Consider the following 51,346-nt stretch of genomic DNA (forward strand, 5'->3'; position numbering starts at 1 on the left):
CCTAACCCAACCCAATTTGGGTTGGGTTTGGGCCAACCTAGCTCGAGTTGTAACCTTACAAATTTGCATGCAATTGTTATTTGAGACTGTTTATAGTTGAAACAGGCATGGCTCATGTGTGAGAGACTGTTTGTAGAAATGTCAAATTGGCGCTTCTTGTCCTACGGTGGTAAAGTTTATTCATTTTAGCTGAAGTGACTCGTGTGATGTGGTAATTTATATCTCTCATCAATTTCTATTGATTAATCCAAAATGTTTCAGGTAGAAATAGTAATTATACCAAACACAACCTTAATGGTGGATAAAAAATTCAATATCCCTTCTCTGGGTTGTCCTGATTCATATGATGGTGCCCTTGCCTCAAGGGTTGCTTTGTTAATTTGTCTACAAGGTGCTTAAGACACTGAGCAACTTTGGTGATGTTTGGTATTGATGATGATTTCTCACACTTGATTTTGTGAAAGGCAGTGGTTACTGAAATCAGTGATTTTTCAAAATCACTTTTTTTTCTTCATTATTTGGTATCATTTCCTCCATGTCAGCTAATTTTTTAGAAATCACTTTTAAAATTATTTGGTATTGATTTTTAAGAGTGATTATTTTTCAATGAAGCACTAGAACACCTTCTCGCCCATAGGATGCCACCTCACCCAATAAAAATCGGAATCACCAAATGTGGTGATCTCTCACCCAAGTTGATTTCAGGGATTTTTTTTTGCCGGTTTCTCAGAAAACGACATAATCAACCAACCAAACAAAGAAAAAAAATCACTGACTTTTCAATTTCAGATGCGATACTGAGAAATCAGCATCGATGCCAAACATCACCTTCATTACCCCGGATTGCAGTGCCCTTGCCTCAAACTACTGCAAAGACATTTCTAATTAGTGACAATGACATGGGTGGTAGAAAGCAAATCTTGGGCAATGAAAGATAATCATGGCAATGTCTTAAAGAACGGCCATACAATATTTTGACAATGTAGGTGAGACCAATAAAATGAAAATTTAATGAGACAAAAATACCCATCAAATAGGTGCCAAAAAAGGAATAGGTATAAAGATAAATAAAAATGAAATTAGGAAATTTTAACTAAACATAAGAAAACACAATAAATACACTTACCTGGACCTAGGTAAGTGCTATTTGAAAAATACTCCAGAAAAGTCATTACCTGGAAACAACGGGGTTAAGATACTTACTTGGGAATTTTACTTTTGGCCTTTACTCTCGGAGTTCCGAGATGTTTATGTTTTTCTTGTTATTTATGTAGGGTTTACAAAAAAATTCATTTTCTCTGTGTACCTCATTTTCCTCATCTCTAAAATGGGTAATTTACTTTCTAGAATAGGAAGAAATTGCCATATGCAATAAAATTAGCCCTTTTTAATAATAACTTTTTATAATTAAAACTGTTATTCTCCCATTTTCCTGCGACAGGTGCATTTATAATTTACCCAATTAAGTGACTTCCGGAAAAAAATCAAACGGGACCTCACTGTCTCACATATGTGAGGTTTTGGACATTTCACGTGGAGTCTCTTCATAATATTCTTAGGTAAGTACGTTTACCCAAGAATTAGGACGGGAGATGTTTCCGATGCATAGTAGAATGTGCCGGTGAAGCGCCCTGTGTGACGAGAAGATCCGGTCGCTTCCTCAAAAACTAATGGCCCTCACTATCTCACATATGTAAGGTTTGACATTTCATATGGAATCTCTTCGTCTTCGACAATAACCTGGGCCCGGGGTTAACATATGGTCGCAGTGGCAGAAAAGTTGAATTCCAAAAGCAAATAATATTTCTCAAGGATTTGACAAGATAGCTATATTCCCAACCTTAGACTGGGTCAGTTGTCAGTTGGTATATTACCCGGGACGTTCCAGCAGGGACGGGATTCGATTCCCGCTGGCCGCTGCCACAACTTTAGGGAGAGGGTGGTGGTGCGCCAGGCAACTGCTCCTGTGTAGGATTCAAGGGGCGTATCACCAAATACCCAAAAACCACTAAAAGATGAACAGGAAAGGCTCACAGGGCTTCTTCGGATGTGAGCACTCCCGTCTGATTGTCCCTAGGAAAACCCCCTTTTACTATCCCAGTCATTACCATATCTTAATAACGTCTATTCAACCACCATTATTCACCACCCACCCCCAAAGCAATAACCAGCTAACACCACCCACTCCCGTCTGATAGCACAAATTCTAATTCGCTTGGCGCTTCTTATCTTTACCCTCGCTCCACCGCTTCTTATCTTCGTAACTAAACTGTTTTTATTTTTTTTCTTATCTCCTGTTATCCCCCCCAAAAAAGAAACTTTTTTACCTTATCTTCATAACAAAACTCACTGCACATAAAATAAAGCAAAACTAACGATGCTATTGCTAATTGGAAATAAAAAGAAAGGCGACCCACCACAGAGTTACGGAATATTTTCTTCTTCTCCCGACGAAGACGACCTCTTCTCCCGAAAACTAAAACCATGGACAGATCTTCATCCTCTGAAGACATCGATAATGAGGTTGGATTGGTTTCATGCTGGGGTCAATTCAAGCTTAAGCTCTCATGGCCGAAAGGATTTGATAGCGGTAGGCAAAGAAATGGGGATTGCAACTTCAGAGCGGTCTTCGGAATCAGGCAGTCGAAAAGAGGTGGTGGTTTCAGGTATGATCCCCTGAGCTACGCTCAGAACTTCGATGAAGGTTGTTGGGATGAAGATAATGGGGATTCGTACCACCGTGGGTTTTCCTCTAGGTTTGCTGCCCCTGCCTCAAAAACGCTGGCAGATTAGTGAAAAGCTGTTCGTACTTGGTTTCAGAGGGTTCGTCGTTGATGAACCCACTTGAGCCGTTGAGCATTAGATGAGTGGGATTAGCTTATAAAGAGAATGTATACCACTCGTCAAATAGATAAGCTTCTTTCATACTTTTCATATTAGTGAATATAGAGATAATCAGCAGAGGGACTAATGAATATGTTGGTCGAGAGAGGAGGAGTTTACCAGCTCTCTGCTCTACTTTTACATATAACAGCAAATCTATGTACTGGTACATTAATGTATTCAATGGACATTTCAGATCTCATAAATATCTGTCTTTGTTTAATAAATTTATCTTCTCTTATTCCAGAAGTACTTCACGTGTTAACAGGTAAGCGGTTCTAACGTCAGCCTGAAATAAAAAAAAAAAGAAAAAAAATCCAAATTTAATATATAGAATGCTGGGTATGTGCTCATCAGTATAGGGCTTGGAAGGACGTTTGCGTTGCGTCCTCCATTGAAGGAGCTCATTTTTTTTTTCGATATGAGCAATGAATTGCCAGAGAATAAACAATTATAAGCGATACAGAAAGAATGGAAATTGTATTATTTCTACAGTTTTCAGTTTCTCTCCTAGATGATGCTGTGGTCCAGAGACGTTCTTCGGTATATATGCACTGTTACACAGCCTGGAGGAACCGACATAGCATATTTTTATGTGGTTTTCCTCCTCCTGCAGAAACAAATCCAAAAGTAGCCGCCTCCGTCGCTTCCGGAGATGGGGCCGCGCCACGGCTATCATATCCAGAATTGTAGCCACTTTTGTAAACAAGGCCGGGACCTCGAGCACTGGCAGCTCCCAAAACCACCTGGAGCTGCTGAAACCTCCATCACCTCCTGAACTGTGAATCGCCATGAAACCACTCCCTTGTTCCGCAAGTCGGATCCGATCGTCGTGCTTCTGCACCGAATTTCAGATACGATTATCCTAGATGATTTATAATATTTGTGTAGTGGCTTTACGGGTTACGGCGAAACGTTCTTTGACTTTGAATGCACAGCTCTGAGGCTGGTACTAGTAGAGCCCGGATCAGCGACCGAAAGGTCCTAAACTTCTGGACTACCTAAACCTGGAACTCTGGAAGCTGGAAAAACTCTGGCCTTCAACAGACGAACCGGAACAGCCAAAGATTTATTGCTAAACCTGGTGCCGTAGAGGGTAATTAGATAAGAGAGTATAATTAATTAGGTGTCAATACAAGTTCTAGTATCATTGGTTGTAATGTATGTACTCATATAAACTACAAAAATATATTTATACAATATGTAGGAGCCGATAGGCAATTTTAATTTGATGAAAAGCGTATCCAAGTGTATTCATACGACCATGCGGTAGGTGTCAATTGGATTGGCGTCCAATCCCATAATTTACCAGATCCAATCCAATATGATGACTACTTCGGATCATTTTGAACTGCTCCAATTTTAATGTCTTGACCGTCTAATCTGTTAAAAGTGGTTTTAATTTAGATTGATTCCAACCTAAATCCAGTCCATCGGTACCTAAATTCTTATTTTCTATTAATGGAATAAATGGACCAAGTTTTGGACTTTAACTTCACAGGAAGATTAAAATTCAAGGGTGTTTGATTAATAAATTACATGAAAAATACACTTATACATATACTTTGAAAATAGTTTTAAATTTCCATCAAATAATAGTTGTTCAATTTGTTTTCTCTTTTTTAAAATCTTGTCTCACATTTAAAAATTATTGAACTTATTTTGAGCTTTTAAATAAAAGCTTATTTATATAAAATCTGATTCAATCAGAGCAAAGTCTGTTCAAACAACCATCATATCCTTGCATTAGGAATATCTCCCCACGAAATAAAGCACATTCGTAGGGAGGTGTTTCCAATGCAAGGCTGTTCAACGGGCCTTGCACTGACTGAAGCCGATCTCTATTTATACACCTTAAATTATAAAGAGGAACCATAAAAAAGTTATACATAAGAGCGTGTACACATGTGATGATGTGCAATCCGGCCGGTCTTAGCTGTCAGCGGTCTTGCCTCTGAACCGAGTAGCAGAGAACCTGAAACGGAGGAGATGAGGAAGCTCCGGGGAGAACCCGGTGTAAAGGCTCTGAAACTTAAGTTAGAATCCTTCAAAGGCAAGATAAACCAGATAGCGCAAAGTTTGCATCCCTCCTTATTGGGGGTGGAGAGCCTTTTATAACCACCTCGCGCACTCACTCCTAGACTCCTGTCAGGTCGGGAATGAGTATTTCCGTGATTCTGCCAATTCGGGCGTCATCGCCTCAGTCAGGTGCGCCGCCCCTGGATACGGACTCCTTCGGTGTCAGGTACGGCGTGGTTTGTCCAGTTCAATGCTCCGGAAGCGAAGTGCCTGGAGCGGTGCGTGAGGTAAAAGTCTCGAGTCCGGATAAGGGGGGCCCCGAGCTGTCATAAGACGGGCCAGTTCAGGTCTCTGCTTTGTGCGACTCGGGGTCAAAGGGAAAGTTCGGGCTCCTCGTAGGGAGTTCGACCACTAAGTAGGGGGCTCGGGCACCCTGCAGGGAGTTCGATCACTAAGTGGGGAGTTCGGGCACCCTACAGGGAGTTCGATCACTAAGTAGGGAGCTCGGGCCCCTTGCTAGGGAGTTCGAGTTCCTTGTAGGGAGTTTGACCACTAAGTAGGGAGCTCGGGCCTCTTGCTAGGGAGTTTGGGTTCCTTGTAGGGAGCTCGGGCCTGCTGGTCCCTTCCCTTTGGCGTTTGTACCCTTGGTACGTTGTCTTAAGTGCCGAGCTACTTGCCTTTTTTGCCACGTGCCACGATTTGCGAGGTCGGGCCAAATCTTCCTTCATCAATTGCCCCCCACTTCTCGTGCTAAGGGTCTTGCCCTAGCGTGCAGAGTTCGCGAGGTGTCAGGTAGATTTGTCCTGCATTTTGAATCTTGGTCTTGTTGGCGCGAGGTGCGTTGCCAGGGTTTCTTGGGCTTCTTTGAGTGTCCATTTATGTGGGAAGCGCGTTGGCCTGTCTAAATGCTGATAGATGTGGCGGCGCGCGCGCGTTACTTCGAAATTTCAAAAAAGCGTGCCACTTGGGGGCGCGAAAGCGGGCGTTTTTTCAAATTTGAAAAAGACGCGCTGCTGCCGTTTTTTCTGAGGAGACGTGCGCTGGCATTCCGTCAGTTTCGAAAAGATGTGCATCGGCGCTGTCAGTTTCAGAAAGACGTGCGCCAATCACGTCTCGGTCTCGGGGGACGTGCGGTCAGGGCGGCCGTAGGCCGTCGGATTGGCTTTGATCTGAAACGTTGCCTTTTGGTCACTGTGAGCATAAATAGCGGGGGGGGGACCCCGGTTGTTGTCGCTTTTGTATTTCTCTCGAGCTCGCGTCTGAGTTTCAGCTCGCGTCCAGGTTTTTTCAGTTCGCGCTCAAGGTCTTCCGTTCGTCCGAGCTCCTATGGTCTACAGCTTTCGTCCGGGTGAGTACTTTCCTAGGTCTCGTCACTCCCAATGTCTAGCTCAGATGGCTCAGATAGTCATTTCAGCGGGTCTGATGCAGGTTCTACGAACCAAGTTGCATCCCCCGATAGCTTTAGCGAGCCGGAGGTAGAGCTCGAGGAAGAGTTCGAGCCTGTAGGCTGTGGCCCTTCGGGTAATTTGGTGTCCACCTCTCGCCGGGGTCGGATGCTAGACAAGTTCGGCCCTTCAACCATGACGTCCGAGGGGCTCCAATCCCTCATTACTTACTATAACTTGCCCGAGGAGTATGTTTATTTCATACCTTCGGGTAGTTTTCCTTGGGAACACGGTCCTGATGAGATCGTGATATTCCGAGAGCCGCTCACCGTGGGGCTGCGATTGCCTTTCCACCCCCTCTTCGTCGAAGTCTTGGACCACTTCGGCGTGACAGTCGGCCAGCTTCACCCGAACTCCATTCGGAACTTGGTGGGGACAATCTCCCTTTTCTGTGATGAGAGCTTTCCGTTGGACTTGGAGATTTTTTCTTCGATCTTGATGCTTAAGAAGCAAGCGGGTCCTCTCCCCGGGCGTAGGCGGGCTTACTACCTGTCTCCTCACCCGGGTTTTAAGCTTTTACACGAGCTCCCCAACAAGGTCCCAGCATGGAAGCGGGACTATTTCGGGGTGCGAAGTGTGCTGGGGTGGCCTTTTCAGACCGGGTGGGGAATGGCCGCTCCCGACTCCGAGATTACGCTTGACAAGGAGACGGCGAAGGGCCTCCGACAATGGGCGCGACTTGGGCTGAAGTGTGAACAGTATCTGACGGAGGCCAAGCTCATTGCGGCCGGCCTGAGCTCGGGTAGGTTCTTCACTTAGAGACTCTTATCTTGCTATCTTTCTTGCTTTTTACTAATGGCGAACTTCTTTTCACAGGTGTGATGGATTCGCGAGGGACCCGAGGTGGGCACTTGTTTCAAGGTATGAAGAGGAGAAAGCGGGTTGCCAAGCGAACTCGCGCCGAGGTGCCTCAGGATGTGGAGCCCGAGGTGCCGGGCTACCAGCCAGAAGATCCGCCCAAGGGGCCCGAGATGGTCCCTCCGATGCTGGAGCCGGTGGGGGGCCCTTACGCTAAGACTACATACACAGGGGCTCCTACATACTCTGGGGCTCCCGCTTACTCTGGGTCTGCTCACACGCGAGCTGGGCCCTCAGGCTCGGGGGCCCCGGGAGATTTCAGGAGTGTGTTGACGCCGACCCATGCTCTTCAAAAGAGCAAAGAGGCTATCTTCCCCGAGGAGGTCGCGGCGTGGACTGATCTCCCTCTACACCAAGTGGCCTGCCGTGCTATTACCCATGCCATGGTGGTAAGTGTTTCCCTTTTTTAGAGCTCTTTGGCTTTTGTTTTGTTGGTTCTTTTGATCATTCGGTCTCTTTTGGTAGGTGAATTCTTCTATTCACGCTTTGGCGGCTCAGGTGGAGAGGAGCTCGAGGCAGGCGCAAGCTGCCGAAGAGGCTCGTCGCGCTGCCGAGGAGGTTGCTCGTGCTGCTGAGGCTGCTGCTCGCGCTGCCGAAGAGACTGCTCGTTTTTCACGGATCAGGCAGGCGAGGTCTCAGAGAGATGTCGAGGCCATGGGAGTGGTGGTGAAGCATATGCTCGTCGCGCTGCCGAGGAGGCTGCTCGTGCTGCTGAGGCTGCTGCTCGCGCTGCCGAAGAGACTGCTCGTTTTTCACGGATCAGGCAGGCGAGGTCTCAGAGAGATGCCGAGGCCATGGGAGTGGTGGTGAAGCATATGGCGGACTTGACGCTGGATCTGCAACATCAGGTCGAGTATCTTTAGGAGGATATCAGGGAGAGGACGCAGATCTTTTCTCAAGGTATCGAAGATGCCAAGAAGAAGGCCGTCGATGAGTACATTGCTTCGCCGGGCTTCGATGATCTGATGGTGGATTCATATAGGAGGGGTTTTAAGCTAAGCCGGTGGATGATCCGGAATACGTACCCCGAGCTCGATGTAAGCGCCATATCCACTTCGCGCATAACTCAGGAGATGGCTAATGCTGCTGACGCCGATCCAGACTCCGAGGGTGAGGCGGGGCCTTCGGGTTTTGTCGAAGTGCCTTCTGATGACGAAGAAATAGACTCGGGCTTGTAAATTTTTTTTTTTTTGTACTGCCCTACTTTTTGGAATGGAATGATTTGTTTAAGTGCTAGTTATTCTCTCCCGAACTGAGCATATTTGCTGAACTTCATGTATTTGCCGAACTGACTATTCGTCCGGTCTGTTTTCTGCCTGAGTTAACCGCACTCGCGCGGATTGTTTTCTTCGCTTGCTTGTGCCGAGATTCCTTCGTTAACTCGGCATCCTTGCCCGTAGGCTTTGGTGGTGATTTTACCCACTTTGCTTGGCGGTCTAAAGGTAGTATCGCCATAGGTTGACAATGTTCCATGCTCGGGGTACTTGTTTTCCCTCTAGGGTTTCGAGCTCGTATGCCCCCCCAAGTGCTTTCTTTACTCTGTAGGGTCCTTCCCAATTTGGTCCAAGTTTCCCTACGCCGGGTTCGGGTACCATGACCTTACGGAGAACCAAGTCGCCGACGTGGAAGTTCCTCTTCTTTACTCGCGCGTTATAATACCGAGCTACCTTTTGCTGGTAGGCCGTAGTTCGGATGTGCGCGAGGTCTCTCACCTCGTCCAGTAGGTCGAGGTTGGTGCGTAACTCGTCTTCGTTTGTCTACTCGTCGTATACTTCTAGTCGCAGCGTAGGTACTTCGATTTCCGCCAGGATTACCGCCTCGGTGCCGTAGGTGAGGTTAAAGGGGGTCTCTCCTGTGGCGGTTTTTTCCGTGGTTCGGTGAGCCCATAGAACACTAGGTAGCTCGTCCGCCCACAACCCTTTATCTCAGTCTAGTCGTGCTTTCAGTCCGCGGAGGATGGCTCTATTTATTACTTCTGTTTGGCCATTTGCCTGCGGGTGTGTAACCGACGTGAAGTGCTGACTAATTCCCATACTTTGGCACCATTCTTGGAACTTGATATCCTCGAATTGTTTGCCGTTGTCAGAGATCAGTACCCGAGGTAGCCCGAAGCGACATACTATGTTCTTCCAAAAGAAGTTCTGTATGTTTCGGGCTGTAACTATTGCCAGAGGTTCAGCTTCTATCCACTTTGTGAAGTAATCTACTGCCACTACTAGGAATTTTCTCCCGCCTGTCGCTGGTGGGAATGGCCCCAGAAGGTCGATGCCCCATTGGGCGAAGGGCCATTGATTGGTGAGGTATTTGAGGTCGGCAACGGGCTGATGGTGGATATTGACATGCTTTTGACACTTGTCGCATTTTCTGACGAGCTCGATGGCCTCTGTCTTCATCGTTGGCCAGTAGTATCCTTGTCGAAGTGCTTTTTGGGCGAGGGCTCTGCCCCCCAGGTGCCCGCCGCACAAGCCTTCATGAGTGTCGCGGAGTACTAGTTTGGCTTCGGCAGGGCGCAAGCATCGCAGGTAGGGGAGCGTGTAGGATCATCGGTACAACCGTTCGTCTATAATGACGTATTTGGCTGCCTGGCGCTGCACCCTCTTGGCTGCGTTGCGGTCCGCGGGGAGGGTTCCGTTTAGCAGGAAGCTCGCGAGTGGGTCGATCCAGCTCGGCTCTGCTTCAGAGACGGGAGCGACCTCTTCTGCCCCACGGTTCTCATGGCGTTGTGGCTCGTGCTGGCTAATCGGGACAGGGTGTCGGCCTCAGTGTTCTCTGACCTTGGGATTTGCTTAATGAAGTGTGACTGGAAGTTGAGCAGAACCTCCTTCACTTTTGCCAAGTACACAATCATTGTGAGCTCGCGCGCTTCGTATTCGCCTGTAACTTGGTTGACCACGAGCTGGGAATCACTGCAGATAACTATGTGCTTTGCTCCGACCTTGTGCGCTAGGTTCAGCCCGGCTATCAGTGCCTCGTATTCCGCCTCATTGTTGGATGCCGCGAACTCAAAGCGTAGTGCGTATTCCAACTTTGTTCCGCTCGGGCCGCGTAGCACTATTCCAGCCCCGCTGCCCTACTGGTTCGAGGAGCCATCTACGTGAAGGATCCAGGGCTCCTCATCCCAGTTCGTGCTTGGTCTAACTAGGAGAGATGCTACGTTGGCTGCTACTTCACGGGATTTGGACTCGATTGGTTTGGGAGCTCCGAGCTCGCCCGAACTGGGGATCTCGGGCTCGACCGACTCAGGGGCATCGAGGCTAAACGTGCTTTCTGCAATAAAATCTGCCAAGGCTTGGGCCTTAATAGCAGTTCTTGGCTTGTACCGGAGGTCGTACTCGCTGAGTTCGATGGCCCATTTCGTCAGTCGGCCGGAAACCTCGGGTTTGAGTAAAACTTGTCTCAGAGGTTTGTCGGTCAAGACGATGACGGCGTGAGCCTGGAAGTACGGGCGGAGTTTTCGAGCTACTATCACCAGTGCATATGCTAGCTTTTCTATCTGCGGGTACCTTGTCTTTGCTCCCTGCAAAATTTTACTAACATAATATATGGGTCGCTGGACCCGGTCTGTTTCCTTTATTAGTACCGAACTGACCACCTCGTCGCTTGCCGAGAGGTACAGTTCTAAGACCTCGCCCCCCTTGGGCCGGGCTAAGGTTGGCACACTGGCGAGCTAGCCTCTTAGCTTGTCAAACGCGAGCTGGCAGTCTTGGGTCCACTCGAACCCTTTGCCTTTGATTGCTTTGAAGAAAGGTAGGCAGCGGTCTGCTGACTTGGACATGAAGCGGCTTAGAGCGGCTATGCGGCCGTTTAGCCTCTGAACTTCTTTTACTTTTCGAGGTGGTCTCATATCTAGGATGGCTTTGATTTTATCTGGGTTGGCCTCAATACCACGCCGATTGACAATTTAGCCCAGGAATTTGCCCGAGGTGACGCCAAAGACACATTTGTTGGGATTCAATTTCATGCTAAACTGACGCAGGATTTGGAAGACAGAATCTAAGTCTTGTATTAATTCTTGTGAAAACTGTGTCTTGACGACCATGTCGTCTACATAACACTCTATCTTCGTGCCAATCAGGGGCCGAAACAGCCTATTTACAAGTCTTTGGAAGGTCGCCTCGGCATTTTTTAATCCGAAGGGCATGACCTTGTAACAGTACAGGCCGAACTCGGTTATGAAGCTGGTTTTTTTCTCATTTGACTGGTCCATCCGGATTTGGTTGTAGCCTGAGTAGGCGTCCAGGAAGCTTAGCACCTCATGTCCCGAAGTCGCGTCCACTAGGCGGTCAATTCTAGGGAGGGGGAAGCAATCTTTCGGGCAAGCTCGGTTCAGGTCGGTGTAGTCGACGCACATGCACCACTTGTTGTTCGCCTTTTTTACCAGCACAGGGTTGGCCACCCAGCTCGGGTAATGGACTTCCCTTATGAAGTCTGCTGCGAGGAGCTTCTCGACCTCCTTGTCGACCGCCCTCCAGCGTTTTGGGGCTAAGTTGCGTTTCTTCTGTCTAACGGGTCTGACAGTTCGGTCCATAGGGGTTCCTCGACGGAAGCACCGATCTGGAGTGTGCGAGCCGGGTTCGTAGCCGAAGTCGGGATTGCGACTGTTTCCTCTGTGGGCGAAGCTCGTTCCTCGCCTTGCTCCGCAGGCCACTCTTGTTCGAGGTCGTCGGCTGCCTTGGTTTTTCCCTTCAGGGCGGCAACATAACACTTGCGGGACTCAAGCTGGTCGCCCCACGCTACCCCCACACCGAAGTCCGTAGGGAACTTCATGGCCAAATAGTAGGTGGAGACCACCGCCCGTAGGATATGCGTGATCGGCCGCCCTATTATGGAATTGTATGGGGAGGGGGTCACGACCACCAGGAAATCGTGATTGAGTCTGACCGCACAAGGCCATGTGCCGACTTCCACAGGTACTGTTATTTTTCCGAGGGGCCTGACTTCCTCTCCGTTGAAACCCACCATGGGAGTGTTTGCGGGCTTCAGTTCGCTCCTCTGTAACTGTAGCTGGTCAAATGCTGATTTAAAGAGGATGTCCGCCGAGCTGCCCGAATCTACGAGTACGTGTTTGACCTCGAAGTCGATGATCCTTAGTTTAATGACAAGCGCGTCATCGTGGGGGTAGCGGACCCCTCGCGCGTCGTCCTCCATGAAGAAGATTGGTTCTTCGGTCTTTGGTCTCTTTGGAGGGTTCCGCTCCTCGAAGGCCGCTTTGCGAACTGAAGTTCGGGCTGCTACCACCGAACCTCCCACAATTACATGGATGGTTCCCCGAACTGGCCTCTCCACCGGAGGCTGTCGCTGCAATGGTTTGGCAGGTCTGCTGCTAGATTCGGGGGCATCCTTTTCGTGCTCCCCTGGCCGATCTGCCTTATTGTTATTATTGTTGTGCTGTACAAAGTTTCTCAAGTATCTGCGACGAATGTGCCCCTCTGTCTCGTCCCGGAGATTATTACACTGCTCGGTACTATGACCATGGGGACGGCAGTCGGTTCAGTAAAGGTTGTCTCAACAGGGGGAGGGAAGGGGATGCTTGTGGCAGGAAGGTTTATGGGCGCCACTGCTTGTGGCGCATTCAAACTGGGGATTCCATCCACCGAAAGGGGGATGGTGAACTGTCCAACGCACACCACGGGAACTTGAAGCTGTTCCCCGGTGGTGTTTGTCTTTGTGCCGCGTCCGGCGTTGTTGGAAGAGGACATGAGTGTTGGGTTTTTTTTTTGAAGAAGAAAAGGGGGTATGAGAGTTTTGAGGAAGGCTTTTTGAAGTGTGTTCCCACAGACGACGCCAATTGATGATGCGCAATCCGGCCGGTCTTAGCTGTCAGCGGTCTTGCCTCTGAACCGAGTAGCAGAGAACCTGAAACAGAGGAGATGAGGAAGCTCCGGGGAGAACCCGGTGTAAAGGCTCCGAAGCTTAAGTTAGAATCCTTCAAAGGCAAGATAAACCAGATAGTGCAAAGTTTGCATCCCTCCTTATTGGGGGTGGAGAGCCTTTTATAACCACCTCGCGCACTCACTCCTAGACTCCTGTCCGGTCGGGAATGAGTATTTCTGTGATTCTGCCAGTTCGGGCGTCATCGCCTCTGCTGGGGCAGAACCGTCACTGCTCCTTTTGTCGGAGCCGTCTCTGTAACTGGAGGCAGTGGTGACAGGTGGCCGTTGGAAATGCGGCCGTGAAGCGTCAGATCCCAAGTCAGTCAGGTGCGCCGCCCCTGGATACGGACTCCTTCGGTGTCAGGTACGGCGTGGTTCGTCTAGTTCAATGCTCCGGAAGCGAAGTGCCTGGAGCGGTGCGTGAGGTAAAAGTCTCGAGTCCGGATAAGGGGGGCCCCGAGCTGTCATAAGACGGGCCAGTTCGGGTCTCTGCTTTGTGCGACTCGGGGTCAAAGGGAGAGTTCGGGCTCCTCGCAGGGAGTTCGACCACTAAGTAGGGGGCTCGGGCACCCTGCAGGGAGTTCGATCACTGAGTGGGGAGTTCGGGCACCCTGCAGGGAGTTCGATCACTAAGTATGGAGCTCGGGCCCCTTGCTAGGGAGTTCGAGTTCCTTGTAGGGAGTTTGACCACTAAGTAGGGAGCTCGGGCCTCTTGCTAGGGAGTTCGGGTTCCTTGTAGGGAGCTCGGGCCTACTGGTCCCTTCCCTTTGGCGTTTATACCCTTGGTACGCTGTGTTAAGTGCCGAGTTACTTGCCTTTTTTGCCGCGTGCCGCGATTTACGAAAGTGAGAGAAGTGCGTTCCCGCCGCTTACAACGAACGGAGTCCTGGAGTTGGTCTCTCGATTCAGTTGTTGTATTTATCAGTTATTAACTTATTATTACAGTTTACAGATCGCGAAGAATGGGGCACTTCCTTCAAGAGTAATTGTGGAATTCACAAGGTTTCGATAACGCTCTCTCCAGAGATTTTTCGAGCTCGTGCTGAACGACCATTCCGTCTTTCTCTGATGCTTTTGCACCTCTATTCTTTCGTCTCTACTATGCCCCGTTGAGATTCTCAGGTTTCATACCTTCTTATCCAATTTGTGACAATTGCCTTTCTCCTTTATTTTCCCTTTTCCGTCAAATTCTGCTTAACTGACTTCATTTTTCTTTGTTAGGCTTGCGCATTTGCATTCGAGGGTTTGGAGACGTATTACCTTCTCGATCTCCATGGAGAGAAAGGATTTGAGCTGATGCTATCAGCTTATCACAAGTTCACAACTTATGCCGGTTAGCTTACTTACTTCATTCTTTCCCCTTTCTTTCACCGGTTGGAACCAGGCAAAGCTGGAAAAGAATTAAATACTAGAATGTAGTTGGTTCATTTGGTTCCTGTCACTTAGGTTATGTTTGGTTTGAACTTTGAAGGAATAAGTAGGGAAAAGAAGGAAAATGCAGAGAAATCAAGGTTTGAAAGGTTTTCTTACCTTTTCCTACTTTTTCCTTCAAACCAAACCCAATGTTACAGTTAGGATAATATAATGTTTCATCATATTAAATCTGCGCTGGCCGAAATTCATCAACCAGAAGATTATCCAGAGAAACAACATGCATTTTATATCCACATTGAAAAGTGTAATTACCTCGATCTATAATAATCTTGCAGAGACCGAGTCTCCAAGTAGAAGTAATTTCTGTGGTTTTGATACCATTGCTTCTTTATCTTCTTGAAACAGGGGCAAGTTGGAAATTTAGTAAACAATGAAATTGGAGGTCTTTGAGGATGGAACTACGTTAAAGAACTTAACAAAAGACTTAGTGAATTGCGTCTCCAATCTATATGCCTTTGATAACATAAGCGTGTAATGAAGATAACAGTCTGAGTCTCCTAATGATTATTTGAGCATCGTTTGTAACACTTTCTTCATTGATCTGTATTGTGATCTAGTAATTTCTTTATGTTTTTCAATATCACTCTAGCTTAAATGGATTATCCTTCACGCACGTTAGATAGGATAATAATATGGTAGTGTTTTAGATTTCTGACTCTTGAGAGAGCTCCATGACTTGGTTGAGACCATCGTGGATCGGTATATAGTTTGTTCTTTTTTTTTGGTTGTTGGGTAAATTAATAGAACCTCTTCTCCCCTGAAGTTTATGAGCATTGCTGAAACCTCCCCTGAAGTTTGGTAATTGTAATCACTTCCCCTGAATTTTTTGATATAGTTGCAAGTAGATTCCCTCTATTAAAATCCTCTAATAAAGCCATAAAAATGTTCAAAATACCCATGCAGTTACTACTGAGACTGATTTCTAAAAAAAAAAAAAAAAAAGAAAAAAACGATTCAAAGGAGGTTTCAGCAACAGCCAAAAACATCAAAGAGGTTTCAGCCATTTACCCTTTTTGTCTATTATTATTATTATTTTTTTAAGCTTTTTCCTCCGATGCCTCTATTCAGAAAATTTTGTTGATCTCCTATTTTTATTATTCACTGCAAATATTGAATCGTGAATTTGTGATGATTCCAAGATCGCATTTTGTCTTCATGGCAATCTTACCTGAATTTTGTTAACAAAGTATTTAGTTCTCTAAACTTACATAACGATCTAGATGTCTATCAATAAGAGGGCTCTTGTTATCAAATTTTCTTGGAGGCTTTTTCATCACCTTTATTTTTTCTCACAAATTAAGATTCATTATAGAAGGAAAAGAAGGGAAGGAACAAAGACTGGCCTGGAACACCCATGACGCTTAAATGAAAGCAATCTCATCATGGTTGCATCCATCTATTTATTTGTTGGGGTGGAGCCATTTAATTAAGGGGCTTTCTTGTTTTCAATTGACCATATGTTTACCTCCAAGCCCCGATAGCTATGTCCACACAATGTTGCTAGCTGAATAATTCTAGCCAATGGAGGCTTCTTTCTCTTTTTCCCACTGTTTTGTGATTGATAGCTAGCTATTGGAAACTTCATTATTCCAATTGTAAGAAGGCCCAAAGCAGGGCTTAGTTTGGCCACTTGTCAAGATTGATGGACATTGGAATAGCACTTAACCCATCAATAGATTGGGGGAGGGAGCGGCACATAGTTAGACACACCCCTTCTAGCCACCGAGTATGCTGCCCAAGTGAGATTCCTAACTTGTCAAGATCATTTATCCGAAACCAGTTTCTCGAATCTAGTTGCCTGGTGAACTGTGCCAGAGCATATATATGACTATGTATATTATGTGGTTGCGTCATCATTCCAAGGGGTACGACACTTATTGAACAGTCTGTCACAATAATTTTCAACATTTACAACTTAGACGATTGAACAACATCATCAGATGGTTCAGAAATCAGACGTAAGATTAAATCGAAAATATCATCTTAGATATATGATTGATGTGTTTTTGCTTTGAATATTTGGATAGCAGGAAGCTGTGCTGTTAAAGTTCTAACAGTGATGTGGATGATGTGAAAACTTGGATGGTTAGAGAATTGCAAAGTTGAGCAAAAGGGGAAATGTGGACATTAGATTCCAGCCCCCATATACATATAACCCTTTTCTAAAACAGTATACAAGTACAATCTTATATAAAGAACCACTTATCAAACATGGAACCCTCTTTGGGAACCGGACTGTTAAACTTCTTACATTGAAACTTGTATATGCGTGCACCATAAAGTGTGAATTAATAGGCAGGAGATTCTTCAAGCACCACATCCAACCCACTTAGGGAACTAGACTGTTAAATTTCTTAAATTGAAACCTGTATACATGGACAGCGTAAAATGTTACTAATATGCAGGACATCCTTCAACCACGACACCCTTAGCTGTTGGACAGGTAGCCAATGGACAGTGTTCACCATCAGTACCCCACCAATTCAAATCTCTGTTCTCCATTGTTAAAGAGAAATATATTAGCACCCCCATAAAAGCAACCCCTGCATCTAGGGCTGCTGAAAGGATATAGTTGTACCTCTGCCACCATTGTTTCCGGTATCGGAAAACAAAAAAGTTGAAAATTGTCCCTACTATGATCCATGCATTGTAGTTCAGTGCTGTTGCTGGTGGCATCATGGCTGTTGCGCCTAGGAGGACTGGAAGGTTGATCAGTGGGATCCAAGATTGCTTTGGGAATGCTTTGTGCAAGAGCCAGACTAAGACTGGGCCCAGTGCACCTCCAAGGAAGAACCAATTGAGGGCTCCATAATTTCCAAGAGTCCCAAAGATCCGTTTAGGTCCCACCAAACCCCAGATGACAGATGCATCAAAGAAGACACGATCACCTGGGCATGTCCAAGGACTGTTTGGAGGAAGGAGGTCGTCTTGGCATATGTTCTCAATCGAGTCCAGAAGCCACCAAGCCACACCAAGGTTGATAGTTCCAGCTATGATGGTCCCAATAAGCTGAATAGGAGGATCCAGTGAAAGGCAACAACATTAGAAAATATACTAATATATACCAATAAAACTGTAAGATGAAAAATATATGATATTAATCTTTGCCAAGCAGATAAAACAAGTTCCTGTTCTTGAGAAAAATACAAAAGAAGTAGGGTGCATATTGACGTCTGGACATTAGTGGGTTGAAAGAATCTGTTGAACATTATCAATTGGGTAGTTTGCAACTGCTTGGGCACCGCATATTTAGAAGGTGTGTAAGCAAGCTTGCAACTGCTTATGCGAATTGGGTACTCCACTTGCACCCTTAGGACTAGCAACCGAGCTGGACCAAGTCAGGTTCAGGACAGGCCACTGAGCTAGAATTCTTGCCCACCCTGACCCTGAATGCTAGCCATACAGGACAACTGTAAATTATGTACTCAATTTACTTTCAGGGAAGGTGTTCCAGATATTAGTATATATTTTCTAATTTAAATTGGTGAATGTATTGAAGTATAAAATTTTAAATAAGTACTCAGAGGATAATATTGTGTTACAAGAGCATGTTGTTCATTTTAGAACAAGGTGTGGAGCATCCTAGAGCTTTAACATTCTCAGATTCTATTATAATTAGGCTAAAAAGGAGAAAAGGTACCTGAACTATGAACATTGACCTTGGTGGGATTTTCATGTAATGACCCAGCTTGAAATCACTGAGGAAGGAAACAGCTTGAGCCATGCTCATATATCCATAGGTTTTGAAGCAGACATTGGCAATTGGTCTTCCTGGATATATAATTCCCATGACATACTCTGTGATGATGTTTAACCCTGGTGTCTGCAAAGAAAACTCAAGTACATCAGTGATTCCACTTACCATTGTAGGAAGGTATTGACAAGCAAATATAAAAAAGATTACATTTTGAATAAATTGTGGGGTGCTTAAAATTGTAAGTAGTGTTTTCATGCAGAGTTCTAAATATATGAACCATAGAGATTCTTCAGTACCCAAAAGCTGGACTGTTCTTATTTTTTCATGTCGTAAATTGTTTTTCCATGTCAAGACTTCAATACCGATATTCTTACTTAATTTGACAAAGTAGAGCTTATCCTAATTACTAATCAATCATTTATACATTAATCACCTGGTTGAGTTTAATGACGGATTTCAATTCCAAAGCTAAGACATTAATGAACATAATAGTATCTTTACACACATAGACAAATTTTTTTGGTCATGTTGTATAGACTATTTTTACTTCTATATTTGCCCTACATAGTAGGTCTGCATCCAACTTGAAACATCCCAATTACTATAAAGATTTTCATTATCTTTTCTTTCACGTCTTGTATGGTGTAAAATTAATTCAGAAAAAAAAATTGAGTTGCAAATTTCTGTCTTCATGACTGTATTAAAGAATTCCATTTCACTTCATGAGGGTAACAAAATAAAAAAAAAGGAGAAAATCAGTATAGTAAAAGAGTAACAAAAAGAATTATGGCAGTTGATAAAATTGAACGGGAAAACAGGATTTTTGTAGACTCCATACAGTTGGGATAAGGCTTATTTGACTTAAAAAATCTCAGCTGTTGATAGAAGCGTAAAACATACTATGAAAATTCAAGGATATTGAAAAGTTTGTATGTAAAAGTGTTATCCACTTGTATAGCTGTTATGATGTGTATATTTATATGATGTACCTTATCTTAGCCTAGCATAGCTCATAGTTAGAGAGTTAGTTTTTAGCTAATGGGCTGTCCATATTCTAGAATTATTCCCTGCATGAGCTGACAGGTTAGTTACAACAGTTTTCTGTATATAAGGATTTGTACAGCAGAAATATTCCATGAGTGAGAATGAAGTTTCTTCTCATCTTCAACCTTTCTTATTTGGCTTGGTTTTAATCCAAGTTTGTTCATGGCATCAGAGCTCTCGATCTGATATTGATTTCTTTCAAGTTTTTTTTACTTACTAGTGGTAACGAACGATGGAAGAGGAGCAAGAAATTACTCTTACTCCTGTGGCTCGGGTTGCAAATACTACTGCTGGAGCTACAAGGGAGCTCTTATATGGCAACAATGGAGATCCACTTGTGTTGTAGAGTTCGGATCATCCAGGAATGGTCCTGGTAACTGCTTTGTTAAATGGAAATAATTATCTTGCATGGAGCAGGTCGATGAAGATAGCTTTGGATGCAAGCTTAAACTGGGTTTTGTAACAGGGGAATGTGTTAAACTTGAAGGAGCACCAGAATTAGCTCAGTGGAACAGAGTGAATTGCATGGTGACTTCATGGATACTTAAATCCATCTCTAAAGAAATTGTTGAAGCCTTCTTATACACCACAACAGCAAAGGAACTCTGGGAAGTAATCAAAGAGAGATTTGGAGAATCAAATGGGTCATTACTCTATCAGATTCAAAGGGAAATCAGCACAATCTCTCAAGGTACTATGTCTATTGTGAAATATTATACTAAGTTACATAAGCTGTGGGATGAATTAGCATGCCTTATGCCCTCTCCTATATGCACCTGTGGAGCTGCAAGATCTGTTTCTGAAATTAATGGTTTTAATAAACTGATGCAATTCTTAATGGGTTTAAACGATACCTATGATAATATCAGAAATCAGATTTTAGTTATGGATCCACTTCCTTCTATTAACAAAGCTTATTCAATGGTCTTACGTGTTGAAAAACAAAGGGAAGTTCATGGTTCTTACAATGACAATATTGAATCAAATGCTTTGTTGGCTAAAACTAAATTCTACAAGAAAGAAGGGATGGAATCTGTTAAGAAAGAAGAGGGCAGTGGAAGAGGGAACAGTAAAAGAGTAGACAAGGCCAATAAGCATTGCAGTCACTATAACATGAATGGTCATGTTAAGGAAACTTGTTTTAAATTACATGGCTACCCGGATTGGCATAAGGATTTGAAAGGAGGGAAAGGGTCAGGTAGAAATGTGGCTAACATGGTGGATACTCCACTGGATATTGAGGATGACAGTGAGGACAAAAATTCAGACAAACAGAGTGCTATTGCTAATCTGGTACAACAAGAACTAATGAAATTACTGAAAGGCAAAATGACAGCAGAAAGTGGAGTACATGTCAATTTTGCTCATCTCAATGATTTTGCAGGTAACACTTTTTCTTATGAATTTGCCTTGGCTTCTGCTTTAATGCTAACTTACTATTGAAATCTGGAACCTGGATTATAGACACAGGTGCTTCAAACCACATGTGCACTGATATCAAATTGATTGAAAACCCCAAACCAGTAAAACAAATCATGCTTGTTTACTTACCAGATGGAACCATTCAATTTGTTAAACATATTGGAAATGTGCCTTTGAATTCCAGATTGAACTTAACAAAAGTTTTACATATTCCAACCTTCAAGTTCAACTTGCTTTCTGTTAACAAGCTTGCTAAATCAGCAAATATCAAATTCATTTTTAAGCCTAACCAGTGTATATTGTAGGACCAATGGACTGAGAAGATCTTGGTTGTAGGCAAGCTAGTAGGAAACTTATATATTCTAGACAAGTTTTGTTTTGATCATTTTGAAGATCATTGTAAACCAAAGGCAATTTCTGTTTTGCAGACTGAAACTAAGATTCCTAAACATGATGTATTTGACAATTTTGGTTCTTTATTTGCTAATACATCATCTTGTTTACCTTTATCTCTCTGGCACAAAAGGCTTGGGCATGCATCAGTTGTTGCTTTAAAACATCTAGATCAGTGTAAGAAAACCATGAATCATCCTTTACCTGTGTGTGATATTTGCTACAAATCAAAATAATATAGACTTCCTTTTAATCTTAGCAGTATTCACACATCAACACCTTTTGAGTTAATACACTTGGATTTATGGGGACCTTACAGACAACCTTCCTTATCTGGTGCACGCTATGTGCTAACAATTGTAGATGATTTCAGCAGGGCAACATGGACCTATTTATTGTCAAATAAAATGCACACACTCGCTGTTTTTATTAATTTTCATACTATGGTTACCACTTAATTTGAGAAAAGAATAAAGTCTGTAAGGACAGACAATGGCACAAAATTTGTCAACAAAGAATTTCAAAAGGTTTTACTTGATAATGGGATTTTGCATCAAAAGAGTTGTGCATATACACCCCAACAGAATGGGATAGTAGAAAGAAAGCACAAACATTTACTTCAAGTGGCACGCTCTTTGATTTTTCTATCAAATTTGCCCAAGAAATTTTGGGGCCATTCAATTTTAATGGCTACACACATCATAAATAGACTTCCTAGTTCTATTTTAGGATGGAAAACACCTTTTGAGATTTTACATAACAAGAAACTGGATTACAAACACTCAAGAGTGTTTGGATGTTTGTGTTATGTAGCAAATACTTCTCCTCATAAGGATAAGTTTGAAAAGGAGTTTCAAATGTATTTTTATTAGCTACAGTCAAGGTCAAAAGGCTTTTCAAGCATATGATGTTGAATTACATAAAGCCTATGTTACTAGGGACATTGTCTTTGATGAATCTATATTCCCTTTTAGCAAGTCTTTAGAACACACCGATGCATTACCCCTTCCAATTGTGACAGAAACAGATGATATACTTAATACTCCTCAGCTTGATCAACCCACAGAACCAGAAATTCAACTAAATGATCTCACTCCTGAAATTTCAAAACAAAATGATATTGAGCCAATTCCACCTTCTCCTATTGCACCTGATCAAAGCCCTACCCAATCAACCTTGGTTCCTAGGCATAGCACTAGGCTTAAACAGAAACCAATTTGGCTCAATGACTTTGTAACAAATATGGCTACTGCTAGCACATTGCCTACTGCCAGAATTTTTGATCAGTTTCAAAGGTCTCAGATATCACACGACCATGCCCAATATTCACCTCCAACTTTTCCTTTTATTAAATCTTCTTGTTTCAACAGTGCATATTTATCCTTTTTAGCTAATATGTCTAGCATCTAAGAGCCAACAGTGCATATTTCCTGGCACTCATTGTTTATGTGGACGATGTCCTTATTACTGGAACATGTGAAGATAAAATTCTTGATGTCAAAAGTTTCCTAGATGCTACTTTTACCATCAAGGACTTGGGACATGCCAAGTATTTCCTTGGACTTGAAATTGCAAGAGGAAATACTAGTACTTACATCTGTCAACGAAAATATATTTTGGATATCATAACTGATGCAGGATTACTTGGGGCAAAGCCAACTTCCACTCCATTTCCTAAAGGCCAAAAATTATTTGCTGATAAAGGGACACCACTTGCTGAACCTGACAAGTATCGAAGACTAGTTGGTCGACTACTTTATTTAAGCCTCAGTAGGCCAGACATCACCTTTGTTGTATAGCAACTCAATCAACACGTTAATTCTCCATGTCAACCTCACTGGGATGTTGCCATTCATCTTCTTCGATACTTAAAGGGATGTCCATCAACAAGTCTTTTTTATCCAGCAAATAACTCTCTTGTTGTGGAAGCATATTCAGATTCAGACTGGGCTTCTTGTCCACAGAGCAGAAGCCTCAGTAGGCTAGACATCAGCAGAGGCAGAGTATCACAGCTTGGCTTCCACTGTTTGCGAATTGCTTTGGATTTCATACATTCTTGCTGATTTTCGTATTTCTCTTCAGCTGCCACTCACTCTCTGGTGTGATAACCAAGCTGCCATGCATATTGCAGCAAACCCTGTCTTCCACGAACGCACCGAACATCTCGATATCGACTGTCACTTAGTCCGAGATAACTTCAAGAAGGGTTTTATCAATCTTCAACATGTTTCAACGAAGCACCAGGTGGCTGACATCTTTACTAAAGGCCTCTCCAGTCCGCAATTTTCTTATTTGCTATCCAAGTTGGGCATGGTTGATTTTCACCAAGTACCAACTTGAGGGGGGGATGTTATGATATGTATATTGTATATGATGTACCTTATCTTAGCCTAGCATAGCTCATAGTTAGTTTTTAGCTAATGAGTTGTCCATATTCTAGAATTATTCCCTGCATGAACTGTTGCATGAGTTGGCAGGTTAGTTACAACAGTTTTTTGTATATAAGGATTTGTACAGCAGAAATATTCCATGAGTGAGAATGAAGTTTCTTCTCATCTTCAACCTTTCTTATTTGGCTTGGTTTTAATCCAAGTTTGTTCTAGCATGATAAGCAAAACCACTACAAATGACATCCACATTAACTTAATACTGGGTATCTTACTAAAAAAGCTTAATACTGAGTATGAGAAAAAAAAAATTATACCTTTGTTTCCAGTACATAATAGGAAAGATGGTGAAATGCTAAAAATTTCTATTTGACTGCAACAGATGTTTGCCTTCAACTTTATTACTAGAAGAGGGAATACTGGGCTCTAGCTAATTTGTTTATAATTCTTAGCTGGTATCTTACAATATATTTAGATTATCTAAAAAAGTAAATCAGAAATTTTCTACTGCAGAGAAATATAGAAAGGAAGGGGAGGGGTGAGTTTAATTTGATTACCTGATTTGTTGTTGCAGTGATAACACTTATAGGAAGGGTGAAAATGAAGGCAAGTGCAGCAGCAAAAAGGAGTCCCCACCATGGCATCTGAACTTGATCTTTCAAGAAGATACAGAGTACAAAGGATACTGCCACTGTCACCACGAGTAGAAGATGGAACCACCATTCAGGTATGTTCTTGTACTTGCTCATCAATCTTGTGTGAATGTCCACCTTGCCCTTATATGAGGCACGAAATCGTTCATAGATCTCCCTGTTTGTTCAATCTAGTTCAACATCTGAAGGGCTTATTTGGATGCATAGAGAACACAACAAATAAAAGAATAAGAAGACATTACCTTCCATAGAAGAATCCTACATGAGTGAGTGTAGATGCAATGGTGGCAAAACCAAAGCCGTATGTCAAAGCGAAGAATGTGCTTAGATAGATTCGTCCTTGCTCCTCATAATTTGGGATATCCAACTCGAATTTATCGTTTACAATGGCGGTTATATTGTACTTCCCACCCTGGACTGTGAACAAGTGGGAGGAGAAGATGGGAAATGTCTTGGCTTTGTACAAGTCCAACCCCCAATACGCTATGGGGATTGCCACGTACATGACCATTACATATCCAACAAAGACGTTGGCAATTGCAAAGAAAGGGGAAATGAGGGGGCTGAACAGGAACGAAGCTACGGCAGACCAATCGAGTGTTAACGCCCCTAATCCCAGACCCTTCATCCCTGAACCGAGCTGCTGGGCTGTGACTGACTTGGAAAATGCCCAACAGACCCATGAGATGCTCGTCAAAGTTGGGAAGAGGTAGCCTGGGATTGCGTACCAGGAAAAGCTACAAATTAGTGCAATCAAGAAGAACTTCCCCCTTGACATGCGTTCTTCATCCTTCTCATGCAAGGCCCTGCAGTGGTAAAATACTTGGCTTAATATTCAGTTGCTCTCACAGTCTCTCTAATATCAGGGTACATTAAAATCAAGAAAAAGATTTTAACTCAACTAGTACAATGACAGTAACACCGATAAAAGGGCACCGAAACACATGGTCAACCCAGAGGTTTGTCTTACAGTGCGGATTGACTGCATTACTTACACACATGACCGAATGAGAAAGATCGTTGTGTTCAGGATCTATCTATCTGGCTTATGCATTTAGGTTGTATCTGTCTCAGTAAAATGGGCGTGATATTTTCCAGATTTAAGTAGTTTAAAGTTTAAACTATGAAACTGACAGGGAAAATGAAACTTTTCACCACAAAAAGGCGAAAACACATGAGGGGGAATCACGTCTTCTTTTTTCATATTTACTTGGGTAATGGGAAAGTATTTTTCTCCAAGGTAAATAAATAACTTTCTTTAAGAAATAGTTGTCTAATATTTTGGTGGAACAAAAATGCATTTTTTACAGGATGTTTGGTTCTGTCTGCGTTTATTCAATAAATGCTGCCATATAGGCATCATTTCAGCAGTTCTACTCTCTTGTTTTTATGTATGCATTGAGAATGATAAAAGTGGACTTTCAGTTTTTATGCACACCTATTGTTTGGGAAAATTATTTTTCAAAGCTTTCACAAATGGTTAAATGTTTTTCACTGTTATTCTGATGTGGAGCCTAGTGATGTCTAATTGTCATAAACCGATGTCAAACAAATAAAATAAACAGAACCAAAGCATATACTTAATAATAGATTTTTATGGATAAAATAATCATTATGAAAACAAGATAAATACATTTCTGAAAACACTTTAAAGATAAATCAGCATGAAAAAATTTACCGGTAATGGTATTTTCTTCCCACTTCCCAGGGTTGGTAAAAATAAAAAGAAGTGGGTCACGATATTTTGACTGATGGGTTGGACATTTGGACTTTGAACACGAAAATAGGCCTCTAGATTAACAACCATCGGTCGATTCAAAGCTCAAATTCAAGATCTATTTTGCTCTCGATTCTTTTGAAGTAGTAACATCTTTAGACCTATTATTCTCATTTGGAGGGTGACATGCTCGTAACATTTGATTCGATTTGATTTCCTTGGCAACCGTTTTCTGGACTTAGTATGAACACAAGAGAGTTATTACTGTGGTATAGACCGTATAGTCTATAAGGTGTGTGTTTGTCAAAAAGATAAAATAAAATAAGGTGTGTACAAGGTTCAAAGTATGGGCGTATCGGTCAGTATCGGCTTTTTTTTTAACTTCCAGTTTTTTTTTTTTTTCCAATTTTGGTTCAGAGGGGCCGATTTAAGTCCTGGCTACCCTCTGAACTAGGCTCTGACCCAATACAACCCCTGTAAGGGCATATCGGGCCGATATGATACGTATCAGCCGTAATGATTTTTTAAACCTTGGGTGTATTTTTAAATTTGTTGGGCTAGCGTTATTTGTGGGTGTCTCCATAATTGCCGAAAGGGTCATGGAATGATTAAAACTCCTACACTTACAGGTAACCATGCCACATCCCTAAAATATAATACTCAATAGTAGGGGTGGATTCGAGCCAAGCTAAGCCGAATAACTAGCTATTCGAGCTCGGCTCGTCAAGGTAGTATGAGGCTCAAGTTTGAGCTAGAACCTTGAGCTCGAGCTTGACTTGAGAAAAATGTTTTATAAAACTTAAAAAATTATATAAAAATGTTTTTTATTTGATATTTAAAAATTTAATAATTATAATAATTAGTTATTATTATATATAAAGATAAAAATATTATATATACAATATTTTTATTTTTATTATTATTATTATTATTATTATTATTATTATTATTATTATTATTATTATTATTATTATTATTATTATTATTATTATTATTATTATTATTATTATTATTATATGTATGTGTGTATGTATGTAACTATTCAAGAGCTCGGCTTGTGACCACCCTACTCAATAGGCTTGTAATCAGATTGGTTTCACCTAAATCCGATACCCGTAAACCGTTATTCAATCCTAAATCCTAAATTTAGGGCTCCAATAAATTATATACATGGTGGAAACTCTTCATGTTTCATTGTTTGGTTGCAACATGCAAAAGGGAAAATAGTTGAAAATCGATACTAATAACAATCATTAATTAATTATTTAATTAGGTAATTAGTAATACTTTTGCTATTTTATATGTTACTATTAATTAATTATTAACTAGCAAATAATTATTTAATTAACTAATTGTTAATTATTAATTAATTAATGTTATTTTTATGATTTAGTATTTTATTATGAATTATTAATTAGTATTAATAAATAGTTAATTAATTATCAAATTATTTTAATCATTTGTTTCAATGTAGCTATTAATCATTTTAATTAAATTATTTTATTAATATTATTACATAATTAATAATTTATTCATGGGTCATAGGTCTAATATTAACTCTTAGAAATACTATAAGGGAGGTGTTTTTTTTTTTTTTCATTAAACAGATTTCCCCCTCAATTCCCAATTGTTTCCCATCAAAATGGTAGAATTCCACAACCCAAAATTGGAACCTATGATCCCATCTTTTTCCCATCCCATCTCATAGCATCCCACAAATCAAACATAGCAAGGGAAGTTCCAAAATATCCCATTTTTTCCTTCCCATCCACATACCAAAAGGAGTCTTAGTTCCAACGAAATGGTTTCTCTTTTACCTTTTATTTTGTTCGATCCAATTTTAATGTTCTCAGCATGGCTCTATAACAGTATACTGTGTGGGATTATGGGTTGGCCCCATGGTTGGTCACTTGGTTGTCCAAAGGTTGTGGAAGGATATAATTGCATCTTACATGTATACTAGATTTAATTTCTATGGAAAGTTATTTGGGCACATTTAATTTCTTTTTTACGAATAACTTAACCATATGCCCTTTAGGGGTTAATCATAAAAAACTGAAAACCAAATCAAATCGACAAAGATTGAACAGAAAATTCTGATTAATCAAATCAGTCGATTCGATTTTGATTCAATATTTTTGAAAAATTAGAGGTACTAGTTCGATTTCATTTAACCAATATAAAAAAAAATAGGCAGTTAATTGAACTGACCAGTGTGGGTCTATATATATATATATATATATATATATATGTATATTGTATATTTTTCATATGCATTATATATATTTATAATATATAAAATATTATTTATTATTTATAATATAATATTTTATATGTATTCCTAGTATTTTTATTATATATTTATTTATAATACATATTATAAATATAAAAACTTAAAAACAAACAAAATGAATCGACAGTTAACCAAACTGTGAACACTCCTAATGCTCATATCTAAGTCTGTATACTGATTGGATCCAATTATGACATCTCTAAATCTGCAGTATGTTAGATTCAGATTTAATTCACAACCATCTTATTCTGTTTAAAATGCCCAAAATTTTGAAAAATTTAGAAAAAAATCTGCATCCAATCCTGTTATTAATTAGATATAAATTCTATCATCATAACTAGATTCAGAGCCAAACTTCTTTTTTTTTTTGGTGAAATAAAGTATCAAACTTTCAAGTATCAAACTTTGATTCAGAGCCAAATCAAGTATCAAACTTTCAAATTCCATTAACAGCCCTACTCATATCCCTCGTGAATAGAAAAATAAACCACCGCTGATTGTGACTACTGGCAAAAGCTAAAACATGGGGTGCTTTTTCATCATATAAAACATGTAGGTATGAATGGGTAGTGCCCTAAAGGTGGACTTTGACGTGGATATTTTTAGGTCAATGCTTAGATTAAGTTTCTTTGGGGCAAATAAATTCTTTGAAAAAGGATATTCAACAGGAAAATGAATCATGTGCCTAATTTTTCTGTTTTTTTTTTTATACTAAAAGTACTCATTTGTAGAAAATGCTTATTTCCTACGTTCATAGATTTGCCCTTTAGGCTCAGTTTGGAAGAAGTATAAATATAAATATGTACTATATAAATACATACAAAATAATACAAAATACAAGATTTTGCATTTTATAAATTTGTTTTTGTACTCCTTCCAAAACTGAACCTTACAGTTCTTACTGTTTTTTTTTTGTTCAAAGCTCATAAGATAGCGTACGTTTCTGACATCGTAGATTTATCTTTGATTGTTTCAGAAAACTTTTAATTAATTTTTCAAAACAGGAAAAAAAACGATACATCAATCCCTTACCCTACCGGCTATTGTGAGGCTGGATTTCTTATAAACAAAAGTTCAACATCACATTAGAAATATCTACTGTCCATTTATATTAAATTTATAGGGAAATATTCCTAATGCATGGTGGGATTTCCTGGTTTGTGTGTGCCCAAGTTTTTACTTTTATCGTAGAGAATCTTGTCATGGTTGAGTGTTGGAGGGAGATTCAAATTTATAAGAATCTCTCTTCTCCCTCTCTTGTTTTTTGTCATTTCTTCCCTTGAATGATTCATTGTCCCACATTGTTTGGGAAAGGAGTGTTAGTGGAGTATATTTATAGTTTTGCTCTCTCTAAGGGTATAGACCCATAAGAGGAGAGGACTATAGATATTCTATTCATATGAGGGGGGCTTGGGGGTGTTTTTCACACGCGTGTGCTGAGCCAAACCGGGGCACGGGTGCGGGTGTGGGTGAGGGTGATGCATTAAATCATTTTGTTGTATCCAAATTACACCTTTTCAATTTTAAAACGTCTCTTCAAATTCAAATTTAATTTTAAAATAAATTGTTTTCTTTTTTCGTGTCTCTTCCTCCTCCTTGTGCCTCTTCGAACATGTGCACTGTTCTGAAGAGGCTCATGTCTGAAAGGACACATTTGTGTCAATTCGGGTCTGAGACCAATCTATAAAAGGGTGATGGCCGACCTAGTACACACACCATTTTTCTGACATTTTTGTTTTTTTTTTTTTGTTTTTGAGAAATCTGAGCATCAATTTTCAGTGGTTCACGGAGGTTTGGTAAGCAAGTGCATGCCTACCGGTGACTTGTGGGTTGTTTTATCTTGGCGACCAATTTGCGATCACCTGACTGCACTATAAGGGACAAATACAATTTTAAGGAGAGTGACCAAGTGGCATGACTCATTCCTCCATATTCTTTCAATTTCCAGTTTCGAATTCATACAACTTCACATTATTGCAACTTCAATTTAGAAAACAATTGCCGATAAATTCCATCCGCTCTCTTTACTATTATTAAAACATTGAGCTATCAACGATTACTGGTGCTTTAGGTCATGGTAAACTAGTCGCAAACAAAACAGTTACAAATTAAACCCTGTAATAATGATTTAGAGCTGATCGTATAATTGAAACTGTCAGGTCTGACCTGATTAGATCATATATTGACAGTTTTACTTAATTTGACAGTAAAACCACTCATTTATTGGGTTAACATATTTGGGCATGATAATACGATAATATTAAAGTATACCCTGAAAAAGATAGGTATCATACTGGGGTTATATTCGCAATATGCTGATATGCACATCTATATAATTTATATATGCAATTGGCGTCTAGATCTTATCGATTGAGAACAACCAAGTCAACTATGATTGGGACATACAATGCAGATCCAGACGGGAACACCCCCAATTATATAATTGGGTCAATTTAATACGCTTCAGTTGGGTCTGTCTGACCCCTTGGCAGCCACAACCCTATTTCTATAATCACATTTAATGATTTAAAGTCTGGAGTTTGGTTAAGTAATCAACTACAAAAAGATTGAGAAAGTGCATGTATGTACATACCGGAACAGGGAGACCTGAACGAGAGTACTGGGCCACCACATATGTGCTGGTTCAACCACATACTTCCTTAGAAGTCCAGCCCAACCGTATCCTAATACCTGCAAATCGCAATGGCCATTACTCATTAGTCATTAGCGTATTGATGAAACATCCCACACATTCGTACACACATGTGTAATAAGCAATAATAGACTTTGTTCATCATGCAAAAGAAATTCATATTAACGATTAACGTGTGGGAATTGATCTCCTTTTTAGATGACACACACCAGTCCACTTTTATTTGTCTGGACCTCCTTAGTTTATGGTTATGGGGCGTTTAGTCGTTTACAAACACAACCCCCCATTTACTTGCAGGTTGACTTATAAATCACAAATTACGCCTCCTTTATTGTTACTTGTAAATTTATAAATACTAATTATATGATTGTGATCCAGATTTGCTCTTCACAGTTCATTCCTTACACCAATTCTACAGCAATTGAAGCTGCACATTAGAAACACCTTTATGGGAGATGTTTTCAATGTATTGCTGCAACGAGCTGTGAGACGGGTGTATGCGATGAACGCTAGTGCGAAGGGCAAATCCGGATTCATATTTATTGAAATCAATTTTAGCGCAAGCACTGTAGTAAGAAATATATAAAATGCAGACTTATGCATGTTAACGATGGCAGGTGTTATCTATAAACTGACATTGATGATAAGATAACGAATAACCTTTCGCCATAATGACCTTGTCATCGAAGCAATATCCTGAAGTCATCTTGAAGCAATACAACCATCATCTTTAATTAATACTATCATTTACCGCAAAAGTAGCTATCAACAAAGTGACCTTTTTTTTGTTGGATCTGAATGGTCAAACGAGGTTAAAAAGATTAAAGAGAAAAACAAATTAATCATGGAAGGGGGAGGGGGGGGGGGGGGGGGGGGGGGGTCTACGTCTATCATGTATCGTGCCTTGTGCTTGCTACTAGGTTCTCTGACTCGTCGGAGTAGAGACCCCATGAAGCAAAAAATAAAATAAAATAAAATAATAGAAGAACAACCAGAAGTGAAGGGAGGAAGAGAAAAAGAAATGCCGAAATCACAGACCTGAGTGGTTATTACAAGTATCCATCCGGCCAAGAAGGAGATGTTTTTCCGGTAGAAAGCCTTTATAATGTTGACAATGCCGACGGCATAGGCGTATCCACTCCCAAAAGCGCTCCCAGCATTAGCGAATATGGAGATGAGAACATGTTCCTTCATGTTAAATGGTCCCGGATTCAGAGAGAATTCCGTCGACCCAAAACCTGGTAAGCGGAATTTGGTGCGCGGTAGGACAGAAGCCATGAAGCGGCCGATTGGGAGGGTAGCCACCTGAACGGTGATCTGGGTTATGATGAGGGGCTCCGTTCGGTAGGCGAAGAATTGGTTGAGGAATGACAACAGTGCGCATGATATCAAACCCAGGAACCACATCCGGAAGGTCCAGACGGGGAGGGTTGGATCGTCGGTGTTGGTCACCGTTAAGCGCACTTGTTCGATCGGGGAGAGCTCATCTTCGTCAACTATTTCTTTGGGCGATTCAGGCAGCTCTGTTTGTACAGTTCCCATGGGGAATGAGACGGAGACAGAGAAGGAGATGGAGGGTGAGGGAAGGGGGCCGGAGAATATTCTGAATAGCTGGGGTTGTCTATCTTGCTATTAAGCTCCAACCCTCCAAGTCCAACTTATACTGCCAATGCTCTAACCTCTAAGTCGTTTGAAAGTCAAACCTCGCTGGCCATCGGCCTATCGCATGGTCGCTTGTGAGAGAATGAGACGGAAAGATCAGCTCGAGATTATAAATTAGTCAGTTTCTCTCTTGGGACATCTGACGCCAGTTGTATCACACATTCACACCGTCACCCACAGTACTATCATTAATGAGTCATGAACCCGTTGTTGTTGCAAATTGCAAGAAAATCAAAAGAATCAGGTATGAAAGGAGCTTAAAAGCGTAATCCTTTTTCGGCTCGACTCGCTTGTTGGGCGGGGCCTTTTCGTCGGCCACCCAAGTAAAACCAAAACTACTGAAAGGCGCCTAGATTTTGTTGAGTTTTTGCCGAGGTATTTGAAAGTTGAAACTGGCGATTCCTTGTACGTGCGCGGCCTTCCCATTGTAGCTTTCGCAAGAAAATCAATACAACTATTGCAACGTAATTGTACGTTTTTCATTCGTGTTTATTAATTTTTTAATGGCAATTTTTTTTTCTGGAATCAATTTTGACTGCGCATGTTATTTGTCGATGATATTGGTTTAATCTATGAAACTAAAGAAAAACTAAATGTAAAATTAAACTTGTACCAATGCTTTAGAAACAAGAAGCTTTAAAATAAATAGAAATAAAATATAATACATGACATGTAAATTTAAGAATAATAGGAATATAAATCAAGATACATTCGGGATAGGAGACATAACTCAATACTTGGTCCAATAATTCATATTAAGAGAGAGATTGAGGAGGGGTGCATTTAAATTTTTATGTGATAGGCAAATACACTTGGATTAAAAAAAAAAATTGTATAAAACAGTTGTAAGGCCAACTATGTTGTATGAAGTACAGTATTAGCAATAAAAAAAATGTCTAGAAAATGAATGTGGCAAAAATGTAAATACAAAGATGGATGAATGGAAATACTATAGAACGTAAATGATTAAAAATGAAGTTATCCATAGGAGCTTAGCAATAATTCCAATAGGTGATAAAATGAGAAAAAGTATATTAGGATGGTTTGGGCATGTGCATAGAAGACCAATAATTGCACCAATTATAATAATTGTTTTGTTACAAATTGAAAGGGATAAAAGAGCTTGAGGTAGACCTAAAAGGACATTGGTAGTAGTAAGAAATGACTTAATCACTAATAATTTAACAATTAATGATTTTGGACTAAACTGTGACATTTTGGGAGTTTAGGTATTGGAATTGCACATTTTGAAATTTGGGTACCAAAGTGATACAAAGGCCCAAAGTATAGGGTACTAATATGCAATTTACCCTACTTAAAAACAAATATATAATATATAATATTCCATTGGTTGGTCTTAGTTTTTATAATAGAATATGTTGCATGTTATCATGTTTTTGTTGTGAGGAAGGGAGAACAAGAACCGTTCATCGTTCACAACATAGCCCTCTAAGTCAAGGCGAGCTCTTCTTTTTGGTGATTTGAAATAGTGGTTACACCCCATTTTTTCCTCTTTGTTTTTGTATCTTTTTCCCAAAACATTTTGAATCATTTTATTGGATTAAAATAGGGGCTCTGCCCCTTCTTTTGTTCTAAATTTTATTGCATTTTCACCTTTTTTTTCTCATCATTGGTGTATGAAACAAGGGCTCTGACCCTTCTTTTCTTCTCCATGTTCTTCTTTTAGTTTAGTACTAGCGGGGACCCGTGTGAAGCATGGGATTTGTCAAGAATAAGTAAAACAACAAAAAATGATAACTATTATAAGGAAGGAGTGCAATGGTGTTTAAAATAATGAATCCTTATTATTATAATTTGCTACAAAAAAATTAGTACTTTGGATTAATTATATTAATAACTTTTAACAAAAATAAATAAATTACTACTAATTACTTAATAAAATAATTATTTTTTCTATATTATCCATTTGTGTTTTATTTTATTTATTTTACTTTATTATTAATTAAATGTTATAGTTTTTTTTTTTTGTAAATGTTACTTAAATATTAGTAAATATATAAAGTTAGGTTGTAGTCATAATTAAATTAATCTAAGCCTAAGATCGAGGTTTGAGACTTCATATTGAGCTTTGGTCGATCCTCAACTTGACCCAACCCCCTAAGTTTCACCCCTAAGAGCAATTTGACATTCATAATTAGACTGAACCAAATTGAGCACAACCCACACATGTATTATTTTTGGATTTTTAATTATTTTTAGATAAAAATTATTAATATTGAACCCGAAAGAGCTATTGGGAATGGGCTACCCCCATTGTGTAGCTTAATGAACCAAAAACATAAAAGATCTCGGGTCAAATTTTGATAGTAAATTATTGAATGAGTTGTGTGCTAGAGGAGTTGTGAAGAAAAGCTCAGCACAACATGTAGCAGTCAAAATGTAGGGTTGAAGATGAGCTATTTTGAGTTCTATGATTTTTCATTTCCCATAAGTCCTAGCTTGTGACTTGTTCAACTTTCCACCACAGTGACATGAAAAGCATCTGAAACATTGAATTTTTTTTTGGCATCGAGCTTCTTTTTGCTTGTCATAACAACCGTAAATGAAATTCAAGTTTGATAGATATTTTATGTAAACACTGCCTTTAACTTACTAGTTGTACTTTACAGCTCAAAGAATGTTCAAGAAATTCATCTTTTCCTTTACAGAACACATGTAATGATTCAAGTATTCTTTGCTTTTTATTTTATCTAATGATGTGATGGTAATGTTTTTTTCTATGACAGTATGATTGTGTGTTTGCATGGTTATTGTTGTCAAAACAGTGATTGCTTCTCAGAGAGTATGTTACCTTATAGAAGAGAATAATATCCTTCCCCTTCCTTTTTTTTACCGTGGCAGTGAGTTCCTAATCAGTCTCCTTTTGGCTATTTTAGCCCATGTAACTTTGACATAGAGGGAGATGTGCTTTTTCACACATGACGAACTATAAAAATCCAATATTGTAAGAAAGTAAAAGGCATTAAACCAATATGTCTTGACAGTGGTAGGAGTAAACAGGGATGTTGTATAATCATTGAAATACCAAGTTTATCCAGCAACATAAACAAGGTAGTGGTGTGCAACTCATATGATGTTGTGGTGTATGTACTCTGATATTAACACCATTTTCTCTTATGTTATGTTCCGAACTTAACCTTCCCACATGTGGCGTATATACTCTGATCTGAAAACTGTTTCTCTTATGCCAAAATTCAAACTTAACCTTCCCATATAACATTCTTTAATTTTAAAATTAAACTAGTTGTTTGTATAGTGTGGCAGGAGTCAATTGAGCAAGGGTGTTGTAGAGTGGTTAAAAGAGTAAATCCATCCAGTAGTAGAAAGTAGGTAATGTACTACTGTACAAGTGATTTGCATACACTGGTATGAGAACTGCTTGGGTTATGCCAGGTTGTAAACTTAATTGTGTATCTTAATCCTTGTTAACTCAAAACTGAATAAACAGAGACTCTCTCTCTCTCTCTCTCCATATTTTTCTAGTTTGTCATTCTATTGATTGGATCCTGCTCCACTCCATCATCTGGTCTGTGTGGATAATGTATAGAAATTCTACACCTGGTGTGTTGCTCAAACTGTTTACATAGAGGAGATTCTCAACAAGATATCAAAGATGAACTTGATCAGAAGCCTATCTACTCTATGTTTCTCAGCATAAATCCATATTTTTCTAGTTTGTCATTCTATTGATTGGATCCTGCTCCACTCCATCATCTGGTCTGTGTGGATAATGTATAGAAATTCTACACCTGGTGTGTTGCTCAAACTGTTTACATAGAGGAGATTCTCAACAAGATATCAAAGATGAACTTGATCAGAAGCCTATCTACTCTATGTTTCTCAGTATAGTAATCCTATAAATGGATATGGGCAAGCCTAATTATGGCAGGCAAGATTGGAAGGGCAACCTGGGCTGTGATCCCACTAGCAATTTTTTGGGTGATTTGGTCCGAAACGAGTTCTTGAAATTTTTATCAGAAAAAGTGTTCAGAAGAAACAGTCGTTGACTTTGCCTTGTGGTCTGATTAGGGACTGGCTATCGGCAAAATGTTTAATTAGCAGAGAGCACTGTCATACTTCATTGTCTATAGATTTTTTTGGTCATACTTGATTTCCTGTTGATGATTGTACAGAATCTCTTTGTACATTGGCGTTTATGGTGTTTTATGCTTAAGCAGCCACAGGAAAACCCTCCCAGCACTTATCATGGAGACAGTTGTAACCTTAAGCTTCAACCTCCAAGGTGCCCTTTTTTAAATGGCTATCCTTAACTAACAAGAAGTTAACAGAGGGTATGGGTTTAGGTAGTGAGGAAAGAGTTGAGAACTCATAATTTAACAGAGGAAATGGCCCTTGACAAAGTGCAATATTGTAATTGGATTTATTAACTAACTTCATATAGCTTTAGTTAAGGGTCTGAGGTGTTGAGCTTTTTATTGGAGCATTCTCCTAATTACACTTCACACTTGTAGGTCATTGAATTTAAATTTGGTTATAGCATGTGGTTGTGAAAGTTTGATCGTCTCAAGAGGAGGTCAAATGTGCTAATGGGTGGTAGATTTGGAGCAAACCAGCATGGTTTTTGATGTTCATAAACTTCAAATACAGACCGACTACCAGTGAATTTGTTCCTTCTATTGAAATTCATCATTATTCTAGCGGGTATTGAAATTACCTGGGTTGCGCCAATTCCTGTTGTTTCTGCTGTTGCCGGGAATAACTGGAGCAGCACCGAACTCTAACTTGTCGTCACTTTCATCATCGAAAACTGGATGTCGGGATGCAGTGTTGACGGGTGGTCTGTCGTGGTCGTCTCCTTCGATTGGATGTGGATTTTCCCGGTTCTGTGGAACAACCTCCCGTAACAAGGTCCGTAGTTGTTCAGCCATCTCTGCCAACTGCTGCTCGATGTTACGTATGGCCATGCGCTCCTCTTCGATTGCTCTCCAAACAGCTTGTAACCCCTGATCTCCGTCACGGGGTGGGTTGCGACTGCTACCGTCTTGATTGGCCATCTGACTGGGCAAACTCCCTGCTCTGATACCACCTGACGTAGCGTGGAAGCAATGAAAAGCGGGCTGGCTATGCAAGCACCGGGCGAACACCAGCTTCTAGCGAAGCTAAACGTAAATCTCTAGAGGAGAGAGAAAAGGTGGCAAAAAACTGAAGTGTCTATTAGCTTGGAATTAACAATATTTATAGTACATCTAGAAATTGTAGAATAACTAGGGAAGAAAAATTGTGATAGATCTCTAAACTGTTAGGATCGAACTCTTCTTGATCTTGATTTTTGTCTTGATAGGATCGAACTCTTCTTAATCATTAATGGAATGATTAATGAGGAGAGATAATCAAAGGATTTAATGAGAAAGATAAGAGAGTGATAATGAGGAGAGATGAAAGTTCAAAAGATTTAAAATTGATTGGTTACTTGAATAATTTTATCCAATTTTAATAATAAAAATTCATAAAACCAAAAAATAGATAAATAGAACGGGGCTTCGCCCCCTATTTTTCTTCTTCATTTTCTTCTTTTATTTTAGTATTTGTTCCCTAGGTTTTCTTGATCTAAAACAGGGGCCCCACCCCCTTCTTCTTCTTAGGTTCTTTTCTTTTCTTGGTCTAAAATAGGGGCTATTCCCCTAGTTCTTTTAAGTTCTAACTTGTAAGTTGTGACTCTAATATTTTGTTTTGCCTACTTGAAGCAAGACTGTAAGAAACTCAAGCACAAAAGTAAATTCAAAAGTTTGTAGGTTAATACATAAAATTAAAAAAAAAAACACTAGAGATGTAAATCAGGTCGGTCCGACACGACACAACACAACATGGCCCGTGCGTGGCCCATGCTTTTGGCGGGCTGTGTTGTGCTTCCCACCCCTGGAATACTTCAGGGGGTCAGCTCGACACGGTCGACGACTCAAGCCCAGAAGGTCTCATACTATGTTGCAGGTTGGGCTGGTCCACGAGCCGAGCCTTGGGCCAAGCTAGGCCATAGATCGGGCCAAGCCATGAGAGGTATATTTTAAAAAATAAATAATAATAACAATTTAAAGTAAATTAACAAAATAGACAAAAAAATAAATAAAAGTCTTAAAATTTTGTTGTATATTAATTTGGATGCATACAATTATTTATATATGCAATAATAAAAGAAAATAGTATAATAAAATTGAAAACAAAATTTATATAAATTAATATATTTTATATTATTATATAATTATAATATAAATTGGTTATGCTGACTCGTGCATTGCGTGTGGCACGACTTTCTCAGTCGTGTTGTGTCATGTCGTGCCATGCTAGCCCATGGGCCTGGAAACCTAAGCCCGATAGGGCCCAACTCATCGTGTTGTGCTTGGCATGGCCAGCATGCCATCATGTCGGGTCAGTCAAGGCAACACGACCTAATTTACACCTCTAAAAAAACTAGTTCAAAAGGGGTAGCAATCCATCATCTTCTTATTTTTAAATTTCATCGCCTAAGCAAAGGCAAGGCGCCTTGGCACCTGATGGTTGCCTAGCCTCACCTTGGAGCCTTGAAAATTATGGACATTGCCTCTCTTAGTTAGAAGTGTAAATATGCTCTACGGGCGACCCATGCTTTTGGCAAGTTGTGTCGAGCCGTGCTTGATATCTTTGGGATACTTCAAAGGCCTGGCTCGATACAACCCATGGCATGGGCTCGGGCTGTGTTGTGGACCAAGCTAAGCCATGAGAGGTATATTTAAAAAATGAAAAATAATGAAAATTTTAAAATAAATTAATAAAATAGACAAAAATTGAAAATAAAATTTTAGATTTTATATATTATTATATATAATATATAACATATGTATAATATATACGGGCAGTGTTGGCACACAAGCCACAGGTAGCACGACCCACTTGGTCGTGTCATGTCATGCCAACCCATGGGCTTGGAAACTCAAGCCAATCAAAGTTAGATTCCAATCATTGTTGTTTGGTTCATTTGGAGTTGGAATTAGAATCAATTGAAAACTTTAAATTTTATATTAGTTTATTAATATTTTATTATTATTATTATTATGATTTTATTTTATTATTTTTTATTAGTATTTAATAACCAACAACTTAGTATTTTATTATTAATTTATTAATAGTTTATGAATATATAATTATTATTTTACGAATAGTTTATTAATATTGTTTTATTATTATTTTGTTTGTACTGATTAATTAATATCTTAGTATTTATTATTAAATCATGAATATTTTATTAATATATTATTGATTTTTATTATTTTATTAATACTTTAATACTAGTTTATTAATTTTTTATTAGTCTATTAATATTCTGTACTTTTTAATAGACTTTCCGGGAATCCCATTTCCAAGGAGGGAGCCTTGAATGGTAGGGGAATCCCATTTTGGCAAGAATGGGAACCGGAATCCCGTTTTGACCAAACAAACAATTGGAATTGAAATGAACCCTTCCGGTTCCGATTCTAGGGAACCAAATGGACCCTTAGGGTTGAAACTTAGGTTCGTTTAGTCTAAACTTGGCTTTAAAAAGTTGGGTTCGATTTGGATGGGTTGAAGATAGAATAGAATGTGGTTGGCTCGTTGGGTTCTTGTCACTTCTGTTAGGGATGACGGTGTTTGATCATCTTAAATCTGCACCGTGCAAAATTCATCAAGCGGATGATTATCCAAAGAAACATGTATTTTAATTTTTTGGGAAATTGTCAAAAACTCACCATGAGTTTTTACCATTTCTCTTAAACTCACCACAACTTTTCAAAACGTCTAAAACTCACCATGTTAGTAAATTTTTGTTTTTCAAAACTCACCTTCGATTAGTGCACCGTTAAAGTTTCTTAACAGAGGTGTCCATGTCAGCATAAATAATAATTTTTATGATCAAATCACCCTTGAATGGCGAGTTAGAGGGAAAGGGTCTTTTTCATTTTTCAATTTTCTTTTTTCTTTTTTTTACATTTTTAGTGTTTTGTTATAATTTCTACTATTTTTTACATTTTTCTATTTTCTACCATCTATAAAATTTCCTATATTTTTTGTTATTTATTTGCAATTTCTGTGTTTTTCTATAATTTTTGGTGTTTTTTCTACAACTTCTATTTTCTGATTTTGTTTTTCAATTTTTATAGTTTCTATAATTTGAAAATAATTATTTATTTTGTGTGCAATTTCTATAATTTTTTTATAATTTTTGTAATTTCTGTGTTTTTATGTATTTTATATTTGAAAATATTTTTTGAACTTTTTCCTTTTTCATGTCTAAATATTAAAATATATGTATATATTATATTTTTCTATGAAAGTTAAAATGGTAATATATTAACAACTGCTAGTCTTTCTAACGTCAGGTTAATGACATGATGAGTTTTAAACATTTTGAAAAATTGTGATAAATTTAACAGAAATGCTAAAAACTCATGGTAAGTTTTTGATAATTTCCCTAATTTTTATATCTACATTGAAAAGTATAATTACCTCAATCTACGTAATCATTCCTATAATAATAAACACAACAAATTTTCTTTTAGCTGTTTCTAACTTTTATGAGGCTTCTATTTCGTTGGAGAGTTGTTTTCTTATAATTTGTTGTGTTTTGTTTTTTTCTACTTCGATAGAGGAAGTTCGATCTACCTTTGCTCGCATGATACATGAGAATGCTAGCTGAATAATGCTTGCCAGTGGAAGCTTCTTTCTATTTTTCTTTTCCATTTGTTTGGTGATCGATAGATATTAGATAGCCAATTAGCCATGGGAAACTTTTTCGTTTCAATTGTAAGAAAAATCCCCAAAACAGAGTTAAGCCATTTTTCAAGACTGATAGATATTGGGAGTTGGAACTTACCCGTCAATAGATTGGGGAAGGGGGTAAATAGTTAGGCCCCTTTTAGTCACTGCCCAAATGAGATTCCCAAGATGGATCTTTTATCCAAAAGTAGTTTCTCCAATCCAGCCTAGGAAACTGTACCAGAGCATATATATGCCCTATGTATTAGTGGACACTTGGCAGTTAGAACCAAACCTGCTAAGCTGACAAGACATTCAAGATAGGCCCAAGATCCCAACCAACCGACTTTCTCATCATCTATAAATATGTAAACCTCCTTCATATTTAATACAGAAATACAAAAGAGTTTCTGGATACTCTGTTTTGGTTCATTTTGTATTTGCTCATTCCACATATGTGCTGGGATTTAGCATTCTGTCATGTGCAGCAATTTTAATTTGTTTATTTCAGATATTTTGGTTTATTGACTCAGTCCAAATAACTAGCAGTAGTGGGTTAGAGTTGCTATTTTCTAATAGTTTCTAAGTTGTTGAGTTTGTTAAGATATAAATTCCCCTACTCTCGAGCAATAAAATTATGAGATGAAAAAAACTTCAAAAAGCTTGTCTTGATTTCTTCTTCCCAAATTCTTTCAATTCTGCTCTTATTTTGTCTTAGCATCATAGCTCGAGGACGAGGTAGGGGGCGAGGAAGGGGACGGGGACGTGCCATTAACTTAGAACGTGACAGATTAGTATCAAAGCCGGTTATGGCTGACGACCAACGGCTTGAAAATCAGGTTGAAAACCTGAGCTCAGGTCAAGAAAGGCTCCTTAAGAAGATGGAAGAACTAGTGGGGGCAATGAACTCCCGATTAAACTTGTCGGAAGAAGGGTCCATCAATAGGAATCGGGGACCACATGGACTGGGTGGTGCTAGGTACGCGGGTGGACTGGTGGTTCCTAAGCTTGCAAAGCTTGATTTTCCTCGCTATGATGGCTCGGAAGATCCAACTCTATGGATTTGTCGCGCAGAACAATTCTTTGAATTTCAAGGGACATCACTAGAAGATCAAGTCAAATTAGCAGCCTATCACTTAGAAAAAGATGCTCAATTGTGGTACCAGTGACGCAAAAATCAAGGACACTTGGTTACTTGGGATGGAATGAAAGTGGGATTGCTAGAGAGGTTTGCTGTAACCGAATATGAAGATTTCTTTGGAGACTTATGCAAACTTAAGCAGACAAGAACTGTTTTAGACTATCAAACTCGGTTTGAGAGACTTCTAGCATGAGCTGGCACTTTGACAGATAAACAAGAAGCTGAGTGTTATATTAGTGGATTAAAGGATGGGCTAAGGGCTGATGTGAGAGTCCAAAACCCTCAAAATCTATCGGCTACAATTGGGTTAGCACGTACCAATGAACTCAAAGCCCAGGAAGTGAGGCACTCAACCAACCCAACATTCCCCTCTTCAGTTCGCAACTCCAACAACCAATGGAACACCTCAACACCGAGCGGTTCTAAAGGCACCAATCCAGAGAGAATTTTACCAATTCATAAATTATCTCCAACCGAACTCCAAAAGCGGCGAGAGCAAGGGTTGTGCTACAATTGTGATGAAAAGTATACAAGGGGTCATAAATGCAAGAAATTGTTCTTCACTGAAATAGAAGAAGAGGATGAAGAAGCCATAGGAGAAGAGTATGTAGAAGAGACACCAGCTATCTCTTTACATGCCTTGGCTGGGGTTCAATCTCCACAAACCATGCGGGTCCACTCACAGATTGGTAAGACTCCATTGACGATTTTAATTGATTCTAGTTCCACTCACAATTTTTTTTGCATCACAAATTTGTCAAGATCACCGGACTCAAGCCGGAAAGAAGCTGCTTGTTTAACGTGGTGGTTGCCAATGGGGAGAGATTGTCTAGTTCTGGGCGTTGTAATGGAGCAAAATTATCCTTGCAAGGCATCCCAATTGAGGTAGATTTTTTCTTATTTCCTTTAGAAGGTTGTGATGTTGTTCTAGGAATACAGTGGTTGGGTACTCTTGGTCCAATTTTATGGGATTTTGGAAGGATGCAAATGCAATTCACTATAGCTGGGCAAAAGGTGTTGCTACAAGGTTCAACCTCCTCAGAACTTCGAGCTCTTGAAGGTGATATTGTTTCTAGAACAGTGAGGCAAAGTGATGGTAGGGGAATTATCTTACAGCTTTGTGCAATCCAGCATGAGCATACAAATCATTAGGAGTTACTGACTGATGCAATGGGGCCTTTGCTCATTGAGTTCAGCGATTTGTTTGAAGCACCTACGGGATTACCACCTCCACACTCTCATGATCACAGGATTCCCCTCCAGCCAGGAGCAGTTCCAATTTGTGTACGTCCTTATCGATACCCGCATTTCCAGAAACAAGAGATTGAGCGCTTGGTGGAGATGTTATCACAAGGTATAATTCGGCCTAGACAAAGCCCATTTTCCTCTCCGGTACTTTTGGTGCGGAAACACGATGGGAGTGGGAGGTTTTGTGTGGACTATCGAGCGCTAAACCGGGTGACAGTCAAAGATAAGTTTCCAATTCTTGTTATAGATGAATTGTTGGATGAGCTACACGGTGCCAAATTCTTCACCAAACTGGATCTCAAATCTGGGTATTTTCAAATACGAATGGATCCTCTTGATGTACATAAAACAGCCTTCAACTCACCATGGGCACTTCGAATTCCTGGTAATGCCTTTCGTTCTCTCTAACGCCCCATCTACATTTCAATCACTCATGAATGAAATTTTTAAGGCTCATCTAAGAAAATTCATTTTGGTATTCTTTGATGGCATTCTAATTTATAGTAGCACATGGGTTGAACACCTGAAACATGTTAAAATTGCATTTTCTATTTTGCGAGCTCGTCATCTTGCAGTCAAGAAAGAAAAATGTCAGTTCGGGCAGACCCAAATCAAATATTTGGGGCATATCATTTGTCAAGATGGTGTGAAGGTGGATCTAGAAAAAATAAAGGCAATGATGGAATGGCCAAAACTAGCAACTATCAAAGCTTTGAGGGGGTTTTTTTAGGACTAACGAGTTATTATTAGAAGTTTATTGCAAGTTATGGCAAAATTGCAGCTCCTTTGACTGGCATGTTGCGAAAAAATGCTTTTTCTTGGTCACAAAAGGCGAAAGAAGCATTTGAATTATTGAAACAAACCATGACGCAGGCTCCAGTTTTAGCCTTGCCAAATTTCCAGCTCTTATTTGTGGTGGAATGCGATGCATCGGGGAATGGATTAGGAGCTGTCCTAATGCAAGAACAAAGACCTATTGCTTATTTCAGCACCGCCTTGAAGGGAAAACACCTTTTGTTATCCACTTATGAGAAGGAACTTATGGCACTTGCTCTTGCAGTAAAAAAATGGCGACCTTACTTGCTTGGGTGTCATTTTGTGGTTCGAACTGACCAACGCGGCCTCAAATTTCTTTGGAGCAACGAATAATGACAGAACCGCAACAAAAATGGCTGCTCAAATTAATGGGTTATGACTTCTCCATCGAATACAAAAGGGGTAAGAACAATATGGCAGTAGATGCTTTATCAAGAAGAGAAACACTGGGGGAATTCAATGCAGTCTCTAGTCCCCTTCCTCAATGGTTGGAGTCCATCAAGGTCGAGAATCGATCACACCTGGAGCTGCAACGAACTCATCACTTACACGAGCAAGGAGAGGCTATTGGACTATGGGAAAATCGACATGGCGTAATGTTCTTTAAGGAACGTATCTATCTTCCATCAAACTCAGAACTCATCCCAATCATTCTCTAGAAAATTCATGGCGTTGGGCATGAGGGTCTTTACAAAACTCTTCATCGCATAAAGGCGATATTCTATTGGAGGCAAATGAGGAAAGTTGTACTAGATTACATCACGCAATGTGATGTTTGTCAACGCCATAAGATAGATCACCAAAAGCCACCAGGTCTTCTCCAACCATTGCCCATTCCTACACAGGTATGGACAGACATCTCTATGGGTTTTATTGATGATCTACCCCCATCTAAGGGGAAGACATTACTCTTTGTGGTGGTGGATCGACTGTCCAAATATGCACATTTTATTCCAATGTCTCACCCCTACACTACACCAAAAGTGGCTCAAACATTCTTTGAAAATGTGTTCAAACTCCATGGCATGCCAAGTTCGATAGTATGTGATCGGGACTCCACTTTTGTAAGTGCTTTTTGGAAAGAGCTTTTCAAATTGCAAGGAACTAGCTTCAATTTCAGCTCATCTTATCATCCCCAAACAGATGGCCAAACTGAAGCAGTGAATTAGACTCTTGAGATGTACCTGCGTTGCTTTACTAGTTCAAGACCAAAGGAATGGGTTCAATGGGTTCCTTGGGCTGAGTTCTGTTACAACACCGGTTTACATGCCTCTACTCGCAAAACTCCCTTTGAAGTGGTGTATGGAAGAGAGCCCCCCAATTTGCTTTCCTATGTTCTTGGTACGTCAAAGGTTGAAGCTGTAGATAACATGCTCCAAGCAAGAGATCAAGTTGTGAAAGACCTAAGATGTCAGCTCCAACAAGCATAAGCTAGAATGAAGATTGCTTATGACCAAGGGAGAGTTGAGAGAGAATTCGTTGTTGGTGATTGGGTATATCTGCGGCTACAACCTTATCGGCAAACTTCGTTGGCTTTGAGACGGCCACATAAACTCTCCCCGCGATTTTATGGACCATACCATGTGCTGGAACGAATTGATTCGGTGACTTATCGGCTTGATCTTCCGCCAGGAAGTAAGATTCATCCAGTTTTCCATGTGTCGCTCCTAAAAAAACAGCTAGATACAACTAATAAAATTGATTCTCCTCTTCCATTAGTAGCAGAAACATCAGGTCACTTGCAACCTCAGCCTATAACAGTTCTAAATTCTCGCAGCAAAGGGCATAAACGTGAACTACTTATTTAGTGGCAGGGGCTTCCAGCAACAGATGCTACTTGGGAGGATGAGTACCAACTTCGAGATAAATTCCCAGACTTTGTGTGTCCTTGAGGTCAAGGACGCTTCCACGGGGGAGGAAATGTCATGTGCAGCAATTTTAATTTATTTATTTCAGATATTTTGGTTTATTGAGTCAGTCCAAATAACTAGCAGTAGTGGGCTAGAGTTGCTATTTTCTATTAGTTGGTATTTTCTAGTAGTTACTATTTTCTAGTAGTTTCTAAGTTGTTGAGTCTGTTAAGATATAAATTCCCTTACTCTCGAGCAATAAAATTATGAAATGAAAAAAACTTCAAAAAGCTTGTCTTGATTTCTGCTTCCCAAATTCTTTCAATTTTGCTTTTATTTTGTCTTAGCATCATAGCTCGAAGACGAGGTAGGGAGGCGAGGAAGGGGACGGGGACGTGCCATTAACTTAGAACGTGATGCCTCCACGGTTTGTCACTATGTAAATTGTGCTGTAGCCTCGTCATTCCAGGGCTACAACACTTGCCGAACAGTTGGTTCCCAAGTTGGATCTTTTTTCCAAAACTAGTTTCTCCAATTTAATTGCCTAGGAAACTGTGCCAGAGCAAATATATGCCCATGTATATTGTGCTGTAACCTCATCATTCCAGGGCTACAACACTTTCTGAACCGTCTGGTTCAGAACTCAGATTAAATCGAAAAATATCAGCTTGGATATATGATTGATGTGCTTTTGCTTTGAATATTTGGACGGAGGAAAAGCTGTACTTTTAGAGAATTGCAAAGTTGCAAAAAAGAGGAAATGTGGACATTGGATGCCAGGCTCCCATACAAACACAACCCTTTTCTAAAACAGTACAAGTACAATATCATCTAAAGAACCACATGTCAAACATGATAGAACCCTCTTTGGGAACCAAACTCTTAAAATTCTTACATTGAAACTTGTATATGCGTGCACCATAAAGTGTGAATTAATATAGACAGGTGATTCTTCAAACACCACATCCAACCCACATAGGGAACTAGACTGTTAAACTTCTATTAAAACTTGTATACATGGACAGTGTAAAATGCTAACTAATATACAGGACATCCTTCAACTACCACACCCTTAGCTGTTGGACAAGTAGCCAATGGACAGTGTTCACCATCAGTACCCCACCAATTCAAATCTCTGTTCTCCATGGTTAAAGAGAAATATATTAGCACCCCCATAAAAGCAACCCTTGCATCTAGGGCTGCTGAAAGGATATAGTTGTACCTCTGCCACCATTGCTTCCGGTATCGGAAAACAAAAAAGTTGAAAATTGTCCCTACTATGATCCATGCATTGTAGTTCAGTGCTGTTGCTGGTGGCATCATGGCTGTTGCGCCTAGGAGGACTGGAAGGTTGATCAGTGGGATCCAAGATTGCTTTGGGAATGCTTTGTGCAAGAGCCAGACTAAAACTGGGCCCAGTGCACCTCCAAGGAAGAACCAATTGAGGGCTCCATAATTTCCAAGAGTCCCGAAGATCCGTTTAGGTCCCACCAAACCCCAGATGACAGATGCATCAAAGAAGACACGATCACCTGGGCATGTCCAAGGACTGTTTGGAGGAAGGAGGTCGTCCTGGCATATGTTCTCAATCGAGTTCAGCAGCCACCACGCCACACCAAGGTTGATAGTTCCAACTATGATGGTCCCAATAAGCTGAATAGGAGGATCCAGTGAAAGGCAATAACGTGGGGAAATTTATTAATGTATACCAACAAAACTGTAAGATGAAGAATATTTGATATTGATGTTTGTCAAGCAGATAAAAACAAGTTTCTGTTCTTGAGAAAAATACCAAAAAAAAGTAGGGTGCATATTGATGTCTGGACATTAATGGGCAAATGTTGTTCATTTTAGAACAAGGTTTGGGACATCTTAAAGCTTTGGAATTCTCAGATTCTCTTATAATTAGGCTAAAAAGGAGAAAATGTACCTGAACTATGAACATTGACCTTGGTGGGATTTTCATGTAATGGCCTAGCTTGAAATCGCTGAGAAAGGAAACAGCTTGAGCCATGCTCATATGCCCATAGGTTTTGAAGCAGACATTGGCAATTGGTCTTCCTGGATATATAATTCCCATGACATACTCTGTGATGATGTTTAGCCCTGGTGTCTGCAAACAAAACATAAGTACATCAGTGCTGCAGCTTACCATTGAAGGTAGGAATTGATAATCAAACATTAAAAATGATTACAGTTTGAATAACTTGTGAGGTGCTAAAAGTTGGAAGTAGCGTTTTCATGCAGAGCTCTAGATATATGAACTATAGGAATTCTTCAGTACCCAAAAACTGGACTGTTCTTGTTTTCCAAGTTGTAAATTGCTTTTCCATGTAGAAACTTCAGTAGTGAAATTCTTGCTTAATTTGACAAAGTAGAGCTTATCCTAAATCCTAATTACTAATCAATCATTTATAAATTAATCACCAGGTTGAAATTAATGACGAATTTCAATTTCAAAGCTAAGACATTAACAAGCATAATAATATCTCTTACACAAATACACACACAGACGTTTTTCTTTGGTCCTGTTATACAGACTATTTTTTTTACTTTTATGTTTGTCCTACATTAGTAGGTCTGCATCCAACTTCAGACATCGCAATTACTATAAACATTTTGCATCATCTTTTCTTTCATGTCTTGTATGGTGTAAAAATGAAAAAAAAAAATAGCATATGCTTTCCTCATGTAAGAAAGAGGCTAATTGAGTAAAAAACCTCTATGAAAAAAAAAAACTGTAAATGTTCATATTAATGGACAGGACCTTTCCACAATGGGCTGCTAGGGGCAGTCATAGCCTCCCCAACCCCATCCCCCATCCACCAAAAAAAAGTTGTGTTTTTATTTTTATTTTTTTTGAAAGCTCAACCTAGGTTTGATAATCCATAAGTTAGGTCCCACCAATAATTCAGAAATTTCAAAACAGTAGCCCCTGAGGGAAATTACCCATGTCCACCTCTGATAAGGAAGACCATAAGGAAGAGAAACATATTTTTAATATTTAACTGGTTAAAATTATAGTAACTATGGAGATGTATGTGGTTATTAGTAACTACTAAGTGTCTGTTTGGTTTATAGTCAGAGTTGGAATTGGAATCAGAATCAGAGTAGTCTTTCCCCTCACCTGTTTGGTTCAGATTAAAATCAGAATTAGAATTCTCATTCCTAGGGGAGGGGGAGGGTATGATACTAGGAATGGGAATGAGATTCTGATTCCACCCAACTAAACAGTTAGAACCAAAATGGACCATTCCAATTCCAATTCCAGACCCTTATTCCTACAAACCAAACGGACCTTATGTTATTATTTTACTGTTGTATTAGTGTGCCTGTACTTTATTTTATATGCATTTTATAATTTGTATGATACCAGGTATCAATATGGCACTTGATAGAATTGAACAGAAAAATAGGATTTGTGTAGACTTCATATGTCTGGGACAAGGCTTATTTGAAATAAAGAATCCCAGATATTGATAGTTAGAAGTATAAAACATATTATGAAAATCGAAGGATATCTAAATACTTGTGTCTGCAAGTGTTATTCACTTGTATAGCATGATAAACAAAACCATTACAAATCACATCCACATTAACTTAATATTGAATATCTTACTAAAATAAACTTCAATACTGAATAAGAGAAAAAAATATTAAACCCTTGTTTCAGTACATAATAGGAAAGATAGTGAAAAGCAAAACTTTCTATTTGACTAAAACAGATGTTTGCCTTTTTAACTTTATTAATGGAAGGGATTGCTGCACTTCTAGCTAATTTGTTGATAACGACACGTTGGTAGTGTGTTGTGGGTAGGGATGTGGGAAGCGTTTGTGAATCCGGAGTGGTTTATAATTCCTGACTGGTATCTTATAATATATTTAGATTGTGCAACATCAAAAATTAAAATACTTGGCTTAATTGCTCTTTCTAACATCAGGGTACATTAAAAATGGAGAAAAAGATTTTACTCAACTACTGGTACAATGACACAATAACAACGATAAAGCTGATATTGGAGTGGGCACTGAAAGTCTGAAACACATTGCCAAGCCAGTGCAGATCGGCTGCATTACTTTACACATGACTGAAATAAGAAATATTTAGCCATCCAGGTTATTCATTTAGGTTTTTTTCTTCGCTATCGGATGTTATGCATCATTAATAACTTTCCCCTTGCCCTTTTTCCCCCAAATGCTCAGCGCTCGAAAAAACCAGTGAGAGAGCCCTAGGATGGTAATTTTATTAATTTAGGTTGGGATGTTGGGTCTGAATTGGGCTGTCAATGGGTCAGGTCCGACTTGACAGACCCAATGGACTTGAATCAATTGGGCCCTTTTGGTTTTAGGAACTGGTATCGATGGACTAGATGGATTAGTTTCGGATTCTGATATAATGTCCCGATTATTATCAGTTTGGAATTGGCTTTACCCAATTTTGAATCAATTCAGACCCGATTCAAGTTATATACATATAATATATAATATATAAAATTTAATATATATTAAATATATTTATTTATTTATTATAATTGGGTCCATTGGATCATACCTAATTATCCTGAGAATCGATCAATTCATTCTGAATCTAAAAATTACAGACTATCGGATCCAATTTGGTTTCGAGTCTTCAATATTTTGTTTCAGATTGATTCTGGTTCTGGCTGGTCCCAACCTATACCTGACCCATTGTTAGCCCTAGGTCTGAGTTGTTTCTCACTCAGTAAGATGTAAGACGGACGTCATATTTTTCAGATTGACATTAGAAAACGCTAACTTTTGATCATATAAGAGGTGAAAATCAAATGCACTCAAACGTATCAGCATTAAAACTTTTGGAAAAGTACGTTGCAGCTCATTGCAGAATTCTGAATTCTATTACAGACCTACAAAAATTCAAAATATCAAATACCTCCACCTTATACACCAATGCCTGCCCATGAATTGACATCAATTCCGAGTTGGCACCTATCCCAACTGTACGTTGGGCCTAAGAATTCTAACGTTGGGCTGAACCATCATTGGTTGATTGGTATCCTCTTCCCAAGAGAAAATCAGCCCCCCACAACGTCCCACAACACATTCAAGCCATATATTGGGAACGTCTCCCGAT

The 51,346-nt window shown here is 39.9% G+C and overlaps 2 protein-coding genes and 1 pseudogene across 9 annotated transcripts; 1 reads left to right on the forward strand and 2 right to left on the reverse strand.

Moving 5' to 3' along the window:
• Positions 1–13,899: 13,899 nt before the first annotated feature.
• LOC104595553 (uncharacterized) lies at positions 13,900–24,169 on the forward strand. Of its 7 annotated transcripts, none has more exons than XR_016076282.1 (5): positions 13,900–14,200; positions 14,300–14,411; positions 19,457–20,637; positions 22,707–23,312; positions 24,030–24,167. XR_016076282.1 is itself a non-coding variant. In XM_088887827.1 (5 exons), exons 3-5 carry the CDS (start codon positions 19,662–19,664, stop codon positions 24,030–24,032), a joined length of 1,092 nt encoding a protein of 363 aa, XP_088743953.1. In that variant the 5' UTR covers positions 13,900–14,200; positions 14,300–14,411; positions 19,474–19,661; the 3' UTR covers positions 24,033–24,167. The 7 variants fall into 7 exon arrangements, 1 of the variants encoding a protein (XP_088743953.1); XR_734904.2 differs by having other exon boundaries at positions 19,474–20,637; XR_016076283.1 differs by having other exon boundaries at positions 19,720–20,637.
• LOC104595552 (oligopeptide transporter 4-like) lies at positions 16,615–32,514 on the reverse strand. 2 transcript variants are annotated; one of them, XM_019197495.2, is made up of 7 exons: positions 31,810–31,947; positions 31,432–31,565; positions 30,712–30,809; positions 24,351–24,914; positions 24,013–24,265; positions 18,153–18,335; positions 16,615–17,521 (listed from the first exon to the last, which is right to left on the reverse strand). In XM_019197495.2, exons 2-7 carry the CDS (start codon positions 31,453–31,455, stop codon positions 16,907–16,909), a joined length of 1,737 nt encoding a protein of 578 aa, XP_019053040.1. In that variant the 5' UTR covers positions 31,456–31,565; positions 31,810–31,947; the 3' UTR covers positions 16,615–16,906. The 2 variants fall into 2 exon arrangements, with proteins under 2 accessions (XP_019053040.1, XP_010254620.1); XM_010256318.3 differs by lacking the exon at positions 31,432–31,565 and having other exon boundaries at positions 31,810–32,514.
• Positions 32,515–47,271: 14,757 nt separating this feature from the next.
• LOC148791266 (oligopeptide transporter 4 pseudogene) lies at positions 47,272–50,923 on the reverse strand (annotated as a pseudogene).
• Between the last annotated feature and the right edge of the window lie 423 nt (positions 50,924–51,346).

The sequence above is a fragment of the Nelumbo nucifera genome, chromosome 5 (assembly GCF_055504915.1).
Source record: "Nelumbo nucifera cultivar China Antique chromosome 5, China Antique-T2T, whole genome shotgun sequence".
NCBI lineage: Eukaryota > Viridiplantae > Streptophyta > Magnoliopsida > Proteales > Nelumbonaceae > Nelumbo > Nelumbo nucifera.

Coding starts and splice junctions, on each gene's coding strand:
- LOC104595553 (XM_088887827.1), top strand. CDS start 19,662: ATGGAGCAGGTCGATGAAGATAGCTTTGGATGCAAGCTTAAACTGGGT. Junction 20,638..23,199: donor TCATCTCAATGATTTTGCAG/GTAACACTTTTT, acceptor TGCATATTGCAG/CAAACCCTGTCTTCCACGAA.
- LOC104595552 (XM_010256318.3), bottom strand. CDS start 32,313: ATGGGAACTGTACAAACAGAGCTGCCTGAATCGCCCAAAGAAATAGTT. Junction 30,810..31,809: donor TACTTGTAATAACCACTCAG/GTCTGTGATTTC, acceptor TGCGATTTGCAG/GTATTAGGATACGGTTGGGC. Junction 24,915..30,711: donor GTTCAGGTCTCCCTGTTCCG/GTATGTACATAC, acceptor TTACCACTGCAG/GGCCTTGCATGAGAAGGATG.